Raw genomic sequence first — 70,927 nt, forward strand, 5'->3', positions numbered from 1 at the left:
ATGGCCCTTCCACACACGTGTTTGTTCAGCGATGTCAGGACTCCTGCCCTGTTGCGAGGGACAACTCGGGATTCTCCTCGAGGCTTGGCAGGGCAATTGGGACGCCTCTCCAGCTGAGGCGGGAGACCAATGGTCCCTTTCCACGTGTCACAGGAATCCTGGGACTCCTATCAAGTTTCACGAGGAATCAGGCATCGTCTCCTTTGGAGGCACTGATCTCCGGGTACCTCTGGTGTTTTCAAAGGATATGAGGCCTCCGGTCGCGATGAGGTGGGGAACTAGGTCTTTCTCTCTGGTCTGCACAGGGGACTCAGACATCCTTTCGTCTTGGGAGATGCAAGACGAGCCTGCATTCAAGTCACTGCAGGGATATCCGGCCTTATTTCGAGTCAGGGCATCGCGGTGTCCATTCTACTTGAGGCCGCAAACTCAGGTTCACTCTCACATACCTAGAGCTGAGAGAAGCCTCCTCTTGACGTGCTTGTGGTAAGGTGGTATTTCTCTGGAGTCGAAGCCAGGGACTAACCTCTCATCTCGAGTTGATTCCTGGTCCCCGGAGCTCTTTCGTGTTGCTACAGTGACCTCAGGATGCCTCTAGCCTTGAAACAGTGTTCTTGGGGTTTCTCTTGAGTGCCATCAAGATAATCAAGGTATCTTTCATGTGTGATGTGCAACACGGAATTACTCTGCACGCAGTGTAGGGAAATCGAGCCTCATCTCGCGGCCAGGGGGAAGTCTTATGGTTTTGCTTGAGTTGCGGCGGGAACCTGGGGTATTTTCTCGAGTTACGATGGGGATGGCCCTTCCACACACGTGTTTGTTCAGCGACGTCAGAACTCCTGCCTAGTTGCTAGGGACAACTTGGGATTCTCCTTGAGGCTTGGCAGGGAAATTGGGACGCCTCTCCAGCTGAGGCGGGAGACCAAGTGTCCCTTTCCACGTGCCACAGGAATCCTGGGACTCCTATCAAGTTTCACGAGGAGTCAGACATCGTCTCCTTTGGAGGCACTGATCTCCGCGTACCTCTGGAGTTTTCAAAGGATGTGAGGCCTCCGGTCGCGATGAGGTGGGGAACTAGGTCTTTCTCTGTGGTCTCCACAGGGGATTCAGACATCCTTTCATCTTGGGAAATGCAAAACGCGCCTGCATTTAAGTCACTGCAGGGATATCCGGCCTTATTTCGAGTCAGGGCATCGCAGTGTCCATTCCACTTGAGGCCGCAAACTCAGGGTCCCTCTCACATACTTAGAGCTGAGAGAAGCCTCCTCTTGAGGTTCTTGTGGTAAGGTGGTATTCGTCTGGAGTCGAAGCTAGGGACTAACCTCTCATCTCGAGTTGATTTTTCGTCCACGGAGCTCTTCCGTGTTGCTACAGTGACCTCAGAATCCCTCTAGCCTTGAAACAGTGTTCTTGGGGTTTCTCTGGAGTGCCATCAAGGAAATCAAGGCTCCTTTCATGTGTGATGTGCAACACGGAATTGCTCTGCACGCAGTGCAGGTGAATCGGGCCTCATTTTGCGGCGAGGGGGAAGTCTCATGGTTTTTCTCGAGTTGCGGCGGGAACCTGGGGTATATTCTCGAGTTACGACGGGGATGGCCCTTCCACACACGTGTTTGTTCAGCGACGTCAGGACTCCTGCCTAGTTGCAAGCGATAACTCGGGATTTTCCTTGAGGCTTGACAGGGAAATTGGGATGCCTCTCCAGCTGAGGCGGGAGACCAAGGGTCCCTTTCCACGTGCCACAGGAATCCTGGGACTCGAATCAAGTTTCAGGAGGAGTCAGGCCTCGTCTCCTTTGGAGGCACTGAATTCCGCGTACCTCTGGAGTTTTCAAAGGATGTGAGGCCTCCGGTCGCGATGAGGTGGGGAACTAGGTCTTTCTCTGTGGTCTCCACAGGGGATTCAGACATCCTTTCGTCTTGGGAGATGCAAGACGAGCCTGCATTCAAGTCACTGTAGGGATATCCGGCCTTATTTCGAGTCAGGGCATCGCGGTGTCCATTCCACTTGAGGCCGCAAACTCAGGGTCCCTTTCACATACCTAGAGCTGAGAGAAGCCTCCTCTTGAGGTGCTTGTGGTAAGGTGGTATTCCTCTGGAGTCGAAGCCAGGAACTAACCTCTCATCTCGAGTTGATTTTTGGTCCACGGAGCTCTTTTGTGTTGCTACAGTGACCTCAGGATCCCTCTAGCCTTGAAACAGTGTTCTTGGGGTTTCTCTGGAGTGCCATCAAGGAAATCAAGGCTCCTTTCATGTGTGATGTGCAACACGGAATTGCTCTGCACGCAGTGCAGGGGAATCGGGCCTCATCTCGTGGCGAGGGGGAAGTCTCATGGTTTTTCTGGAGTTGCGGTGGGAACCTGGGGTATATTCTCGAGTTACGACGGGGATGGCCCTTCCACACACGTGTTTGTTCAGCGACGTCAGGACCTCTGCCTAGTTGCAAGGGACAACTCGGGATTCTCCTCGAGGCTTGACAGGGCAATTGGGACGCCTCTCCGGCTGAGGCGGGAGACCAAGGGTCCCTTTCCACGTGCCACAGGAATCCTGGGACTCTTATCAAGTTTAACGAGGAGTCAGACATCGTCTCCTTGGGAGGCACTGATCTCCGCGTTCCTCTGGAGTTTTCAAAGGATGTGAGGCCTCCGGTCGCGATGAGGTGGGGAACTAGGTCTTTCTCTGTGGTCTCCACAGGGGATTCAGACATCCTTTCGTCTTGGGAGATGCAAGACGAGCCTGCATTCAAGACACTGCAGGGATATCCGGCCTTATTTCACGTCAGGGCATCGCGGTGTCCTTTTCACTTGAGGCCGCAAACTCAGGGTCCCTCTCACATACCTAAAGCTGCGAGAAGCCTCCTCTTGAGGTGCTTGTGGTAAGGTTGTATTCCTCTGGAGTCGAAGCCAGGGACTAACCTCTCATCCTGAGTTGATTTTTGGACCACGGAGCTCTTTCGTGTTGATACAGTGACCTCAGGATCCCTCTAGCCTGGAAACAGTGTTCTTGGGGTTTCTCTGGAGTGCCATCAAGGAAATCAAGGCTCCTTTCATGTGTGATGTGCAACACGGAATTGCTCTGCACACAGTGCAGGGGAATCGGGCCTCATCTCCCGGCGAGAGGGAAGTCTCATGGTTTTTCTCGAGTTGCGGCGGGAACCTGGGCTATATTCTCGAGTTACGATGGGGATGGCCCTTCCACCCACGTGTTTGTTCAGCGACGTCAGGACTCCTGCCTAGTTGCGAGGCACAACTCGGGATTCTCCTCGAGGCTTGGCAGGGCAATTGGGACGCCTCTCCAGCTGAGGCGGGAGACCAAGTGTCCCTTTCCACATGCCACAGGAATCCTGGGACTCCTATCAAGTTTGACGAGGAGTCAGGCATTGGCTCCTTTCGAGGCACTGATCTCCGCGTACCTCTGGAGTTTTCAAAGGATGTGAGGCCTCCGGTCGCGATGAGGTGGGGAACTTGGTCTTTCTCTGTGGTCTCCACAGGGGATTCAGTCATCCTTTCGTCTTGGGAGATGCAAGACGAGCCTGCATTCAAGTCACTGCAGGGATATCCGGCCTGATTTCGAGTCAGGGCATCGCGGTGTCCATTCGACTTGAGGCCGCAAACTCAGGGTCCCTCTCACATACCTAGAGCTGAGAGAAGCCTCCTCTTGAGGTGCTTGTGGTAAGGTGGTATTCCTCTGGAGTCGAAGCCAGGGACTAACCCCTCATCTCGAGTTGATTTTTGGTCCACGGAGCTCTTTCGTGTTGCTACAGTGACCGCAGGATCCCTCTATCCTTGAAACAGTGTTCTTGGGGTTTCTCTGGAGTGCCATCAAGGAAATCAAGGCTCCTTTCATGTGTGATGTGCAACACGGAATTGCTCTGCACGCAGTGCAGGGGAATCGGGCCTCATCTCGCGGCGAGGTGGAAGCCTCATGGTTTTTCTGGAGTTGCGGTGGGAACCTGGGGTATATTCTCGAGCTACGACGGGGATGGCCCTTCCACCCACGTGTTTGTTCAATGACGTCAGGACCTCTGCCTAGTTGCAAGGGACAACTCGGGATTCTCCTCGAGGCTTGACAGGGTAATTGGGACGCCTCTCCGGCTGAGCCGGGAGACCAAGGGTCCCTTTCCATATGCCACAGAAATCCTGGGACTCTTATCAAGTTTAACGAGGAGTCAGACATCGTCTCCTTTGGAGGCACTGCTTTCCGCGTACCTCTGGAGGTTTGAAAGGATGTGAGGCCTCCGGTCGCGATGAGGTGGGGAACTAGGTCTTTCTCTGTGGTCTCCACAGGGGATTCAGACATCCTTTCATCTTGGGAGATGCAAGACGAGCCTGCATTCAAGTCACTGCAGGGATATCCGGCCTTATTTCGAGTCAAGGCATCGCGGTGTCCATTCCACTTGAGGCCGCAAACTCAGGGTCCCTCTCACATACCTAAAGCTGCGAGAAGCCTCCTCTTGAGGTGCTTGTGGTAAGGTTGTATTCCTCTGGAGTCGAAGCCAGGGACTAACCTCTCATCTCGAGTTCATTTTTGGTCCACGGAGCTCTTTCGTGTTGCTACAGTGACCGCAGGATCCCTCTAGCCTGGAAACAGTGTTCTTGGGGTTTCTCTGGAGTGCCATCAAGGAAATCAAGGCTCCTTTCATGTGTGATGTGCAACACGGAATCGCTCTGCACACAGTGCAGGGGAATCGGGCCTCATTTCGCGGCGAGGGGGAAGTCTCATGGTTTTTCTCGAGTTGCGGTGGGAACCTGGGCTATATTCTCGAGTTACGATGGGGATGGCCCTTCCACCCACGTGTTTGTTCAGCGACGTCAGGACTCCTGCCTAGTTGCGAGGCACAACTCGGGATTCTCCTCGAGGCTTGGCAGGGCAATTGGGACGCCTCTCCAGCTGAGGCGGGAGACCAAGTGTCCCTTTCCACATGCCACAGGAATCCTGGGACTCCTATCAAGTTTGACGAGGAGTCAGGCATTGGCTCCTTTCGAGGCACTGATCTCCGCGTACCTCTGGAGTTTTGAAAGGATGTGAGGCCTCCGGTCGCGATGAGGTGGGGAACTAGGTCTTTCTCTGTGGTCTCCACAGGGGATTCAGTCATCCTTTCGTCTTGGGAGATGCAAGACGAGCCTGCATTCAAGTCACTGCAGGGATATCCGGCCTGATTTCGAGTCAGGGCATCGCGGTGTCCATTCCACTTGAGGCCGCAAACGCAGGGTCCCTCTCACATACCTAGAGCTGAGAGAAGCCTCCTCTTGAGGTGCTTGTGGTAAGGTGGTATTCCTCTGGAGTCGAAGCCAGGGACTAACCCCTCATCTCGAGTTGATTTTTGGTCCACGGAGCTCTTTCGTGTTGCTACAGTGACCGCAGGATCCCTCTAGCCTTGAAACAGTGTTCTTGGGGTTTCTCTGGAGTGCCATCAAGGAAATCAAGGCTCCTTTCATGTGTGATGTGCAACACGGAATTGCTCTGCACACAGTGCAGGGGAATCGGGCCTCATCTCGCGGCGAGGGGGAATTCTCATGGTTTTTCTCGAGTTGCGGCGGGAAACTGGGGTATATTCTCGAGTTACGATGGGGATGGCCCTTCCACACACATGTTTGTTCAGCGACGTCAGGACTCCTGCCTAGTTGCGAGGCACAACTCGGGATTCTCCTCGAGGCTTGGCAGGGCAATTGGAACGCCTCTCCAGCTGAGGCGGGAGACCAAGGGTCCCTTTCCATGTGCCACAGGAATCCTGGGACTCCTATCAAGTTTCACGAGGAGTCAGGCATCGTCTCCTTTGGAGGCACTGATCTCCACGCACCTGTGGAGTTTTCAAAGGATGTGAGGCCTCTGGTCACGATGAGGTGGGGAACTAGGTCTTTCTCTGTGGTCTCCACAGGGGATTCAGACATCCTTTCGTCATGGGAAATGCAAGACGAGCCTGCATTCAAGTCACTGCAGGGATATCCGGCCTTATTTCGAGTCAGGGCATCGCGGTGTCCATTCCACTTGAGGCCGCAAACTCAGGGTCCCTCTCACATACCTAGAGCTGAGAGAAGCCTCCTCTTGAGGTTCTTGTGGTAAGGTGGTATTCCTCTGGAGTCGAAGCCAGGAAATAACCTCTCATCTCGAGTTGATTTTTGGTCCACGGAGCTCTTTTGTGTTGCTACAGTGACCTCAGGATCCCTCTAGCCTTGAAACAGTGTTCTTGGGGTTTCTCTGGAGTTCCATCAAGGAAATCAAGGCTCCTTTCATGTGTGATGTGCAACACGGAATTGCTCTGCACACAGTGCAGGGGAATCGGGCCTCATCTCGCGGCGAGGGGGAAGTCTCATGGTTTTTCTGGAGTTGCCGTGGGAACCTGGGGTATATTCTCGAGTTACGACGGGGATATCTCTTCCACACACGTGTTTGTTCAGTGACGTCAGGACCTCTGCCTAGTTGCAAGGGACAACTCGGGATTCTCCTCGAGGCTTGACAGGGCAATTGGGACGCCTCTCCGGCTGAGCCGGGAGACCAATGGTCCCTTTCCACATGCCACAGGAATCCTGGGACTCTTATCAAGTTTAACGAGGAGTCAGACATCGTCTCCTTGGGAGGCACTGCTCTCCGCGTACCTCTGGAGTTTTGAAAGGATGTGAGGCCTCCGGTCGCGATGAGGTGGGGAACTAGGTCTTTCTCTGTGGTCTCCACAGGGGATTCAGACATCCTTTCGTCTTGGGAGATGCAAGACGAGCCTGCATTCAAGTCACTGCAGGGATATCCGGCCTTATTTCGAGTCAGGGCATCACGGTGTCCATTCCACTTGAGGCCGCAAACTCAGGGTCCCTCTCACATACCTAAAGCTGCGAGAAGCCTCCTCTTGAGGTGCTTGTGGTAAGGTGGTGTTCCTCTAGAGTCGAAGTTAGGGACTAACCTCTCATCTCGAGTTGATTTTTGGTCCACGGAGCTCTTTCGTGTTACTCCAGTGACCTCAGGATCCCTCTAGCCTTGAAACAGTGTTCTTGGGGTTTCTCTGGATTGCCATGACGGAAATCAAGGCTCCTTTCATGTGTGATGTGCAACAGGAAATTGCTCTGCACGCAGTGTAGGGGAATCGGGCCTCATCTCGCGGCGAGGGGGAAGTCTCATTGTTTTTCTCGAGTTGCGGCGGGAACCTGGGGTATATTCTCGAGTTACGAAGGGGATGGCCCTTCCACCCACGTGTTTGTTCAGCAACGTCAGGACTCCTGCCTAGTTGCGAGGGACAACTCGGGATTCTCCTCGAGGCTTGGCAGGGCAATTGGGACGCCTCTCCAGCTGAGCCGGGAGACCAAGGGTCCCTTTCCACATGCCACAGGAATCCTGGGACTCTTATCAAGTTTAACGAGGAGTCAGACATCGTCTCCTTGGGAGGCACTGCTCTCCGCGTACCTCTGGAGTTTTGAAAGGATGTGAGGCCTCCGGTCGCGATGAGGTGGGGAACTAGGTCTTTCTCTGTGGTCTCCACAGGAGATTCAGACATCCTTTCGTCTTGGGAGATGTAAGACGAGCCTGCATTCAAGTTACTGCAGGGATATCCGGCCTTATTTCGAGTCAGGGCATCGCGGTGTCCATTCCACTTGAGGCCGCAAACTCAGGGTCCCTCTCACATACCTAAAGCTGCGAGAAGCCTCCTCTTGAGGTGCTTGTGGTAAGGTTGTATTCCTCTGGAGTCGAAGCCAGGGACTAACCTCTCATCTCGAGTAGATTTTTGGTCCACGGAGCTCTTTCGTGTTGCTACAGTGACCTCAGGATCCCTCTAGCCTGGAAACAGTGTTCTTGGGGTTTCTCTGGAGTGCCATCAAGGAAATCAGGGCTCCTTTCATGTGTGATGTGCAACACGGAATTGCTCTGCACACAGTGCAGGGGAATCAGGCCTCATTTCGCGGCGAGGGGGAAGTCTCATGGTTTTTCTCAAGTTGCGGCGGGAACCTGGGCTATATTCTCGAGGTATGATGGGGATGGCCCTTCCACCCACGTGTTTGTTCAGCGACGTCAGGACTCCTGCCTAGTTTCGAGGCACAACTCGGGATTCTCCTCGAAGCTTGGCAGGGCAATTGGGACGCCTCTACACCTGAGGCGGGAGACCAAGTGTCCCTTTCCACGTGCCACAGGAATCCTGGGACTCCTATCAAGTTTCAGAGGAGTCAGGCCTCGTCTCCTTTGGAGGCACTGATCTCCGAGTACCTCTGGAGTTTTGAAAGGATGTGAGGCCTCCGGTCGCGATGAGTTGAGGAACTAGGTCTTTCTCTGTGGTCTCCACAGGGGATTCAGACATCCTTTCGTCTTGGGAGATGCCAGACGAGCCTGCATTCAAGTCAATGCCGGGATATCCGGCCTGATTTCGAGTCAGGGCATCGCGGTGTCCATTCCACTTGAGGCCGCAAACTCAGGGTCCCTTTCACATACCTAGAGCTGAGAGAAGCCTCCTCTTGAGGTGCTTGTGGTAAGGTGGTATTCCTCTGGAGTCGAAGGCAGGAACTAACCTCTCATCTCGAGTTGATTTTTGGTCCACGGAGCTCTTTTGTGTTGCTACAGTGACCTCAGGATCCCTCTAGCCTTGAAACAGTGTTCTTGGGGTTTCTCTGGAGTGCCATCAAGGAAATCAAGGCTCCTTTCATGTGTGATGTGCATCACGGAATTGCTCTGCACACAGTGCAGGGGAATCGGGCCTCATCTCGCGGCGAGGGGGAAGTCTCTTGGTTTTTCTCGAGTTGCGGCGGGAACCTGGGCTATATTCTCGAGTTACGATGGGGATGGCCCTTCCACCCACGTGTTTGTTCAGCGACGTCAGGACTCCTGCCTAGTTGCGAGGCACAACTCGGGATTCTCCTCGAGGCTTGGCAGTTCAATTGGGACGCCTCTCCAGCTGAGGCGGGAGACCAAGTGTCCCTTTCCACATGCCACAGGAATCCTGGAACTCCTATCAAGTTTGACGAGGAGTCAGGCATTGGCTCCTTTCGAGGCACTGATCTCCGCGTACCTCTGGAGTTCTCAAAGGATGTGAGGCCTCCGGTCGCGATGAGGTGGGGAACTAGGTCTTTCTCTGTGGTCTCCACAGGGGATTCAGTCATCCTTTCGTCTTGGGAGATGCAAGACGAGCCTGCATTCAAGTCACTGCAGGGATATCCGGCCTGATTTCGAGTCAGGGCATAGCGGTGTCCATTCGACGTGAGGCCGCAAACGCAGGGTCCCTCTCACATACCTAGAGCTGAGAGAAGCCTCCTCTTGAGGTGCTTGTGGTAAGGTGGTATTCCTCTGGAGTCGAAGCCAGGGACTAACCCCTCATCTCGAGTTGATATTTGGTCCACAGGGCTCTTTCGTGTTGCTACAGTGACCGCAGGATCCCTCTAGCCTTGAAACAGTGTTCTTGGGGTTTCTCTGGAGTGCCATCAAGGAAATCAAGGCTCCTTTCATGTGTGATGTGCAACACGGAATTGCTCTGCACACAGTGCAGGGGAATCGGGCCTCATCTCCCAGCGAGGGGGAAGTCTCATGGTTTTTCTCGAGTTGCGGCGGGAACCTGGGGTATATTCTCGAGTTACGATGGGGATGGCCCTTCCATACACATGTTTGTTCAGCGACGTCAATACTCCTGCCTAGTTGCGAGAGACAACTCGGGATTCTCCTCGAGGCTTGGCAGGGCAATTGGGACGCCTCTCCAGCTGAGGCGGGAGACCAAGGGTCCCTTTCCACGTGCCACAGGAATCCTGGGACTCCTATCAAGTTTCACGAGGAGTCAGGCATCGTCTCCTTTGGAGGCACTGATCTCCACGCACCTGTGAAGTTTCCAAAGATGTGAGGCCTCTGGTCGCGATGAGGTGGGGAACTAGGTCTTTCTCTGTGGTCTCCACAGGGGATTCAGACATCCTTTCGTCTTGGGAGATGCAAGACGAGCCTGCATTCAAGTCACTGCAGGGATATCCGGCCTGATTTCGAGTCAGGGCATCACGGTGTCCATTCCACTTGAGGCCGCAAACTCAGGGTCCCTCTCACATACCTAAAGCTGCGAGAAGCCTCCTCTTGAGGTGCTTGTGGTAAGGTGGTGTTCCTCTAGAGTCGAAGTTAGGGACTAACCTCTCATTTCGAGTTGATTTTTGGTCCACGGAGCTCTTTCGTGTTACTCCAGTGACCTCAGGATCCCTCTAGCCTTGAAACAGTGTTCTTGGGGTTTCTCTGGATTGCCATGACGGAAATCAAGGCTCCTTTCATGTGTGATGTGCAACACGGAATTGCTCTGCACGCAGTGTAGGGGAATCGGGCCTCATCTCGCGGCGAGGGGGAAGTCTCATGGTTTTTCTCGAGTTGCGGCGGGAACCTGGGGTATATTCTCGAGTTACGATGGGGATGGCCGTTCCACCCACGTGTTTGTTCAGTGACGTCAGGACTCCTGCCTAGTTGCGAGGGACAACTCGGGATTCTTCTCGAGGCTTGGCAGGACAATTGGGACGCCTCTACAGCTGAGGCGGTAGACCAAGTGTCCCTTTCCACGTGCCACAGGAATCCTGGGACTCCTATCAATTTTCAGAGGAGTCAGGCCTCGTCTCCTTTGGAGGCACTGATCTCCGCGTAACTCTGGAGTTTTCAAAGGATGTGAGGCCTCCGGTCGCGATGAGGTGAGGAACTAGGTCTTTCTGTGGTCTCCAAAGGGGATTCAGACATCCTTTCGTCTTGGGAGATGCAAGACGAGCCTGCATTCAAGTCACTGCAGGGATATCCGGCCTTATTTCGAGTCAGGGCATCGCGGTGTCCATTCCACTTGAGGCCGCAAACTCAGGGTCCCTTTCACATAGCTAGAGCTGAGAGAAGCCTCCTCTTGAGGTGCTTGTGGTAAGGTGGTATTCCTCTGGAGCCGAAGCCAGGGACTAACCTCTCATCTCGAGTTGATTTTTGTCCACGGAGCTCTTTTGTGTTGCTACAGTGATCCCAGGATCCCTCTAGCCTTGAAACAGTGTTCTTGGGGTTTCTCTGGAGTGCCATCAAGGAAATCAAGGCTCCTTTCATGTGTGATGTGCAACACGGAATTGCTCTGCACACAGTGCAGGGGAATCGGGCCTCATCTCGCAGCGAGGGGGAAGTCTCATGGTTTTTCTCGAGTTGCGGCGGGAACCTGGGGTATATTCTTGAGTTACGATGGGGATGGCCCTTCCACACATGTGTTTGTTCAGCGACGGCAGGACTCCTGCCTAGTTGCGAGGGACAACTCGGGATTCTCCTCGAGGCTTGGAAGGGCAATTGGGACGCCTCTCCAGCTGAGGCGGGAGACCAAGGGTCCCTATCCACGTGCCACAGGAATCCTGGGACTCCTATCAAGTTTCACAAGGAGTCAGGCATCGTCTCCTTTGGAGGCACTGATCTCCACGCACCTGTGGAGTTTTCAAAGGATGTGAGGCCTCCGGTCGCGATGAGGTGGGGAACTAGGTCTTTCTCTGTGGTCTCCACAGGGGATTCAGACATCCTTTCCTCTTGGGAGATGCAAGACGAGCCTGCATTCAAGTCACTGCAGGGATATCCGGCCTGATTTCGAGTCAGGGCATCGCGGTGTCCATTCGACTTGAGGCCGCAAACGCAGGGTCCCTCTCACATACCTAGAGCTGAGAGAAGCCTCCTCTTGAGGTGCTTGTGGTAAGGTGGTATTCCTCTGGAGTCGAAGCCAGGGACTAACCCCTCATCTCGAGTTGATTTTTGGTCCACGGAGCTCTTTCGTGTTGCTACAGTGACCGCAGGATCCCTCTAGCCTTGAAACAGTGTTCTTGGGGTTTCTCTGGAGTGCCATCAAGGAAATCAAGGCTCCTTTCATGTGTGATGTGCAACACGGAATTGCTCTGCACACAGTGCAGGGGAATCGGGCCTCATCTCGCGGCGAGGGGGAATTCTCATGGTTTTTCTCGAGTTGCGGCGGGAAACTGGGGTATATTCTCGATTTACGATGGGGATGGCCCTTCCACACACATGTTTTTTCAGCGACGTCAGGACTCCTGCCTAGTTGCGAGGAACAACTCGGGATTCTCCTCGAGGCTTGGCAGGGCAATTGGGACGCCTCTCCAGCTGAGGCGGGAGGCCAAGGGTCCCTTTCCATGTGCCACAGGAATCCTGGGACTCCTATCAAGTTTCACGAGGAGTCAGGCATCGTCTCCTTTGGAGGCACTGATCTCCACGCACCTGTGGAGTTTTCAAAGGATGTGAGGCCTCTGGTCACGATGAGGTGGGGAACTAGGTCTTTCTCTGTGGTCTCCACAGGGGATTCAGACATCCTTTCGTCTTGGGAGATGCAAGACGAGCCTGCATTCAAGTCACTGCAGGGATATCCGGCCTTATTTCGAGTCAGGGCATCACGGTGTCCATTCCACTTGAGGCCGCAAACTCAGGGTCCCTCTCACATACCTAGAGCTGAGAGAAGCCTCCTCTTGAGGTGCTTGTGGTAAGGTGGTATTCCTCTGGAGTCGAAGCCAGGAACTAACCTCTCATCTCGAGTTGATTTTTGGTCCACGGAGCTCTTTTGTGTTGCTACAGTGACCTCAGGATCCCTCTAGCCTTGAAACAGTGTTCTTGGGGTTTCTCTGGAGTTCCATCAAGGAAATCAAGGCTCCTTTCATGTGTGATGTGCAACACGGAATTGCTCTGCACGCAGTGCAGGGGAATCGGGCCTCATCTCGCGGCGAGGGGGAAGTCTCATGGTTTTTCTGGAGTTGCCGTGGGAACCTGGGGTATATTCTCGAGTTACGACGGGGATGGCTCTTCCACACACGTGTTTGTTCAGTGACGTCAGGACCTCTGCCTAGTTGCAAGGGACAACTCGGGATTCTCCTCGAGGCTTGACAGGGCAATTGGGACGCCTCTCCGGCTGAGCCGGGAGACCAATGGTCCCTTTCCACATGCCACAGGAATCCTGTGACTCTTATCAATTTTAACGAGGAGTCAGACATCGTCTCCTTGGGAGGCACTGCTCTCCGCGTACCTCTGGAGTTTTGAAAGGATGTGAGGCCTCCGGTCGCGATGAGGTGGGGAACTAGGTCTTTCTCTGTGGTCTCCACAGGGGATTCAGACATCCTTTCGTCTTGGGAGATGCAAGACGAGCCTGCATTCAAGTCACTGCAGGGATATCCGGCCTTATTTCGAGTCAGGGCATCACGGTGTCCATTCCACTTGAGGCCGCAAACTCAGGGTCCCTCTCACATACCTAAAGCTGCGAGAAGCCTCCTCTTGAGGTGCTTGTGGTAAGGTGGTGTTCCTCTAGAGTCGAAGTTAGGGACTAACCTCTCATCTCGAGTTGATTTTTGGTCCACGGAGCTCTTTCGTGTTACTCCAGTGACCTCAGGATCCCTCTAGCCTGGAAACAGTGTTCTTGGGGTTTCTCTGGAGTGCCATCAAGGAAATCAGGGCTCCTTTCATGTGTGATGTGCAACACGGAATTGCTCTGCACACAGTGCAGGGGAATCGGGCCTCATTTCGCGGCGATGGGGAAGTCTCATGGTTTTTCTCAAGTTGCGGCGGGAACCTGGGCTATATTCTCGAGGTATGATGGGGATGGCCCTTCCACCCACGTGTTTGTTCAGCGACGTCAGGACTCCTGCCTAGTTTCGAGGCACAACTCGGGATTCTCCTCGAAGCTTAGCAGGGCAATTGGGACGCCTCTACACCTGAGGCGGGAGACCAAGTGTCCCTTTCCACGTGCCACAGGAATCCTGGGACTCCTATCAATTTTCAGAGGAGTCAGGCCTCGTCTCCTTTGGAGGCACTGATCTCCGAGTACCTCTGGAGTTTTCAAAGGATGTGAGGCCTCCGGTCGCGATGAGGTGAGGAACTAGGTCTTTCTCTGTGGTCTCCACAGGGGATTCAGACATCCTTTCGTCTTGGGAGATGCAAGACGAGCCTGCATTCAAGTCAATGCCGGGATATCCGGCCTGATTTCGAGTCAGGGCATCGCGGTGTCCATTCCACTTGAGGCCGCAAACGCAGGGTCCCTTTCACATACCTAGAGCTGAGAGAAGCCTCCTCTTGAGGTGCTTGTGGTAAGGTGGTATTCCTCTGGAGTCGAAGCCAGGAACTAACCTCTCATCTCGAGTTGATTTTTGGTCCACGGAGCTCTTTTGTGTTGCTACAGTGACCTCAGGATCCCTCTAGCCTTGAAACAGTGTTCTTGGGGTTTCTCTGGAGTGCCATCAAGGAAATCAAGGCTCCTTTCATGTGTGATGTGCAACACGGAATTGCTCTGCACACAGTGCAGGGGAATCGGGCCTCATCTCGCGGCGAGGGGGAATTCTCATGGTTTTTCTCGAGTTGCGGCGGGAAACTGGGGTATATTCTCGAGTTACGATGGGGATGGCCCTTCCACACACATGTTTGTTCAGCGACGTCAGGACTCCTGCCTAGTTGCGAGGGACAACTCGGGATTCTCCTCGAGGCTTGGCAGGGCAATTGGGACGCCTCTCCAGCTGAGGCGGGAGACCAAGGGTCCCTTTCCATGTGCCACAGGAATCCTGGGACTCCTATCAAGTTTCACGAGGAGTCAGGCATCGTCTCCTTTGGAGGCACTGATCTCCACGCACCTGTGGAGTTTTCAAAGGATGTGAGGCCTCTGGTCACGATGAGGTGGGGAACTAGGTCTTTCTCTGTGGTCTCCACAGGGGATTCAGACATCCTTTCGTCTTGGGAGATGCAAGACGAGCCTGCATTCAAGTCACTGCAGGGATATCCGGCCTGATTTCGAGTCAGGGCATCACGGTGTCCATTCCACTTGAGGCCGCAAACTCAGGGTCCCTCTCACATACCTAAAGCTGCGAGAAGCCTCCTCTTGAGGTGCTTGTGGTAAGGTGGTGTTCCTCTAGAGTCGAAGTTACGGACTAACCTCTCATCTCGAGTTGATTTTTGGTCCACGGAGCTCTTTCGTGTTACTCCAGTGACCTCAGGATCCCTCTAGCCTTGAAACAGTGTTCTTGGGGTTTCTCTGGATTGCCATGACGGAAATCAAGGCTCCTTTCATGTGTGATGTGCAACACGGAATTGCTCTGCACACAGTGCAGGGGAATCGGGCCTCATCTCGCGGCGAGGGGGAAGTCTCATGGTTTTTCTGGAGTTGCCGTGGGAACCTGGGCTATATTCTCGAGTTACGACGGGGATGGCTCTTCCACACACGTGTTTGTTCAGTGACGTCAGGAACTCTGCCTAGTTGCAAGGGACAACTCGGGATTCTCCTCGAGGCTTGACAGGGCAATTGGGACGCCTCTCCGGCTGAGCCGGGAGACCAATGGTCCCTTTCCACATGCCACAGGAATCCTGGGACTCTTATCAAGTTTAACGAGGAGTCAGACATCGTCTCCTTGGGAGGCACTGCTCTCCGCGTACCTCTGGAGTTTTGAAAGGATGTGAGGCCTCCGGTCGCGATGAGGTGGGGAACTAGGTCTTTCTCTGTGGTCTCCACAGGGGATTCAGACATCCTTTCGTCTTGGGAGATGCAAGACGAGCCTGCATTCAAGTCACTGCAGGGATATCCGGCCTTATTTCGAGTCAGGGCATCACGGTGTCCATTCCACTTGAGGCCGCAAACTCAGGGTCCCTCTCACATACCTAAAGCTGCGAGAAGCCTCCTCTTGAGGTGCTTGTGGTAAGGTTGTATTCCTCTGGAGTCGAATCCAGGGACTAACCTCTCATCTCGAGTAGATTTTTGGTCCACGGAGCTCTTTCGTGTTGCTACAGTGACCTCAGGATCCCTCTAGCCTGGAAACAGTGTTCTTGGGGTTTCTCTGGAGTGCCATCAAGGAAATCAGGGCTCCTTTCATGTGTGATGTGCAACACGGAATTGCTCTGCACACAGTGCAGGGGAATCGGGCCTCATTTCGCGGCGAGGGGGAAGTCTCATGGTTTTTCTCAAGTTGCGGCGGGAACCTGGGCTATATTCTCGAGGTATGATGGGGATGGCCCTTCCACCCACGTGTTTGTTCAGCGACGTCAGGACTCCTGCCTAGTTGCGAGGCACAACTCGGGATTCTCCTCGAAGCTTGGCAGGGCAATTGGGACGCCTCTACACCTGAGGCGGGAGACCAAGTGTCCCTTTCCACGTGCCACAGGAATCCTGGGACTCCTATCAAGTTTCAGAGGAGTCAGGCCTCGTCTCCTTTGGAGGCACTGATCTCCGAGTACCTCTGGAGTTTTCAAAGGATGTGAGGCCTCCGGTCGCGATGAGGTGAGGAACTAGGTCTTTCTCTGTGGTCTCCACAGGGGATTCAGACATCCTTTCGTCTTGGGAGATGCCAGACGAGCCTGCATTCAAGTCAATGCCGGGATATCCGGCCTGATTTCGAGTCAGGGCATCGCGGTGTCCATTCCACTTGAGGCCGCAAACTCAGGGTCCCTTTCACATACCTAGAGCTGAGAGAAGCCTCCTCTTGAGGTGCTTGTGGTAAGGTGGTATTCCTCTGGAGTCGAAGCCAGGGACTAACCTCTCATCTCGAGTTGATTTTTGGTCCACGGAGCTCTTTTGTGTTGCTACAGTGACCTCAGGATCCCTCTAGCCTTGAAACAGTGTTCTTGGGGTTTCTCTGGAGTGCCATCAAGGAAATCAAGGCTCCTTTCATGTGTGATGTGCAACACGGAATTGCTCTGCACACAGTGCAGGGGAATCGGGCCTCATCTCGCGGCGAGGGGGAAGTCTCTTGGTTTTTCTCGAGTTGCGGCGGGAACCTGGGCTATATTCTCGAGTTACGATGGGGATGGCCCTTCCACCCACGTGTTTGTTCAGCGACGTCAGGACTCCTGCCTAGTTGCGAGGCACAACTCGGGATACTCCTCGAGGCTTGGCAGGGCAATTGGGACGCCTCTCCAGCTGAGGCGGGAGACCAAGTGTCCCTTTCCACATGCCACAGGAATCCTGGAACTCCTATCAAGTTTGACGAGGAGTCAGGCATTGGCTCCTTTCGAGGCACTGATCTCCGCGTACCTCTGGAGTTCTCAAAGGATGTGAGGCCTCCGGTCGCGATGAGGTGGGGAACTAGGTCTTTCTCTGTGGTCTCCACAGGGGATTCAGTCATCCTTTCGTCTTGGGAGATGCAAGACGAGCCTGCATTCAAGTCACTGCAGGGATGTCCGGCCTGATTTCGAGTCAGGGCATAGCGGTGTCCATTCGACGTGAGGCCGCAAACGCAGGGTCCCTCTCACATACCTAGAGCTGAGAGAAGCCTCCTCTTGAGGTGCTTGTGGTAAGGTGGTATTCCTCTGGAGTCGAAGCCAGGGACTAACCCCTCATCTCGAGTTGATATTTGGTCCACAGGGCTCTTTCGTGTTGCTACAGTGACCGCAGGATCCCTCTAGCCTTGAAACAGTGTTCTTGGGGTTTCTCTGGAGTGCCATCAAGGAAATCAAGGCTCCTTTCATGTGTGATGTGCAACACGGAATTGCTCTGCACACAGTGCAGGGGAATCGGGCCTCATCTCCCAGCGAGGGGGAAGTCTCATGGTTTTTCTCGAGTTGCGGCGGGAACCTGGGGTATATTCTCGAGTTACGATGGGGATGGCCCTTCCACACACATGTTTGTTCAGCGACGTCAATACTCCTGCCTAGTTGCGAGAGACAACTCGGGATTCTCCTCGAGGCTTGGCAGGGCAATTGGGACGCCTCTCCAGCTGAGGCGGGAGACCAAGGGTCCCTTTCCACGTGCCACAGGAATCCTGGGACTCCTATCAAGTTTCACGAGGAGTCAGGCATCGTCTCCTTTGGAGGCACTGATCTCCACGCACCTGTGAAGTTTCCAAAGATGTGAGGCCTCTGGTCGCGATGAGGTGGGGAACTAGGTCTTTCTCTGTGGTCTCCACAGGGGATTCAGACATCCTTTCGTCTTGGGAGATGCAAGACGAGGCTGCATTCAAGTTACTGCTGGAATATCCGGCCTTATTTCGAGTCAGGGCATCACGGTGTCCATTCCACTTGAGGCCGCAAACTCAGGGTCCCTCTCACATACCTAAAGCTGCGAGAAGCCTCCTCTTGAGGTGCTTGTGGTAAGGTTGTATTCCTCTGGAGTTGAAGCCAGGGACTAACCTCTCATCTCAAGTAGATTTTTGGTCCACGGAGCTCTTTCGTGTTGCTACAGTGACCTCAGGATCCCTCTAGCCTGGAAACAGTGTTCTTGGGGTTTCTCTGGAGTGCCATCAAGGAAATCAGGGCTCCTTTCATGTGTGATGTGCAACACGGAATTGCTCTGCACACAGTGCAGGGGAATCGGGCCTCATTTCGCGGCGAGGGGGAAGTCTCATGGTTTTTCTCAAGTTGCGGCGGGAACCTGGGCTATATTCTCGAGGTATGATGGGGATGGCCCTTCCACCCACGTGTTTGTTCAGCGACGTCAGGACTCCTGCCTAGTTTCGAGGCACAACTCGGGATTCTCCTCGAAGCTTAGCAGGGCAATTGGGACGCCTCTACACCTGAGGCGGGAGACCAAGTGTCCCTTTCCACGTGCCACAGGAATCCTGGGACTCCTATCAATTTTCAGAGGAGTCAGGCCTCGTCTCCTTTGGAGGCACTGATCTCCGAGTACCTCTGGAGTTTTCAAAGGATGTGAGGCCTCCGGTCGCGATGAGGTGAGGAACTAGGTCTTTCTCTGTGGTCTCCACAGGGGATTCAGACATCCTTTCGTCTTGGGAGATGCAAGACGAGCCTGCATTCAAGTCAATGCCGGGATATCCGGCCTGATTTCGAGTCAGGGCATCGCGGTGTCCATTCCACTTGAGGCCGCAAACGCAGGGTCCCTTTCACATACCTAGAGCTGAGAGAAGCCTCCTCTTGAGGTGCTTGTGGTAAGGTGGTATTCCTCTGGAGTCGAAGCCAGGAACTAACCTCTCATCTCGAGTTGATTTTTGGTCCACGGAGCTCTTTTGTGTTGCTACAGTGACCTCAGGATCCCCCTAGCCTTGAAACAGTGTTCTTGGGGTTTCTCTGGAGTGCCATCAAGGAAATCAAGGCTCCTTTCATGTGTGATGTGCAACACGGAATTGCTCTGCACACAGTGCAGGGGAATCGGGCCTCATCTCGCGGCGAGGGGGAATTCTCATGGTTTTTCTCGAGTTGCGGCGGGAAACTGGGGTATATTCTCGAGTTACGATGGGGATGGCCCTTCCACACACATGTTTGTTCAGCGACGTCAGGACTCCTGCCTAGTTGCGAGGGACAACTCGGGATTCTCCTCGAGGCTTGGCAGGGCAATTGGGACGCCTCTCCAGCTGAGGCGGGAGACCAAGGGTCCCTTTCCATGTGCCACAGGAATCCTGGGACTCCTATCAAGTTTCACGAGGAGTCAGGCATCGTCTCCTTTGGAGGCACTGATCTCCACGCACCTGTGGAGTTTTCAAAGGATGTGAGGCCTCTGGTCACGATGAGGTGGGGAACTAGGTCTTTCTCTGTGGTCTCCACAGGGGATTCAGACATCCTTTCGTCTTGGGAGATGCAAGACGAGCCTGCATTCAAGTCACTGCAGGGATATCCGGCCTGATTTCGAGTCAGGGCATCACGGTGTCCATTCCACTTGAGGCCGCAAACTCAGGGTCCCTCTCACATACCTAAAGCTGCGAGAAGCCTCCTCTTGAGGTGCTTGTGGTAAGGTGGTGTTCCTCTAGAGTCGAAGTTACGGACTAACCTCTCATCTCGAGTTGATTTTTGGTCCACGGAGCTCTTTCGTGTTACTCCAGTGACCTCAGGATCCCTCTAGCCTTGAAACAGTGTTCTTGGGGTTTCTCTGGATTGCCATGACGGAAATCAAGGCTCCTTTCATGTGTGATGTGCAACACGGAATTGCTCTGCACACAGTGCAGGGGAATCGGGCCTCATCTCGCGGCGAGGGGGAAGTCTCATGGTTTTTCTGGAGTTGCCGTGGGAACCTGGGCTATATTCTCGAGTTACGACGGGGATGGCTCTTCCACACACGTGTTTGTTCAGTGACGTCAGGAACTCTGCCTAGTTGCAAGGGACAACTCGGGATTCTCCTCGAGGCTTGACAGGGCAATTGGGACGCCTCTCCGGCTGAGCCGGGAGACCAATGGTCCCTTTCCACATGCCACAGGAATCCTGGGACTCTTATCAAGTTTAACGAGGAGTCAGACATCGTCTCCTTGGGAGGCACTGCTCTCCGCGTACCTCTGGAGTTTTGAAAGGATGTGAGGCCTCCGGTCGCGATGAGGTGGGGAACTAGGTCTTTCTCTGTGGTCTCCACAGGGGATTCAGACATCCTTTCGTCTTGGGAGATGCAAGACGAGCCTGCATTCAAGTCACTGCAGGGATATCCGGCCTTATTTCGAGTCAGGGCATCACGGTGTCCATTCCACTTGAGGCCGCAAACTCAGGGTCCCTCTCACATACCTAAAGCTGCGAGAAGCCTCCTCTTGAGGTGCTTGTGGTAAGGTTGTATTCCTCTGGAGTCGAAGCCAGGGACTAACCTCTCATCTCGAGTAGATTTTTGGTCCACGGAGCTCTTTCGTGTTGCTACAGTGAGCTCAGGATCCCTCTAGCCTGGAAACAGTGTTCTTGGGGTTTCTCTGGAGTGCCATCAAGGAAATCAGGGCTCCTTTCATGTGTGATGTGCAACACGGAATTGCTCTGCACACAGTGCAGGGGAATCGGGCCTCATTTCGCGGCGAGGGGGAAGTCTCATGGTTTTTCTCAAGTTGCGGCGGGAACCTGGGCTATATTCTCGAGGTATGATGGGGATGGCCCTTCCACCCACGTGTTTGTTCAGCGACGTCAGGACTCCTGCCTAGTTGCGAGGCACAACTCGGGATTCTCCTCGAAGCTTGGCAGGGCAATTGGGACGCCTCTACACCTGAGGCGGGAGACCAAGTGTCCCTTTCCACGTGCCACAGGAATCCTGGGACTCCTATCAAGTTTCAGAGGAGTCAGGCCTCGTCTCCTTTGGAGGCACTGATCTCCGAGTACCTCTGGAGTTTTCAAAGGATGTGAGGCCTCCGGTCGCGATGAGGTGAGGAACTATGTCTTTCTCTGTGGTCTCCACAGGGGATTCAGACATCCTTTCGTCTTGGGAGATGCCAGACGAGCCTGCATTCAAGTCAATGCCGGGATATCCGGCCTGATTTCGAGTCAGGGCATCGCGGTGTCCATTCCACTTGAGGCCGCAAACTCAGGGTCCCTTTCACATAGCTAGAGCTGAGAGAAGCCTCCTCTTGAGGTGCTTGTGGTAAGGTGGTATTCCTCTGGAGTCGAAGGCAGGAACTAACCTCTCATCTCGAGTTGATTTTTGGTCCACGGAGCTCTTTTGTGTTGCTACAGTGACCTCAGGATCCCTCTAGCCTTGAAACAGTGTTCTTGGGGTTTCTCTGGAGTGCCATCAAGGAAATCAAGGCTCCTTTCATGTGTGATGTGCAACACGGAATTGCTCTGCACACAGTGCAGGGGAATCGGGCCTCATCTCGCGGCGAGGGGGAAGTCTCTTGGTTTTTCTCGAGTTGCGGCGGGAACCTGGGCTATATTCTCGAGTTACGATGGGGATGGCCCTTCCACCCACCTGTTTGTTCAGCGACGTCAGGACTCCTGCCTAGTTGCGAGGCACAACTCGGGATACTCCTCGAGGCTTGGCAGGGCAATTGGGACGCCTCTCCAGCTGAGGCGGGAGACCAAGGGTCCCTTTCCACATGCCACAGGAATCCTGGAACTCCTATCAAGTTTGACGAGGAGTCAGGCATTGGCTCCTTTCGAGGCACTGATCTCCGCGTACCTCTGGAGTTCTCAAAGGATGTGAGGCCTCCGGTCGCGATGAGGTGGGGAACTAGGTCTTTCTCTGTGGTCTCCACAGGGGATTCAGTCATCCTTTCGTCTTGGGAGATGCAAGACGAGCCTGCATTCAAGTCACTGCAGGGATATCCGGCCTGATTTCGAGTCAGGGCATAGCGGTGTCCATTCGACGTGAGGCCGCAAACGCAGGGTCCCTCTCACATACCTAGAGCTGAGAGAAGCCTCCTCTTGAGGTGCTTGTGGTAAGGTGGTATTCCTCTGGAGTCGAAGCCAGGGACTAACCCCTCATCTCGAGTTGATATTTGGTCCACAGGGCTCTTTCGTGTTGCTACAGTGACCGCAGGATCCCTCTAGCCTTGAAACAGTGTTCTTGGGGTTTCTCTGGAGTGCCAACAAGGAAATCAAGGCTCCTTTCATGTGTGATGTGCAACACGGAATTGCTCTGCACACAGTGCAGGGGAATCGGGCCTCATCTCCCAGCGAGGGGGAAGTCTCATGGTTTTTCTCGAGTTGCGGTGGGAACCTGGGGTATATTCTCGAGTTACGATGGGGATGGCCCTTCCACACACATGTTTGTTCAGCGACGTCAATACTCCTGCCTAGTTGCGAGAGACAACTCGGGATTCTCCTCGAGGCTTGGCAGGGCAATTGGGACGCCTCTCCAGCTGAGGCGGGAGACCAAGGGTCCCTTTCCACGTGCCACAGGAATCCTGGGACTCCTATCAAGTTTCACGAGGAGTCAGGCATCGTCTCCTTTGGAGGCACTGATCTCCACGCACCTGTGAAGTTTCCAAAGATGTGAGGCCTCTGGTCGTGATGAGGTGGGGAACTAGGTCTTTCTCTGTGGTCTCCACAGGGGATTCAGACATCCTTTCGTCTTGGGAGATGCAAGACGAGCCTGCATTCAAGTCACTGCAGGGATATCCGGCCTGATTTCGAGTCAGGGCATCACGGTGTCCATTTCACTTGAGGCCGCAAACTCAGGGTCCCTCTCACATACCTAAAGCTGCGAGAAGCCTCCTCTTGAGGTGCTTGTGGTAAGGTGGTGTTCCTCTAGAGTCGAAGTTAGGGACTAACCTCTCATCTCGAGTTGATTTTTGGTCCACGGAGCTCTTTCGTGTTACTCCAGTGACCTCAGGATCCCTCTAGCCTTGAAACAGTGTTCTTGGGGTTTCTCTGGATTGCCATGACGGAAATCAAGGCTCCTTTCATGTGTGATGTGCAACACGGAATTGCTCTGCACGCAGTGTAGGGGAATCGGGCCTCATCTCGCGGCGAGGGGGAAGTCTCATGGTTTTTCTCGAGTTGCGGCGGGAACCTGGGGTATATTCTCGAGTTACGATGGGGATGGCCCTTCCACCCACGTGTTTGTTCAGTGACGTCAGGACTCCTGCCTAGTTGCGAGGGACAACTCGGGATTCTCCTCGAGGCTTGGCAGGACAATTGGGACGCCTCTACAGCTGAGGCGGGAGACCAAGTGTCCCTTTCCACGTGCCACAGGAATCCTGGGACTCCTATCAATTTTCAGAGGAGTCAGGCCTCGTCTCCTTTGGTGGCACTGATCTCCGCGTAACTCTGGAGTTTTCAAAGGATGTGAGGCCTCCGGTCGCGATGAGGTGAGGAACTAGGTCTTTCTGTGGTCTCCAAAGGGGATTCAGACATCCTTTCGTCTTGGGAGATGCAAGACGAGCCTGCATTCAAGTCACTGCAGGGATATCCGGCCTTATTTCGAGTCAGGGCATCGCGGTGTCCATTCCACTTGAGGCCGCAAACTCAGGGTCCCTTTCACATAGCTAGAGCTGAGAGAAGCCTCCTCTTGAGGTGCTTGTGGTAAGGTGGTATTCCTCTGGAGCCGAAGCCAGGGACTAACCTCTCATCTCGAGTTGATTTTTGTCCACGGAGCTCTTTCGTGTTGCTACAGTGACCTCAGGATCCCTCTAGCCTTGAAACAGTGTTCTTGGGGTTTCTCTGGAGTGCCATCAAGGAAATCAAGGCTCCTTTCATGTGTGATGTGCAACACGGAATTGCTCTGCACACAGTGCAGGGGAATCGGGCCTCATCTCGCGGCGAGGGGGAAGTCTCATGGTTTTTCTCGAGTTGCGGCGGGAACCTGGGCTATATTCTCGAGTTACGATGGGAATGGCCCTTCCACCCACGTGTTTATTCAGCGACGTCAGGACTCCTGCCTAGTTGCGAGGCACAACTCGGGATTCTCCTCGAGGCTTGGCAGGGCAATTGGGACGCCTCTCCAGCTGAGGCGGGAGACCAAGTGTCCCTTTCCACATGCCACAGGAATCCTGGGACTCCTATCAAGTTTGACGAGGAGTCAGGCATCGTCTCGTTTCGAGGCACTGATCTCCACGCACCTGTGGAGTTTTCAAAGGATGTGAGGCCTCTGGTCGCGATGAGGTGGGGAACTAGGTCTTTCTCTTTGGTCTCCACAGGGGATTCAGACATCCTTTCGTCTTGGGAGATGCAAGACGAGCCTGCATTCAAGTCACTGCAGGGATATCCGGCCTTATTTCGAGTCAGGGCATCGCGGTGTCCATTCCACTTGAGGCCGCAAACTCAGGGTCCCTTTCACATAGCTAGAGCTGAGAGAAGCCTCCTCTTGAGGTGCTTGTGGTAAGGTGGTATTCCTCTGGAGTCGAAGCCAGGAACTAACCCCTCATCTCGAGTTGATTTTTGGTCCACGGAGCTCTTTTGTGATGCTACAGTGACCCCAGGATCCCTCTAGCCTTGAAACAGTGTTCTTGGGGTTTCTCTGGAGTGCCATCAAGGAAATCAAGGCTCCTTTCATGTGTGATGTGCAACACGGAATTGCTCTGCACACAGTGCAGGGGAATCGGGCCTCATCTCGCAGCGAGGGGGAAGTCTCATGGTTTTTCTCGAGTTGCGGCGGGAACCTGGGGTATATTCTTGAGTTACGATGGGGATGGCCCTTCCACACATGTGTTTGTTCAGCGACGGCAGGACTCCTGCCTAGTTGCGAGGGACAACTCGGGATTCTCCTCGAGGCTTGGAAGGGCAATTGGGACGCCTCTCCAGCTGAGGCGGGAGACCAAGGGTCCCTATCCACGTGCCACAGGAATCCTGGGACTCCTATCAAGTTTCACAAGGAGTCAGGCATCGTCTCCTTTGGAGGCACTGATCTCCACGCACCTGTGGAGTTTTCAAAGGATGTGAGGCCTCTGGTCACGATGAGGTGGGGAACTAGGTCTTTCTCTGTGGTCTCCACAGGGGATTCAGACATCCTTTCCTCTTGGGAGATGCAAGACGAGCCTGCATTCAAGTCACTGCAGGGATATCCGGCCTGATTTCGAGTCAGGGCATCGCGGTGTCCATTCGACTTGAGGCCGCAAACGCAGGGTCCCTCTCACATACCTAGAGCTGAGAGAAGCCTCCTCTTGAGGTGCTTGTGGTAAGGTGGTATTCCTCTGGAGTCGAAGCCAGGGACTAACCCCTCATCTCGAGTTGATTTTTGGTCCACGGAGCTCTTTCGTGTTGCTACAGTGACCGCAGGATCCCTCTAGCCTTGAAACAGTGTTCTTGGGGTTTCTCTGGAGTGCCATCAAGGAAATCAAGGCTCCTTTCATGTGTGATGTGCAACACGGAATTGCTCTGCACACAGTGCAGGGGAATCGGGCCTCATCTCGCGGCGAGGGGGAATTCTCATGGTTTTTCTCGAGTTGCGGCGGGAAACTGGGGTATATTCTCGAGTTACGACGGGGATGGCCCTTCCACCCACATGTTTTTTCAGCGACGTCAGGACTCCTGCCTAGTTGTGAGGGACAACTCGGGATTCTCCTCGAGGCTTGGCAGGGCAATTGGGACGCCTCTCCAGCTGAGGCGGGAGACCAAGGGTCCCTTTCCATGTGCCACAGGAATCCTGGGACTCCTATCAAGTTTCACGAGGAGTCAGGCATCGTCTCCTTTGGAGGCACTGATCTCCACGCACCTGTGGAGTTTTCAAAGGATGTGAGGCCTCTGGTCACGATGAGGTGGGGAACTAGGTCTTTCTCTGTGGTCTCCACAGGGGATTCAGACATCCTTTCGTCTTGGGAGATGCAAGACGAGCCTGCATTCAAGTCACTGCAGGGATATCCGGCCTTATTTCGAGTCAGGGCATCACCGTGTCCATTCCACTTGAGGCCGCAAACTCAGGGTCCCTCTCACATACCTAGAGCTGAGAGAAGCCTCCTCTTGAGGTGCTTGTGGTAAGGTGGTATTCCTCTGGAGTCGAAGCCAGGAACTAACCTCTCATCTCGAGTTGATTTTTGGTCCACGGAGCTCTTTTGTGTTGCTACAGTGACCTCAGGATCCCTCTAGCCTTGAAACAGTGTTCTTGGGGTTTCTCTGGAGTTCCATCAAGGAAATCAAGGCTCCTTTCATGTGTGATGTGCAACACGGAATTGCTCGGCACGCAGTGCAGGGGAATCGGGCCTCATCTCGCGGCGAGGGGGAAGTCTCATGGTTTTTCTGGAGTTGCCGTGGGAACCTGGGGTATATTCTCGAGTTACGACGGGGATGGCTCTTCCACACACGTGTTTGTTCAGTGACGTCAGGACCTCTGCCTAGTTGCAAGGGACAACTCGGGATTCTCCTCGAGGCTTGACAGGGCAATTGAGACGCCTCTCCGGCTGAGCCGGGAGACCAATGGTCCCTTTCCACATGCCACAGGAATCCTGGGACTCTTATCAAGTTTAACGAGGAGTCAGACATCGTCTCCTTGGGAGGCACTGCTCTCCGCGTACCTCTGGAGTTTTGAAAGGATGTGAGGCCTCCGGTCGCGATGAGGTGGGGAACTAGGTCTTTCTCTGTGGTCTCCACAGGGGATTCAGACATCCTTTCGTCTTGGGAGATGCAAGACGAGCCTGCATTCAAGTCACTGCAGGGATATCCGGCCTTATTTCGAGTCAGGGCATCACGGTGTCCATTCCACTTGAGGCCGCAAACTCAGGGTCCCTCTCACATACCTAAAGCTGCGAGAAGCCTCCTCTTGAGGTGCTTGTGGTAAGGTGGTGTTCCTCTAGAGTCGAAGTTAGGGACTAACCTCTCATCTCGAGTTGATTTTTGGTCCACGGAGCTCTTTCGTGTTGCTACAGTGACCTCAGGATCCCTCTAGCCTGGAAACAGTGTTCTTGGGGTTTCTCTGGAGTGCCATCAAGGAAATCAGGGCTCCTTTCATGTGTGATGTGCAACACGGAATTGCTCTGCACACAGTGCAGGGGAATCGGGCCTCATTTCGCGGCGAGGGGGAAGTCTCATGGTTTTTCTCAAGTTGCGGCGGGAACCTGGGCTATATTCTCGAGGTATGATGGGGATGGCCCTTCCATCCACGTGTTTGTTCAGCGACGTCAGGACTCCTGCCTAGTTTCGAGGCACAACTCGGGATTCTCCTCGAAGCTTCGCAGGGCAATTGGGACGCCTCTACACCTGAGGCGGGAGACCAAGTGTCCCTTTCCACGTGCCACAGGAATCCTGGGACTCCTATCAATTTTCAGAGGAGTCAGGCCTCGTCTCCTTTGGAGGCACTGATCTCCGAGTACCTCTGGAGTTTTCAAAGGATGTGAGGCCTCCGGTCGCGATGAGGTGAGGAACTAGGTCTTTCTCTGTGGTCTCCACAGGGGATTCAGACATCCTTTCGTCTTGGGAGATGCAAGACGAGCCTGCATTCAAGTCAATGCCGGGATATCCGGCCTGATTTCGAGTCAGGGCATCGCGGTGTCCATTCCACTTGAGGCCGCAAACTCACGGTTCCTTTCACATACCTAGAGCTGAGAGAAGCCTCCTCTTGAGGTGCTTGTGGTAAGGTGGTATTCCTCTGGAGTCGAAGCCAGGAACTAACCTCTCATCTCGAGTTGATTTTTGGTCCACGGAGCTCTTTTGTGTTGCTACAGTGACCTCAGGATCCCTCTAGCCTTGAAACAGTGTTCTTGGGGTTTCTCTGGAGTGCCATCAAGGAAATCAAGGCTCCTTTCATGTGTGATGTGCAACACGGAATTTCTCTGCACACAGTGCAGGGGAATCGGGCCTCATCTCGCGGCGAGGGGGAAGTCTCATGGTTTTTCTCGAGTTGCGGCGGGAACCTGGGCTATATTCTCGAGTTACGATGGGGATGGCCCTTCCACCCACGTGTTTGTTCAGCTACGTCAGGACACCTGCCTAGTTGCGAGGCACAACTCGGGATTCCCCTCGAGGCTTGGCAGGGCAATTGGGACGCCTCTCCAGCTGAGGCGGGAGACCAAGTGTCCCTTTCCACATGCCACAGGAATCCTGGAACTCCTATCAAGTTTGACGAGGATTCAGGCATTGGCTCCTTTCGAGGCACTGATCTCCGCGTACCTCTGGAGTTCTCAAAGGATGTGAGGCCTCCGGTCGCGATGAGGTGGGGAACTAGGTCTTTCTCTGTGGTCTCCACAGGGGATTCAGTCATCCTTTCGTCTTGGGAGATGCAAGACGAGCCTGCATTCAAGTCACTGCAGGGATATCCGGCCTGATTTCGAGTCAGGGCATAGCGGTGTCCATTCGACGTGAGGCCGCAAACGCAGGGTCCCTCTCACATATCTAGAGCTGAGAGAAGCCTCCTCTTGAGGTGCTTGTGGTAAGGTGGTATTCCTCTGGAGTCGAAGCCAGGGACTAACCCCTCATCTCGAGTTGATATTTGGTCCACAGGGCTCTTTCGTGTTGCTACAGTGACCGCAGGATCCCTCTAGCCTTGAAACAGTGTTCTTGGGGTTTCTCTGGAGTGCCATCAAGGAAATCAAGGCTCCTTTCATGTGTGATGTGCAACACGGAATTGCTCTGCACACAGTGCAGGGGAATCGGGCCTCATCTCCCAGCGAGGGGGAAGTCTCATGGTTTTTCTCGAGTTGCGGCGGGAACCTGGGGTATATTCTCGAGTTACGATGGGGATGGCCCTTCCACACACATGTTTGTTCAGCGACGTCAATACTCCTGCCTAGTTGCGAGAGACAACTCGGGATTCTCCTCGAGGCTTGGCAGGGCAATTGGGACGCCTCTCCAGCTGAGGCGGGAGACCAAGGGTCCCTTTCCACGTGCCACAGGAATCCTGGGACTCCTATCAAGTTTCACGAGGAGTCAGGCATCGTCTCCTTTGGAGGCACTGATCTCCACGCACCTGTGAAGTTTCCAAAGATGTGAGGCCTCTGGTCGTGATGAGGTGGGGAACTAGGTCTTTCTCTGTGGTCTCCACAGGGGATTCAGACATCCTTTCGTCTTGGGAGATGCAAGACGAGCCTGCATTCAAGTCACTGCAGGGATATCCGGCCTGATTTCGAGTCAGGGCATCACGGTGTCCATTCCACTTGAGGCCGCAAACTCAGGGTCCCTCTCACATACCTAAAGCTGCGAGAAGCCTCCTCTTGAGGTGCTTGTGGTAAGGTGGTGTTCCTCTAGAGTCGAAGTTAGGGACTAACCTCTCATCTCGAGTTGATTTTTGGTCCACGGAGCTCTTTCGTGTTACTCCAGTGACCTCAGGATCCCTCTAGCCTTGAAACAGTGTTCTTGGGGTTTCTCTGGATTGCCATGACGGAAATCAAGGCTCATTTCATGTGTGATGTGCAACACGGAATTGCTCTGCACGCAGTGTAGGGGAATCGGGCCTCATCTCGCGGCGAGGGGGAAGTCTCATGGTTTTTCTCGAGTTGCGGCGGGAACCTGGGGTATATTCTCGAGTTACGATGGGGATGGCCCTTCCACCCACGTGTTTGTTCAGCGACGTCAGGACTTCTGCCTAGTTGCGAGGGACAACTCGGGATTCTCCTCGAGGCTTGGCAGGGCAATTGGGACGCCTCTACAGCTGAGGCGGGAGACCAAGTGTCCCTTTCCACGTGCCACAGGAATCCTGGGACTCCTATCAATTTTCAGAGGAGTCAGGCCTCGTCTCCTTTGGAGGCACTGATCTCCGCGTAACTCTGGAGTTTTCAAAGGATGTGAGGCCTCCGGTCGCGATGAGGTGAGGAACTAGGTCTTTCTGTGGTCTCCAAAGGGGATTCAGACATCCTTTCGTCTTGGGAGATGCAAGACGAGCCTGCATTCAAGTCACTGCAGGGATATCCGGCCTTATTTCGAGTCAGGGCATCGCGGTGTCCATTCCACTTGAGGCCGCAAACTCAGGGTCCCTTTCACATAGCTAGAGCTGAGAGAAGCCTCCTCTTGAGGTGCTTGTGGTAAGGTGGTATTCCTCTGGAGTCGAAGCCAGGGACTAACCTCTCATCTCGAGTTGATTTTTGGTCCACGGAGCTCTTTTGTGTTGCTACAGTGACCTCAGGATCCCTCTAGCCTTGAAACAGTGTTCTTGGGGTTTCTCTGGAGTGCCATCACGGAAATCAAGGCTCCTTTCATGTGTGATGTGCAACACGGAATTGCTCTGCACACAGTGCAGGGGAATCGGGCCTCATCTCGCGGCGAGGGGGAAGTCTCATGGTTTTTCTCGAGTTGCGGCGGGAACCTGGGCTATATTCTCGAGTTACGATGGGGATGGCCCTTCCACCCACGTGTTTATTCAGCGACGTCAGGACTCCTGCCTAGTTGCGAGGCACAACTCGGGATTCTCCTCGAGGCTTGGCAGGGCAATTGGGACGCCTCTCCAGCTGAGGCGGGAGACCAAGTGTCCCTTTCCACATGCCACAGGAATCCTGGGACTCCTATCAAGTTTGACGAGGAGTCAGGCATCGTCTCGTTTCGAGGCACTGATCTCCACGCACCTGTGGAGTTTTCAAAGGATGTGAGGCCTCTGGTCGCGATGAGGTGGGGAACTAGGTCTTTCTCTGTGGTCTCCACAGGGGATTCAGACATCCTTTCGTCTTGGGAGATGCAAGACGAGCCTGCATTCAAGTCACTGCATGGATATCCGGCCTGATTTCGAGTCAGGGCATCGCGGTGTCCATTCCACTTGAGGCCGCAAACTCAGGGTCCCTTTCACATAGCTAGAGCTGAGAGAAGCCTCCTCTTGAGGTGCTTGTGGTAAGGTGGTATTCCTCTGGAGTCGAAGCCAGGGACTAACCCCTCATCTCGTGTTGATTTTTGGTCCACGGAGCTCTTTCGTGATGCTACAGTGACCGCAGGATCCCTCTAGCCTTGAAACAGTGTTCTTGGGGTTTCTCTGGAGTGCCATCAAGGAAATCAAGGCTCCTTTCATGTGTGATGTGCAACACGGAATTGCTCTGCACACAGTGCAGGGGAATCGGGCCTCATCTCGCAGCGAGGGGGAAGTCTCATGGTTTTTCTCGAGTTGCGGCGGGAACCTGGGGTATATTCTTGAGTTACGATGGGGATGGCCCTTCCACACACATGTTTGTTCAGCGACGTTAGGACTCCTGCCTAGTTGCGAGGCACAACTCGGGATTCTCCTCGAGGCTTGGAAGGGCAATTGGGACGCCTCTCCAGCTGAGGCGGGAGACCAAGGGTCCCTATACACGTGCCACAGGAATCCTGGGACTCCTATCAAGTTTCACAAGGAGTCAGGCATCGTCTCCTTTGGAGGCACTGATCTCCACGCACCTGTGGAGTTTTCAAAGGATGTGAGGCCTCTGGTCGCGATGAGGTGGGGAACTAGGTCTTTCTCTGTGGTCTCCACAGGGGATTCAGACATCCTTTCGTCTTGGGAGATGCAAGATGAGCCTGCATTCAAGTCACTGCAGGGATATCCGGCCTGATTTCGAGTCAGGGCATCACGGTGTCCATTCCACTTGAGGCCGCAAACTCAGGGTCCCTCTCACATGCCTAAAGCTGCGAGAAGCCTCCTCTTGAGGTGCTTGTGGTAAGGTGGTGTTCCTCTAGAGTCGAAGTTAGGGACTAACCTCTCATCTCGAGTTGATTTTTGGTCCACGGAGCTCTTTCGTGTTACTCCAGTGACCTCAGGATCCCTCTAGCCTTGAAACAGTGTTCTTGGGGTTTCTCTGGATTGCCATGACGGAAATCAAGGCTCCTTTCATGTGTGATGTGCAACACGGAATTGCTCTGCACGCAGTGTAGGGGAATCGGGCCTCATCTCGCGGCGAGGGGGAAGTCTCATGGTTTTTCTCGAGTTGCGGCGGGAACCTGGGGTATATTCTCGAGTTACGATGGGGATGGCCCTTCCACCCACGTGTTTGTTCAGCGACGTCAGGACTCCTGCCTAGTTGCGAGGGACAACTCGGGATTCTCCTCGAGGCATGGCAGGACAATTGGGGCGCCTCTCCAGCTGTGGCGGGAGACCAAGTGTCCCTTTCCACGTTCCACAGGAATCCTGGAACTCCTATCAATTTTCAGAGGAGTCAGGCCTCGTCTCCTTTGGAGGCACTGATCTCCGCGTACCTCTGGAGTTTTCAAAGGATGTGAGGCCTCCGGTCGCGATGAGGTGAGGAACAAGGTCTTTCTCTGTGGTCTCCACAGGGGATTCAGACATCCTTTCGTCTTGGGAGATGCAAGACGAGCCTGCATTCAAGTCACTGCAGGGATATCCGGCCTGATTTCGAGTCAGGGCATCGCGGTGTCCATTCCACTTGAGGCCGCAAACTCAGGGTCCCTTTCACATAACTAGAGCTGAGAGAAGCCTCCTCTTGAGGTGCTTGTGGTAAGGTGGTATTCCTCTGGAGTCGAAGCCAGGAACTAACCTCTCATCTCGAGTTGATTTTTGGTCCACGGAGCTCTTTTGTGTTGCTACAGTGACCTCAGGATCCCTCTAGCCTTGAAACAGTGTTCTTGGGGTTTCTCTGGAGTGCCATCAAGGAAATCAAGGCTCCTTTCATGTGTGATGTGCAACACGGAATTTCTCTGCACACAGTGCAGGGGAATCGGGCCTCATCTCGCGGCGAGGGGGAAGTCTCATGGTTTTTCTCGAGTTGCGGCGGGAACCTGGGCTATATTCTCGAGTTACGATGGGGATGGCCCTTCCACCCACGTGTTTGTTCAGCGACGTCAGGACTCCTGCCTAGTTGCGAGGCACAACTCGGGATTCTCCTCGAGGCTTGGCAGGGCAATTGGGATGCCTCTCCAGCTGAGGCGGGAGACCAAGTGTCCCTTTCCACATGCCACAGGAATCCTGGGACTCCTATCAAGTTTGACGAGGAGTCAGGCATTGGCTCCTTTCGAGGCACTGATCTCCGCGTACCTCTGGTGTTTTCAAAGGATGTGAGGCCTCCGGTCGCGATGAGGTGGGGAACTAGGTCTTTCTCTGTGGTCTCCACAGGGGATTCAGTCATCGTTTCGTCTTGGGAGATGCAAGACGAGCCTGCATTCAAGTCACTGCAGGGATATCCGGCCTGATTTCGAGTCAGGGCATCGCGGTGTCCATTCGACTTGAGGCCGCAAACGCAGGGTCCCTCTCACATACCTAGAGCTGAGAGAAGCCTCCTCTTGAGGTGCTTGTGGTAAGGTGGTATTCCTCTGGAGTCGAAGCCAGGGACTAACCCCTCATCTCGTGTTGATTTTTGGTCCACGGGGCTCTTTCGTGTTACTCCAGTGACCTCAGGATGCCTCTAGCCTTGAAACAGTGTTCTTGGGGTTTCTCTGGAGTGCCATCAAGGAAATCAAGGCTCCTTTCATGTGTGATGTGCAACACGGAATTGCTCTGCACGCAGTGTAGGGTAATCGGGCCTCATCTCGCGGCGAGGGGGAAGTCTCATGGTTTTTCTCGAGTTGCGGCGGGAACCTGGGGTATATTCTCGAGTTACGATGGGGATGGCCCTTCCACCCACGTGTTTGTTCAGCGACGTCAGGACTCCTGCCTAGTTGCGAGGGACAACTCGGGATTCTCCTCGAGGCTTGGCAGGGCAATTGGAACGCCTCTACAGCTGAGGCGGGAGACCAAGTGTCCCTTTCCACGTGCCACAGGAATCCTGGGACTCCTATCAATTTTCAGAGGAGTCAGGCCTCGTCTCCTTTGGAGGCACTGATCTCCTCGTACCTCTGGAGTTTTCAAAGGATGTGAGGCCTCCGGTCGCGATGAGGTGAGGAACTAGGTCTTTCTGTGGTCTCCACAGGGGATTCAGACATCCTTTCATCTTGGGAGATGCAAGACGAGCCTGCATTCAAGTCACTGCAGGGATATCCGGCCTTATTTCGAGTCAGGGCATCGCGGTGTCCATTCCACTTGAGGCCGCAAACTCCGGGTCCCTTTCACATAGCTAGAGCTGAGAGAAGCCTCCTCTTGAGGTGCTTGTGGTAAGGTGGTATTCCTCTGGAGTCGAAGCCAGGGACTAACCTCTCATCTCGAGTTGATTTTTGGTCCACGGAGCTCTTTTATGTTGCTACAGTGACCTCAGGATCCCTCTAGCCTTGAAACAGTGTTCTTGGGGTTTCTCTGGAGTGCCATCAAGGAAATCAAGGCTCCTTTCATGTGTGATGTGCAACACGGAATTGCTCTGCACACAGTGCAGGGGAATCGGGCCTCATCTCGCGGCGAGGGGGAAGTCTCATGGTTTTTCTCGAGTTGCGGCGGGAACCTGGGCTATATTCTCGAGTTACGATGGGGATGGCTCTTCCACCCACGTGTTTATTCAGCGACGTCAGGACTCCTGCCTAGTTGCGAGGCACAACTCGGGATTCTCCTCGAGGCTTGGCAGGGCAATTGGCACGCCCTCCAGCTGAGGCGGGAGACCAAGTGTCCCTTTCCACATGCCACAGGAATCCTGGGACTCCTATCAAGTTTGACGAGGAGTCAGGCATCGTCTCGTTTCGAGGCACTGATCTCCACGCACCTGTGGAGTTTTCAAAGGATGTGAGGCCTCTGGTCGCGATGAGGTGGGGAACTAGGTCTTTCTCTGTGGTCTCCACAGGGGATTCAGACATCCTTTCATCTTGGGAGATGCAAGACGAGCCTGCATTCAAGTCACTGCAGGGATATCCGGCCTGATTTCGAGTCAGGGCATCGCGGTGTCCATTCCACTTGAGGCCGCAAAATCAGGGTCCCTCTCACATACCTAAAGCTGCGAGAAGCCTCCTCTTTAGGTGCTTGTGGTAAGGTTGTATTCCTCTGGAGTCGAAGCCAGGGACTAACCTCTCATCTCGAGTTGATTTTTGGTCCACGGAGCTCTTTTGTGTTGCTACAGTGACCTCAGGATCCCTCTAGCCTTGAAACAGTGTTCTTGGGGTTTCTCTGGAGTGCCATCAAGGAAATCAAGGCTCCTTTCATGTGTGATGTGCAACACGGAATTGCACTGCACACAGTGCAGGGGAAACGGGCCTCATCTCGCGGCGAGGGGGAAGTCTCATGGTTTTTCTCGAGTTGCGGCGGGAACCTGGGCTATATTCTCGAGGTATGATGGGAATGGCCCATTCACCCACGTGTTTGTTCAGCGACGTCAGGACTCCTGCCTAGTTGCGAGGCACAACTCGGGATTCTCCTCGAGGCTTGGCAGGGCAATTGGGACGCCTCTCCAGCTGAGGCGGGAGACCAAGTGTCCCTTTCCACATGCCACAGGAATCCTGGGACTCCTATCAAGTTTGACGAGGAGTCAGGCATTGGCTCCTTTCGAGGCACTGATCTCCGCGTACCTCTGGAGTTTTCAAAGGATGTGAGGCCTCCGGTCGCGATGAGGTGGGGAACTAGGTCTTTCTCTGTGGTCTCCACAGGGGATTCAGACATACTTTCGTCTTGGGAGATGCAAGACGAGCCTGCATTCAAGTCACTGCAGGGATATCCGGCCTGATTTCGCGTCAGGGCATCGCGGTGTCCATTCAAATTGAGGCCGCAAACGCAGGGTCCCTCTCATATACCTAGAGCTGAGAGAAGCCTCCTCTTGAGGTGCTTGTGGTAAGGTGGTATTCCTCTGGAGTCGAAGCCAGGGACTAACCCCTCATCTCGAGTTGATTTTTGGTCCACGGAGCTCTTTCGTGTTGCTACAGTGACCGCAGGATCCCTCTAGCCTTGAAAGAGTGTTTTTGGGGTTTCTCTAGATTGCCATGACGGAAATCAAGGCTCCTTTCATGTGTGATGTGCAACACGGAATTGCTCTGCATGCAGTGTAGGGGAATCGGGCCTCATTTCGCGGCGAGGGGGAAGTCTCATGGTTTTTCTCGAGTTGCGGCGGGAACCTGGGGTATATTCTCGAGTTACGATGGGGATGGCCCTTCCACCCACGTGTTTGTTCAGCGACGTCAGGACTCCTGCCTAGTTGCGAGGGACAACTCGGGATTCTCCTCGAGGCTTGGCAGGGCAATTGGGACGCCTCTCCAGTTGAGGCGGGAGACCAAGTGTCCCTTTCACGTGCCACAGGAATCCTGGGACTCCTATCAAGTTTCAGAGGAGTCAGGCCTCGTCTCCTTTGGAGGCACTGATCTCCGCGTACCTCTGGAGTTTTCAAAGGATGTGAGGCCTCCGGTCGCGATGAGGTGAGGAACTAGGTCTTTCTGTGTGTTCTCCACAGGGGATTCAGACATCCTTTCGTCTTGGGAGATGCAAGACGAGCCTGCATTCAAGTCACTGCAGGGATAATCGGCCTGATTTCGAGTCAGGGCATCGCGGTGTCCATTCCACTTGAGGCCGCAAACTCAGGGTCCCTTTCACATACCTAGAGCTGAGAGAAGCCTCCTCTTGAGGTGCTTGTGGTAAGGTGGTATTCCTCTGGAGTCGAAGCCAGGAACTAACCTCTCATCTCGAGTTGATTTTTGGTCCACGGAGCTCTTTCGTGTTGCTACAGTGACCTCAGGATCCCTCTAGCCTTGAAACAGTGTTCTTGGGGTTTCTCTGGAGTGCCATCAAGGATATCAAGGCTCCTTTCATGTGTGATGTGCAACACGGAATTGCTCTGAACGCAGTGCAGGGGAATCGGGACTCATCTCGCGGCGAGGGGGAAGTCTCATGGTTTTTCTCGAGTTGCGGCGAGAACCTGGGGTATATTCTCGAGTTACGATGGGGATGGCCCTTCCACCCACGTGTTTGTTCAGCGTCGTCAGGACTCCTTCCTAGTTGCGAGGCACAACTCGGGATTCTCCTCGAGGCTTGGCAGGGCAATTGGGACGCCTCTCCAGCTGAGGCAGGAGAACAAGTGTTCCTTTCCACATGCCACAGGAATCCTGGGGCTCCTATCAAGTTTGACGAGGAGTCAGGCATTGGCTCCTTTCGAGGCACTGATCTCCGCGTACCTCTGGAGTTTTCAAAGGATGTGAGGCCTCCGGTCGCGATGAGGTGGGGAACTAGGTCTTTCTCTGTGGTCTCCACAGGGGATTCAGTCATCCTTTCGTCTTGGGAGATGCAAGACGAGCCTGCATTCAAGTCACTGCAAGGATATCCGGCCTGATTTCGAGTCAGGGCATCGCGGTGTCCATTCGACTTGAGGCCGCAAACGCAGGGTCCCTCTCACATACCTAGAGCTAAGAGAAGCCTCCTCTTGAGGTGCTTGTGGTAAGGTGGTATTCCTCTGGAGTCGAAGCCAGGGACTAACCTCTCATCTCGAGTTGATTTTTGGTCCACGGAGCTCTTTCGTGTTGCTACAGTGACCTCAGGATCCCTCTAGCCTTGAAACAGTGTTCTTGGGGTTTCTCTGGATTGCCATGATGGAAATCAAGGCTCCTTTCTTGTGTGATGTGCAACACGGAATTGCTCTGCACGCGGTGTAGGGGAATCGGGCCTCATCTCGCGGCGAGGGGGAAGTCTCATGGTTTTTCTCGAGTTGCGGCGGGAACCTGGGGTATATTCTCGAGTTACGACGGGGATGGCCCTTCCACACACGTGTTTGTTCAGCGACTTCAGGACCTCTGCCTAGTTGCAAGGGACAACTCGGGATTGTCCTCGAGGCTTGACAGGGCAATTGGGACGCCTTTCCGGCTGAGGCAGGAGACCAAGGGTCCCTTTCCACATGCCACAGGAATCCTTGGACTCCTATCAAGTTTAACGAGGAGTCAGGCATCGTCTCCTTGGGAGGCACTGATCTCCGCGCACCTGTGGAGTTTTCAAAGGATGTGAGGCCTCACGTCGCAATGAGGTGGGGAACTAGGTATTTCTGTGTGGTCTCCACAGGGGATTCAGACATCCTTTCGTCTTGGGAGATGCAAGACGAGCCTGCATTCAAGTCACTGCAGGGATATCCGGCCTTATTTCGAGTCAGGGCATCGCGGTGTCCATTCCACTTGAGACCGCAAACTCAGGGTCCCTCTCACATACCTAAAGCTGCGAGAAGCCTCCTCTTGAGGTGCTTGTGGTAAGGTGGTGTTCCTCTAGAGTCGAAATTAGGGACTAACCTCTCATCTCGAGTTGATTTTTGGTCCACGGAGCTCTTTCGTGTTACTCCAGTGACCTCAGGATCCCTCTAGCCTTGAAACAGTGTTCTTGGGGTTTCTCTGAATTGCCATGACGGAAATCAAGGCTCCTTTCATGTGTGATGTGCAACACGGAATTGCTCTGCACGCAGTGCAGGGGAATCGGGCCTCATTTTGCAGCGAGGGGGAAGTCTCATGGTTTTTCTCGAGTTGCGGCGGGAACCTGGGGTATATTCTCGAGTTACGACGGGGATGGCCCTTCCCCACACGTGTTTGGTCAGCGACGTCAGGACTCCTGCCTAGTTGCAAGGGACAACTCGGGATTCTCCTTGAGGGTTTGCAGGGAAATTGGGAAGCCTCTCCAGCTGAGGCGGGAGACCAAGTGTCCCTTTCCACGTGCCACAGGAATTCTGGGACTCCTATCAAGTTTCACGAGGAGTCAGGCATCGTCTCCTTTTGAGGCACTGATCTCCGTGTACCTCTGGAGTTTTCAAAGGATGTGAGGCCTCCGGTCGCGATGAGGTGGGGAACTAGGTCTTTCTCTGTGGTCTCCACAGGGGATTCAGACATCCTTTCGTCTTGGGAGATGCAAAACACGCCTGCATTCAAGTCACTGCAGGGATATCCGGCCTTATTTCGAGTCAGGGCATCACAGTGTCCATTCCACTTGAGGCCGCAAACTCAGGGTCCCTCTCCCATACCTAGAGCTGAGAGAAGCCTCCTCTTGAGGTGCTTGTGGGAAGGTGGTATTCCTCTGGAGTCGAAGCCAGGGACTAACCTCTCATCTCGAGTTGATTTTTCATCCACGGAGCTCTTTCGTGTTGCTACAGTGACCTCAGGATCCCTCTAGCCTTGAAACAGTGTTCTTGGGGTTTCTCTGGAGTGCAATCAAGGAAATCAAGGCTCCTTTCATGTGTGATGTGCAACACGGAATTGCTCTGCACGCAGTGCAGGGGAATCGGGCCTCATCTCGCGGCGAGGGGGAAGTCTCATGGTTTTTCTCGAGTTGCGGCGGGAACCTGGGGTATATTCTCGAGTTAAGACGGGGATGGGCCTCCCACACACGTGTTTGTTCAGCAACGTCAGGACTCCTTCCTAGTTGCGAGGGACAACTCGGGATTCTCCTCGAGGCTTGGCAGGGCAATTGGGATGCCTCTCCAGCTGAGGGGAGACCAAGGCTCCCTTTCCACCTGCCACAGGAATCCTGGGACTCCTATCAAGTTTCACGAGGAGTCAGGCATCGTCTCCTTTGGAGGCACTGATCTCCACGCACCTGTGGAGTTTTCAAAGGATGTGAGGCCTCTGGTCGCGATGAGGTGTGGAACTAGGTCTTTCTCTGTGGTCTCCACAGGGGATTCAGACATCCTTTCGTCTTGGGAGATGCAAGACGAGCCTGCATTCAAGTCACTGCAGGGATATCCGGCCTTATTTCGAGTCAGGGCATTACGGTGTCCATTCCACTTGAGGCCGCAAACTCAGGGTCCCTCTCACATACCTAAAGCTGCGAGAAGCCTCCTCTTGAGGTGCTTGTGGTAAGGTGGTATTCGTCTGGAGTCGAAGCCAGGGACTAACCTCTCATCTCGAGTTGATTTTTGGTCCACGAAGCTCTTTCGTGTTACTTCAGTGACCTCAGGATCCCTCTCGCCCTGAAACAGTGTTCTTGGGCTTTCTCTGGATTGCCATGACGGAAATCAAGGCTCCTTTCATGTGTGATGTGCAACACGGAATTGCTCTGCATGCAGTGTAGGGGAATCGGGCCTCATCTCGCGGCGAGGGGGAAGTCTCATGGTTTTTCTCGAGTTGCGGCGGGAACCTGCGGTATGTTCTCGAGTTACGACGGGGATGGCCCTTCCACACACGTGTTTGTTCAGCGACGTCAGGACCTCTGCCTAGTTGCAAGGGACAACTCGGGATTCTCCTCGAGGCTTGACAGGGCAATTGGGACGCCTCTCCGGCTGTGCCGGGAGATCAAGGGTCCCTTTCCACATGCCACAGGAATCCTGGGACTCTTATCAAGTTTAACAAGGAGTCAGACATCGTCTCCTTGGGAGGCACTGCTCTCCGCGTAACTCTGGAGTTTTCAAAGGATGTGAGGCCTCCGGTGGCGATGAGGTGGGAAACTAGGTCTTTCTCTGTGGTTTTCACAGGGGATTCAGACATTCTTTCGTCTTGGGAGATGCAATACGAGCCTGCATTCAAGTCACTGCAGGGATATCCGGCCTTATTTCGAGTCAGGACATCGCGGTGTCCATTCCACTTGAGGCCGCAAACTCAGGGTCCCTCTCACATACCTAAAGCTGCGAGAAGCCTCCTCTTGAGGTGCTTGTGGTAAGGTTGTATTCTTCTGGAGTCGAAGCCAGGAACTAACCTCTCATCTCGAGTTGATTTTTGGTCCACGGAGCTGTTTCGTATTGCTACAGTGACCTCAGGATCCCTCTAGCCTGGAAACAGTGTTCTTGGGGTTTCTCTGGAGTGCCATCAAGGAAATCAAGGCTCCTTTCATGTGTGATGTGCAACACGGAATTGCTCTGCACACAGTGCAGGGGAATCGGGCCTCATCTCGCGGGGAGGGGGAAGTCTCATGGTTTTTCTCGAGTTGCGGCGGGAACCTGGGCTATATTCTCGAGGTATGATGGGGATGGCCCTTCCACCCACGTGTTTGTTCAGCGACGTCATGACTCCTGCCTAGTTTCGAGGCACACTCGGGATTCTCCTCGAGGCTTGGCAGGGCAATTGGGACGCCTCTCCAGCTGAGGCGGGAGACCAAGGGTCCCTTTCCACATGCCACAGGAATCCTGGGACTCCTATCAAGTTTGACGAGGAGTCAGGCATTGGCTCCTTTCGAGGCACTGATCTCCGCGTACCTCTGGAGTTTTCAAAGGATGTGAGGCCTCTGGTCGCGATGAGGTGGGGAACTAGGTCTTTCTCTGTGGTCTCCACAGGGGATTAAGACATCCTTTCGTCTTGGGAGATGCAAGACGAGCCTGCATTCAAGTCACTGCAGATATATCCGGCCTGATTTCGCGTCAGGGCATCGCGGTGTCCATTCGACTTGAGGCCGCAAACGCAGTGTCCCTCTCACATACCTAGAGCTGAGAGAAGCCTCCTCTTGAGGTGCTTGTGGTAAGGTGGTATTCCTCTGGAGTCAAAGCCAGGGACTAACCCCTCATCTCGAGTTGATTTTTGGTCCACGGAGCTCTTTTGTGTTGCTGCAGTGACCTGAGGATCCCTCTAGCCTTGAAACAGTGTTCTTGGGGTTTCTCTGGAGTGCCATCAAGGAAATCAAGGCTCCTTTCATGTGTGATGTGCAACACGAAATTGCTCTGCACGCAGTGCAGGGGAATCGGGCCTCATCTCGCGGCGAGGGGGAAGTCTCATGGTTTTTCTCGAGTTGCGGCGGGAACCTGGGCTATATTCTCGAGTTACGACGGGGATGGCCTTTCCACACACATGTTTGTTCAGCGACGTCAGGACTCCTGCCTAGTTGCGAGGGACAACTCGGGATTCTCCTCGAGGCTTGGCAGGGCAATTAGGACGCCTGTCCAGCTGAGGCGGGAGACCAAGGGTCCCTTTCCACATGCCACAGGAATCCTGGGACTCCTAGCAAGTTTCACGAGGAGTTAGGCATCGTCTCCTTTGGAGGCACTGATCTCCGCGTACCTCTGGAGTTTTCAAAGGATGTGAGGCCTCCGGTCGCGATAAGGTGGGGAACTAGGTCTTTCTCTGTGGTCTCCACAGGGGATTCAGACATCCTTTCGTCTTGGGAGATGCAAGACGAGCCTGCATTCAAGTCACTGCAGGGATATCCGGCCTTATTTCGAGTCAGGGCATCGCGGTGTCCATTTCACTTGAGGCCGCAAATTCAGGGTCCCTCTCACATAGCTAGAGCTGAGAGAAGACTCTTCTTGAGGTGCTTGTGGTAAGGTGGTATTCCTCTGGAGTCGAAGCCAGGGACTAACCTCTCATCTCGCGTTGATTTTTGGTCCACGGAGCTCTTTCGTGTTGCTGCAGTGACCTGAGGATCCCTCTAGCCTTGAAACAGTGTTCTTGGGGTTTCTCTGGAGTGCCATCAAGGAAATCAAGGCTCCTTCCATGTGTGATGTGCCACACGGAATTGCTCTGCACGCAGTGCAGCGGAATCGGGCCTCATCTCGCGGCGAGGGGGAAGTCTCATGGTTTTTCTCGAGTTGCGGCGAGAACCTGGAGTATATTCTCGAGTTACGACGGGGATGGCCCTTCCACACACGTGTTTGATCAGCGACGTCAGGACTCCTGCCTAGTTGCGAGGGACGACTCGGAATTCTCCTCGAGGCTTGGCAGGGCAATTGGGACGCCTGTCCAGCGGAGGCGGGAGACCAAGGGTCCCTTTGCACGTGCCACAGGAATCCTGGGACTCCTATCAAGTTTCATGAGGAGTCAGGCATCGTCTCCTTTGAAGGCACTGATCTCCGCGTACCTCTGGAGTTTTCAAAGGATGTGAGGCCTCCGGTCGCGATGAGGTGGGGAACTAGGTCTTTCTCTGTGGTCTCCACAGGGGATTCAGTCATCCTTTCGTCTTGGGAGATGCAAGACGAGCCTGCATTCAAGTCACTGCAGGGATATTCGGCCTTATTTTGAGTCAGGATATCGCGGTGTCCATTCCACTTGAGACCGCAAACTCAGGGTCCCTCTCACATACATAGAACTGAGAGAACCATCCTCTTGAGGTGCTTGTGTAAGGTGCTATTCCTCTGAAGTTGAAGCCAGGGACTAACCTCTCATCTCGAGTTGATTTCTGGTCCACGGAGCTCTTTCGTGTTGCTACAGTGACCGCAGGATCCCTCGAGCCTTGAAACAGTGTTCTTGGGGTTTCTCTGGAGTGCCATCAAGGAAATCAAGGCTCCTTTCATGTGTGATGTGCAACACGGAATTGCTCTGCACGCAGTGCAGGGGATTCGGGCCTCATCTCGCGGCGAGGGGGAAGTCTCATGGTTTTTCTCGAGTTGCGGCGGGAACCTGAGGTATATTCTCGAGTTACGACGGGGATGGCCATTCCACACACTTGTTTGTTCAGCGACGTCAGGACTCCTGCCTAGTTGCGAGGGACAACTCGGGATTCTCCTCGAGGCTTGGCAGGGCAATTGGGACACCTCTCCAGCTGAGGTGGGAGACCAAGCATCCCTTTCCACGTGCCACAGGAATTCTGGGACTCATATCAAGTTTCACGAGGAGTCAGGCATCGTCTCCTTTGGAGGCAGTGATCTCCGCGTACCTCTGAAGTTTTCAAAGGATGTGAGGCCTCCGGTCGCGATGAGGTGGGGAACTAGGTCTTTCTCTGTGGTCTCCACAGGGGATTCAGACATCCTTTCGTCTTGGGAGATGCAAGACGAGCCTGCATTCAAGTCACTGCAGGGATATCCAGCCTTATTTCGAGTCAGGGCATAGCGGTGTCCATTCCACTTGAGGCCGCAAACTCAGGGTCCCTCTCACATACCTAGAGCTGAGAGAAGCCTCCTGTTGAGGTGCTTGTGGTAAGGTGGTATTACTCTGGAGTCGAAGCCAGGGACTAACCTCTCATCTCGAGTTGACTCTTGGTCCACGGAGCTCTTTCGTGTTGCTACAGTGACCTCAGGATCCCTCTAGCCTTGAAACAGTGTTCTTGGGTTTTCTCTGGAGTGCCATCAAGGAAATCAAGGCTCCTTTCATGTGTGATGTGCCACACGGAATTGCTCCGAACGCAGTGTAGGGGAATCGGGCCTCATCTCGCGGCTAGGGGGAAGTCTCATGGTTTTTCTCGAGTTGCGGCGGGAACCTGGGGTATATTCTCGAGTTACGATGGGGTGGCCCTTCCACACATGTGTTTGTTCAGCGACGGCAGGACTCCTGCCTAGTTGCGAGGGACAACTCGGGATTCTCCTCGAGGCTTGGCAGGGCAATTGGGACGCCTCTCCAGCTGTGGCGGGAGACCAAGGGTCCCTTTCCACGTACCACAGGAATCCTGGGACTCCTATCAAATTTCATGAGGAGTCAGGAATCGTCTCCTTTGGAGGCACTGATCTCTGCGTACCTCTGGAGTTTTCAAAGGATGTGAGGCCTCCGGTCGCGATGAGGTGGGGAACTAGGTCTTTCTCTGTGGTCTCCACAGGGGATTCAGACATCCTTTCGTCTTGGGAGATGCAAGACGAGCCTGCATTCAAGTCACTGCAGGGATATCCAGCCTTATTTCGAGTCAGGGCATCGCGGTGTCCATTCCACTTGAGGCCGCAAACTCAGGGTCCCTCTCACATACCTAGAGCTGAGAGAAGCCTCCTCTTGAGGTGCTTGTGGTAAGGTGGTATTCCTCTGGAGTCGAAGCCAGGGACTAACCACTCATCTCGAGTTGATTTTTGGTCCACGGAGCTCTTTCGTGTTGCTACAGTGACCTGAGGATCCCTCTAGCCTTGAAACAGTGTTCTTGGGGTTTCTCTGGAGTGCCATCAAGGAAATCAAGGCTCCTTTCATGTGTGATGTGCCACACGGAATTGCTCTGCACGCAGTGCAGGGGAATCGGGCCTCATCTCGCAGCGAGGGGGAAGTCTCATGGTTTTTCTCGAGTTGCGGCGGGAACCTGGAGTATATTCTCGAGTTACGACGGGGATGGCCCTTCCACCCACGTGTTTGTTCAGCGACGTCAGGACTCCTGCCTAGTTGCGAGGGACAACTCGGGATTCTCCTCGAGGCTTGGCAGGGCAATTGGGACACCTGTCCAGCGGAGGCGGGAGACCAAGGGTCCCTTTGCACGTGCCACAGGAATCCTGGGACTCCTATCAAGTTTCACGAGGAGTCAGGCATCGTCTCCTTTGGAGGCACTGATCTCCGCGTACGACTGGAGTTTTCAAAGAATGTGAGGCCTCCGGTCGCGATGAGGTGGAGAACTAGGTCTTTCTCTGTTGTCTCCAAAGGGGATTCAGACATCCTTTCGTCTTGGGAGATGCAAGACGAGCCTGCATTCAAGTCACTGCAGGGATATCCGGCCTTATTTTGTGTCAGGGCATCGCGGTGTCCATTCCACTTGAGGCCGAAAACTCAGGGTCCCTCTTACATACATAGAACTGAGAGAACCATCCTCTTGAGGTGCTTGTGGTAAGGTGCTATTCCTCTGGAGTTGAAGCCAGGGACTAACCTCTCATCTCGAGTTGATTTCTGGTCCACGGAGCTCTTTCGTGATGCTACAGTGACCTCAGGATCCCTCTAGCCTTGAAACAGTGTTCTTGGGGTTTCTCTGGAGGGCCATCAAGGAAATCAAGGCTCCTTTCATGTGTGATGTGCAACACGGAATTGCTCTGCACGCAGTGCAGGGGAATCCGGCCTCATCTCGCGGCGAGGGGGAAGTCTCATGGTTTTTCTCGAGTTGCGGCTGGAACCTGGGGTATACTCTCGAGTTACGACGGGGATGGCCCTTCCACCCACGTGTTTGTTCAGCGACGTCAGGACTCCTGCCTAGTTGCGAGGGATAACTCGGGATTCTCCTCGAGGCTTGGCAGGGCAATTGGGACGCCTGTCCAGCGGAGGCGGGAGACCAAGTGTCCCTTTGCACGTGCCACAGGAATCCTGGGACTCCTATCAAGTTTCACGAGGAGTCAGGCATCGTCTCCTTTGGAGGCACTGATCTCCGCGTACCTCTGGAGTTTTCAAGGGATGTGAGGCCTCCGGTCGCGATGAGGTGGGGAACTAGGTCTTTCTCTGTTGTCTCTACAGGGGATTCAGACATCCTTTCGTCTTGGGAGATGCAAGACGAGCCTGCATTCAAGTCACTGCAGGGATATCCGGCCTTATTTTGTGTCAGGGCATCGCGGTGTCCATTCCACTTGAGGCCGCAATCTCAGGGTCCCTCTCACATACATAGAGCTGAGAGAAGCCTCCTCTTGAGGTGCTTGTGGTAAGGTGGTATTCCTCTGGAGTCGAAGCCAGGGACTAACCTCTCATCTCGAGTGGATTCTTGGTCCACGGAGCTCTTTCGTGTTGCTACAGTGACCTCAGGTTCCCTCGAGCCTTGAAACAGTGTTCTTGGGGTTTCTCTGGAGTGCCATCCAGGAAATCAGGCTCCTTTCATGTGTGATGTACAACACGGAATTGCTCTGCACGCAGTGCAGGGGATTCGGGCCTCATCTCGCGGCGAGGGGGAAGTCTCATGGTTTTTCTCGAGTTGCGGCGGGAACCTGGGGTATATTCTCGAGTTACGACGGGGATGGCCATTCCACACACGTGTTTGTTCAGCGACGTCAGGACTCCTGCCTAGTTGCGAGGGACAACTCGGGATTCTCGTCGAGGCTTGGCAGGGCAATTGGGACACCTCTCCAGCTGAGGCGGGAGACCAAGCATCCCTTTCCACGTGCCACAGGAATTCTGGGACTCCTATCAAGTTTCACGAGGAGTCAGGCATCGTCTCCTTTGGAGGCACTGATCTCCGCGTACCTCTGGAGTTTTCAAAGGATGTGAGGCCTCCGGTCGCGATGAGGTGGGGAACTAGGTCTTTCTCTGTGGTCTCCACAGGGGATTCAGTCATCCTTTCGTCTTGGGAGATGCAAGAGGAGCCTGCATTCAAGTCACTGCAGGGATATTCCGCCTTATTTTGAGTCAGGATATCGCGGTGTCCATTCCACTTGAGACCGCAAACTCAGGGTCCCTCTCACATACATAGAACTGAGAGAACCATCCTCTTGAGGTGCTTGTGGTAAGGTGCTATTCCTCTGGAGTTGAAGCCAGGGACTAACCTCTCATCTCGAGTTGATTTCTGGTCCACGGAGCTCTTTCGTGTTGCTACAGTGACCTCAGGCTCCTTTTAGCCATGAAACAGTGTTCTTGGGGTTTCTCTGGAGTGCCATCAAGGAAATCAAGGCTCCTTTCATGTGTGATGTGCAACACGGAATTGCTCTGCACGCAGTGCAGGGGAATCGGGCCTCATCTCGCGGCGAGGGGGAAGTCTCATGGTTTTTCTCGAGTTGCGGCTGGAACCTGGGGTATACTCTCGAGTTACGACGGGGAAGGCCTTTCCACCCACGTGTTTGTTCAGCGACGTCAGGACTCCTGCCTAGTTGCGAGGGACAACTCGGGATTCGCCTCGAGGCTTGGCAGTTCAATTGGGACGCCTGTCCAGCTGAGGCGGGAGACCAAGCATCCCTTTTCACGTGCGATAGGAATTCTGGGACTCCTATCAAGTTTCACGAGGAGTCAGGCATCGTCTCATTTGGAGGCACTGATTTCCGCGTACCTCTGAAGTTTTCAAAGGATGTGAGGCCTCCGGTCGTGATGAGGTGGGGAACTAGGTCTTTCTCTGTGGTCTCCACAGGGGATTCAGACATCCTTTCGTCTTGGGAGATGCAAGACGAGCCTGCATTCAAGTCACTGCAGGGATATCTAGCCTTATTTCGAGTCAGGGCATCGCGGTGTCCATTCCACTTGAGGCCGCAAACTCAGGGTCCCTCTCACATACATAGAGCTGAGAGAAGCCTCCTCTTGAGGTGCTTGTGGTAAGGTGGTATTCCTCTGGAGTCGAAGCCAGGGACTAACCTCTCATCTTGAGTGGATTCTTGGTCCACGGAGCTCTTTCGTGTTGCTACAGTGACCTCAGGTTCCCTCGAGCCTTGAAACAGTGTTCTTGGGGTTTCTCTGGAGTGCCATCCAGGAAATCAGGCTCCTTTCATGTGTGATGTGCAACACGGAATTGCTCTGCACGCAGTGCAGGGGATTCGGGCCTCATCTCGCGGCGAGGGGGAAGTCTCATGGTTTTTCTCGAGTTGCGGCGGGAACCTGGGGTATATTCTCGAGTTACGACGGGGATGGCCATTCCACACACGTGTTTGTTCAGCGACGTCAGGACTCCTGCCTAGTTGCGAGGGACAACTCGGGATTCTCCTCGAGGCTTGGCAGGGCAATTGGGACGCCTGTCCAGCTGAGGCGGGAGACCAAGGGTTCCTTTGCACGTGCCACAGGAATCCTGGGACTCCTATCAAGTGTCACGAGGAGTCAGGCATCGTCTCCTTTGGAGGCACTGATCTCCGCGTACCTCTGGAGTATTCAAAGGATGTGAGGCCTCCGGTCGCGATGAGGTGGGGAACTAGGTCTTTCTCTGTGGTCTCCACAGGGGGTTCAGTCATCCTTTCGTCTTGGGAGATGCAAGACGAGCCTGCATTCAAGTCACTGCAGGGATATTCGGCCTTATTTTGAGTCAGGATATCGCGGTGTCCATTCCACTTGAGTCCGCAAACTCAGGGTCCCTCTTACATACATAGAACTGAGAGAACCATCCTCTTGAGGTGCTTGTGGTAAGGTGCTATTCCTCTGGAGTTGAAGCCAGGGACTAACCTCTCATCTCGAGTTGATTTCTGGTCCACGGAGCTCTTTCGTGTTGCCACAGTGACCTCAGGATCTCTCTAGCCTTGAAACAGTGTTCTTGGGGTTTCTCTGGAGGGCCATCAAGGAAATCAAGGCTCCTTTCATGTGTGATGTGCAACACGGAATTGCTCTGCACACAGTGCAGGGGAATCGGGCCTCATCTCGCGGCGAGGGGGAAGTCTCATGGTTTTTCTCGAGTTGCGGCTGGAACCTGGGGTATACTCTCGAGTTACGACGGGGAAGGCCTTTCCACCCACGTGTTTGTTCAGCGACGTCAGGACTCCTGCCTAGTTGCGAGGGACAACTCGGGATTCGCCTCGAGGCTTGGCAGTTCAATTGGGACGCCTGTCCAGCAGAGGCGGGAGACCAAGCATCCCTTTTCACGTGCCACAGGAATTCTGGGACTCCTATCAAGTTTCACGAGGAGTCAGGCATCTTCTCATTTGGAGGCACTGATCTCCGCGTACCTCTGAAGTTTTCAAAGGATGTGAGGCCTCCGGTCGTGATAAGGTGGGGAACTAGGTCTTTCTCTGTGGTCTCCACAGGGGATTCAGACATCCTTTCGTCTTGGGAGATACAAGACGAGCCTGCATTCAAGTCACTGCAGGGATATCCTGCCTTATTTCGAGTCAGGGCATCGCGGTGTCCATTCCACTTGAGGCCGCAAACTCAGGGTCCCTCTCACATACATAGAGCTGAGAGAAGCCTCCTCTTGAGGTGCTTGTGGTAAGGTGGTATTCCTCTGGAGTCGAAGCCAGGGACTAACCTCTCATCTCGAGTTGACTCTTGGTCCACGGAGCTCTTTCGTGTTGCTACAGTGACCTCAGGATCCCTCTAGCCTTGAAACAGTGTTCTTGGGGTTTCTCTGGAGCGCCATCAAGGAAATCAAGGCTCCTTTCATGTGTGATGTGCCACACGGAATTGCTCTGAACGCAGTGCAGGGGAATCGGGCCTCATCTCGCGGCTAGGGGGAAGTCTCATGGTTTTTCTCGAGTTGCGGCGGGAACCTGGGGTATATTCTCGAGTTACGACGGGGTGGCACTTCCACACATGTGTTTGTTCAGCGACGGCAGGACTCCTTCCTAGTTGCGAGGGACAACTCGGGATTCTCGTCGAGGCTTGGCAGGGCAATTGGGACGCCTCTCCAGCTGTGGCGGGAGACCAAGGGTCCCTTTCCACGTACCACAGGAATCCTGGGACTCCTATCAAGTTTCATGAGGAGTCAGGCATCGTCTCCTTTGGAGGCACTAATCTCTGCGTACCTCTGGAGTTTTCAAAGGATGTGAGGCCTCCGGTCGCGATGAGGTGGGGAACTAGGTCTTTCTCTGTGGTCTCCACAGGGGATTCAGTCATCCTTTCGTCTTGGGAGATGCAAGACGAGCCTGCATTCAAGTCACTGCAGGGATATCTGGCCTTATTTCGCGTCAGGGCATCGCGGTGTCCATTCCACTTGAGGCCGCAAACTCAGGGTCCCTCTCACATACATAGAGCTGAGAGAAGCCTCCTCTTGAGGTGCTTGTGGTAAGGTGGTATTCCTCTGGAGTCGAAGCCAGGGACTAACCTCTCATCGTGAGTGGATTCTTGGTCCACGGAGCTCTTTCGTGTTGCTACAGTGACCTCAGGTTCCCTCGAGCCTTGAAACAGTGTTCTTGGGGTTTCTCTGGAGTGCCATCAAGGAAATCAAGGCTCCTTTCATGTGTGATGTGCAACACGGAATTGCTCTGCACGCAGTGCAGGGGAATCGGTCCTCATCTCGCGGCGAGGGTGAAGTCTCATGGTTTTTCTCGAGTTGCGGTTGGAACCTGGGGTATATTCTCGAGTTACGACGGGGATGGCCCTTCCACCCACGTGTTTGTTCAGCCACGTCAGGACTCCTGCCTAGTTGCGAGGGACAACTCGGGATTCTCCTCGAGGCTTGGCAGGGCAATTGGGACGCCTGTCCAGCGGAGGCGGGAGACCAAGATTCCCTTTCCACGTGCCACAGGAATCCTGGGACTCCTATCAAATGTCACGAGGAGTCAGGCATCGTCTCCTTTGGAGGCACTGATCTCCGCGTACCTCTGGAGTTTTCAAAGGATGTGAGGCCTCCGGTCGCGATGAGGTGGGGAACTAGGTCTTTCTCTGTGGTCTCCACAGGGGATTCAGTCATCCTTTCGTCTTGGGAGATGCAAGACGAGCCTGCATTCAAGTCACTGCAGGGATATTCGGCCTTATTTTGAGTCAGGATATCGCGGTGTCCATTCCACTTGAGGCCGCAAACTCAGGGTCCCTCTCACATACATAGAACTGAGAGAACCATCCTCTTGAGGTGCTTGTGGTAAGGTGCTATTCCTCTGGAGTTGAAGCCAGGGACTAACCTCTCATCTCGAGTTGATTTCTGGTCCACGGAGCTCTTTAGTGTTGCTAAAGTGACCTCAGGATCCCTCTAGCCTTGAAACAGTGTTCTTGGGGTTTCTCTGGAGTGCCATCAAGGAAATCAAGGCTCCTTTCATGTGTGATGTGCAACACGGAATTGCTCTGCACGCAGTGCAGGGGAATCGGGCCTCATCTCGCGGCGAGGTGGAAGTCTCATGGTTTTTCTCGAGTTGCGGCTGGAACCTGGGGTATACTCTCGAGTTCCGACGGGGATGGCCCTTCCACCCACGTGTTTGTTCAGCGACGTCAGGACTCCTGCCTAGTTGCGAGGGACAACTCGGGATTCTCCTGGAGGCTTGGCAGGGCAATTGGGACGCCTCTCCAGCTGAGGCGGGAGACCAAGGGTCCCTTTCCACATGCCACAGGAATCGGGGGACTCCTATCAAGTTTCACGAGGAGTCAGGCATCGTTTCCTTTGTAGGCACTGATCTCCGCGTACCTCTGGAGTTTTCAAAGGATGTGAGGCCTCCGGTCGCGATGAGGTGGGGAACTAGGTCTTTCTCTGTGGCCTCCACAGGGGATTCAGGCATCCTTTCGTCTTGGGAGATGCAAGACGAGCCTGCATTCAAGTCACTGCAGGGATATTCGGCCTTATTTTGAGTCAGGATATCGCGGTGTCCATTCCACTTGAGGCCGCAAACTCAGGGTCCCTCTCACATACATAGAGCTGAGAGAACCATCCTCTTGAGGTGCTTGTGGTAAGGTGGTATTCCTCTGGAGTTGAAGCCAGGGACTAACCTCTCATCTCGAGTTGATTTCTGTTCCACGGAGCTCTTTCGTGTTGCTACAGTGACCTCAGGCTCCCTCTAGCCTTGAAACAGTGTTCTTGGGGTTTCTCTGGAGTGCCATCAAGGAAATCAAGGCTCCTTTCATGTGTAATGTGCAACACGGAATTGCTTTGAATGCAGTGCAGGGGAATCGGGCCTCATCTCGCGGCGAGGGGGAAGTCTCATGGTTTTTCTCGAGTTGCGGCGGGAACCTGGGGTATATTCTCGAGTTACGACGGGGATGGCCCTTCCACCCACGTGTTTGTTCAGCGACGTCAGGACTCCTGCCTAGTTGCGAGGGACAACTCGGGATTCTCCTCGAGGCTTGGCAGTTCAATTGGGACGCCTGTCCAGCTGAGGCGGGAGACCAAGGGTCCCTTTGCGCGTGCCACAGGAATCCTGGGACTCCTATCAAATGTCACGAGGAGTCAGGCATCGTCTCCTTTGGAGGCACTGATCTCCGCGTACCTCTGGAGTTTTCAAAGGATGTGAAGCCTCCGGTCGCGATGAGGTGGGGAACTAGGTCTTTCTCTGTGGTCTCCACAGGGGATTCAGTCATCCTTTCGTCTTGGGAGATGCAAGACGAGCCTGCATTCAAGTCACTGCAGGGATATTCGGCCTTATTTTGAGTCAGGATATCGCGGTGTCCATTCCACTTGAGGCCGCAAACTCAGGGTCCCTCTCACATACATAGAACTGAGAGAACCATCCTCTTGAGGTGCTTGTGGTAAGGTGCTATTCCTCTGGAGTTGAAGCCAGGGACTAACCTCTCATCTCGAGTTGATTTCTGGTCCACGGAGCTCTTTCGTGTTGCTAAAGTGACCTCAGGATCCCTCTAGCCTTGAAACAGTGTTCTTGGGATTTCTCTGGAGTGCCATCAAGGAAATCAAGGCTCCTTTCATGTGTGATGTGCAACACGGAATTGCTCTGCACGCAGTGCAGGGGAATCCGGCCTCATCTCGCGGCGAGGGGGAAGTCTCATGGTTTTTCTTGAGTTGCGGCTGGAACCTGGGGTATACTCTCGAGTTACGACGGGGATGGCCCTTCCACCCACGTGTTTATTCAGCGACGTCAGGACTCCTGCCTAGTTGCGAGGGACAACTCGGGATTCTCCTCGAGGCTTGGCAGGGCAATTGGGACGCCTCTCCAGCTGAGGCGGGAGACCAAGGGTCCCTTTCCACATGCCACAGGAATCGGGGGACTCCTATCAAGTTTCACGAGGAGTCAGGCATCGTTTCCTTTGGAGGCACTGATCTCCGCGTACCTCTGGAGTTTTCAAAGGATGTGAGGCCTCCGGTCGCGATGAGGTGGGGAACTAGGTCTTTCTCTGTGGCCTCCACAGGGGATTCAGGCATCCTTTCGTCTTGGGAGATGCAAGACGAGCCTGCATTCAAGTCACTGCAGGGATATTCGGCCTTATTTTGAGTCAGGGTATCGCGGTGTCCATTCCACTTGAGGCCGCAAACTCAGGGTCCCTCTCACATACATAGAGCTGAGAGAACCATCCTCTTGAGGTGCTTGTGGTAAGGTGGTATTCCTCTGGAGTTGAAGCCAGGGACTAACCTCTCATCTCGAGAGGATTTCTGTTCCACGGAGCTCTTTCGTGTTGCTGCAGTGACCTCAGGCTCCCTCTAGCCTTGAAACAGTGTTCTTGGGGTTTCTCTGGAGTGCCATCTAGGAAATCAAGGCTCCTTTCATGTGTGATGTGCAACACGGAATTGCTCTGCACGCAGTGCAGGGGAATCGGGCCTCATCTCGCGGCGAGGGGGAAGTCTCATGGTTTTTCTCGAGTTGCGGCGGGAACCTGGGGTATACTCTCGAATTACGACGGGGAAGGCCTTTCCACCCATGTGTTTGTTCAGCGACGTCAGGACTCCTGCCTAGTTGCGAGGGACAACTCGGGATTCGCCTCGAGGCTTGGCAGTTCAATTGGGACCCCTGTCCAGCTGAGGCGGGAGACCAAGCATCCCTTTTCACGTGCCACAGGAATTCTGGGACTCCTATCAAGTTTCACGAGGAGTCAGGCATCGTCTCCTTTGGAGGCACTGATCTCCGCGTACCTCTGAAGTTTTCAAAGGATGTGAGGCCTCCGGTCGTGATGAGGTGGGGAACTAGGTCTTTCTCTGTGGTCTCCACAGGGGATTCAGACATCCTTTCGTCTTGGGAGATGCAAGACGAGCCTGCATTCAAGTCACTGCAGGGATATCCAGCCTTATTTTGCGTCAGGGCATCGCGGTGTCCATTCCACTTGAGGCTGCAAACTCAGGGTCCCTCTCACATACCTAGAGCTGAGAGAAGCCTCCTCTTGAGGTGCTTGTGGTAAGGTGGTATTCCTCTGGAGTCGAATCCAGGGACTAACCTCTCATCTCGAGTTGACTCTTGGCCACGGAGCTCTTTCGTGTTGCTACAGTGACCTCAGGATCCCTCTAGCCTTGAAACAGTGTTCTTGGGGTTTCTCTGGAGTGCCATCAAGGAAATCAAGGCTCCTTTCATGTGTGATTTGCCACACGGAATTGCTCTGAACGCAGTGCAGGGGAATCGGGCCTCATCTCGCGGCTAGGGGGAAGTCTCATGGTTTTTCTCGAGTTGCGGCGGGAACCTGGGGTATATTCTCGAGTTGCGACGGGATGGCCCTTCCACACATGTGTTTGTTCAGCGACGGCAGGACTCCTGCCTAGTTGCGAGGGACAACTCGGGATTCTCGTCGAGGCTTGGCAGGGCAATTGGGACGCCTCTCCAACTGTGGCGGGAGACCAAGGGTCCCTTTCCACGTACCACAGGAATCCTGGGACTCCTATCAAGTTTCATGAGGAGTCAGGCATCGTCTCCTTTGGAGGCACTGATCTCTGCGTACCTCTGGAGTTTTCAAAGGATGTGAGGCCTCCGGTCGCGATAAGGTGGGGAACTAGGTCTTTCTCTGTGGTCTCCACAGGGGATTCAGTCATCCTTTCGTCTTGGGAGATGCAAGACGAGCCTGCATTCAAGTCACTGCAGGGATATTCGGCCTTATTTTGAGTCAGGATATCGCGGTGTCCATTCCACTTGAGGCCGCAAACTCAGGGTCCCTCTTACATACATAGAACTGAGAGAACCATCCTCTTGAGGTGCTTGTGGTAAGGTGCTATTCCTCTGGAGTTGAAGCCAGGGACTAACCTCTCATCTCGAGTTGATTTCTGGTCCACGGAGCTCTTTCTTGTTGCTACAGTGACCTCAGGATCCCTCTAGCCTTGAAACAGTGTTCTTGGGTTTTCTCTGGAGTGCCATCAAGGAAATCAAGGCTCCTTTCATGTGTGATGTGCCACACGGAATTGCTCTGAACGCAGTGTAGGGGAATCGGGCCTCATCTCGCGGCTAGGGGGAAGTCTCATGGTTTTTCTCGAGTTGCAGCGGGAACCTGGGGTATATTCTCGAGTTACGACGGGGTGGCCTTTCCACACATGTGTTTGTTCAGCGACGGCAGGACTCCTGCCTAGTTGCGAGGGACAACTCGGGATTCTCGTCGAGGCTTGGCAGGGCAATTGGGACGCCTCTCCAGCTGTGGCGGGAGACCAAGGGTCCCTTTCCACGTACCACAGGAATCCTGGGACTCCTATCAAGTTTCACGAGGAGTCAGGCATCGTCTCCTTTGGAGGCACTGATCTCTGCGTACCTCTGGAGTTTTCAAAGGATGTGAGGCCTCCGGTCGCGATGAGGTGGGGAACTAGGTCTTTCTCTGTGGTCTCCACAGGGGATTCAGACATCCTTTCGTCTTGGGAGATGCAAGACGAGCCTGCATTCAAGTCACTGCAGGCATATCCAGCCTTATTTCGAGTCAGGGCATCGCGGTGTCCATTCCACTTGAGGCCGCAAACTCAGGGTCCCTCTCACATACCTAGAGCTGAGAGAAGCCTCCTCCTGAGGTGCTTGTGGTAAGGTGGTATTACTCTGGAGTCGAAGCCAGGGACTAACCTCTCATCTCGAGTTGACTCTTGGTCCACGGAGCTCTTTCGTGTTGCTACAGTGACCTCAGGATCCCTCTATCCTTGAAACAGTGTTCTTGGGGTTTCTCTGGAGTGCCATCAAGGAAATCAAGGCTCCTTTCATGTGTGATGTGCCACACGGAATTGCTCTGAACGCAGTGCAGGGGAATCGGGCCTCATCTCGCGGCTAGGGGGAAGTCTCATGGTTTTTCTCGAGTTGCGGCGGGAACCTGGGGTATATTCTCGAGTTACGACGGGGTGGCCCTTCCACACATGTGTTTGTTCAGCGACGGCAGGACTTCTGCCTAGTTGCGAGGGACAACTCGGGATTCTCGTCGAGGCTTGGCAGGGCAATTGGGACGCCTCTCCAACTGTGGCGGGAGACCAAGTGTACCTTTCCACGTACCACAGGAATCCTGGGACTCCTATCAAGTTTCAGGAGGAGTCAGGCATCGTCTCCTTTGGAGGCACTGATCTCTGCGTACCTCTGGAGTTTTCAAAGGATGTGAGGCCTCCGGTCGCGATGAGGTGGGGAATTAGGTCTTCTTCTGTGGTCTTCACAGGGGATTCAGACATCCTTTCGTCTTGGGAGATACAAGACGAGCCTGCATTCAAGTCACTGCAGGGATATCTGGCCTTATTTCGCGTCAGGGCATCGCGGTGTCCATTCCACTTGAGGCCGCAAACTCAGGGTCCCTCTCACATACCTAGAGCTGAGAGAAGCCTCCTCTTGAGGTGCTTGTGGTAAGGTGGTATTCCTCTGGAGTCGAAGCCAGGGACTAACCTCTCATCTCGAGTTGATTTTTGGTCCACGGAGCTCTTTCGTGCTGCTACAGTGACCTCAGGATCCCTCGAGCCTTGAAACAGTGTTCTTGGGGTTTCTCTGGAGTGCCATCAAGGAAATCAAGGCTCCTTTCATGTGTGATGTGCAACACGGAATTGCTCTGCACGCAGTGCAGGGGAATCGGTCCTCATCTCGCGGCGAAGGTGAAGTCTCATGGTTTTTCTCGAGTTGCGGCGGGAACCTGGGGTATATTCTTGAGTTACGACGGGGATGGCCCTTCCACCCACGTGTTTGTTCAGCGACGTCAGGACTCCTGCCTAGTTGCGAGGGACAACTCGGGATTCTCCTCGAGGCTTGGCAGGGCAATTGGGACGCCTGTCCAGCTGAGGCGGGAGACCAAAGGTCCCTTTGCACGTGCCACAGGAATCCTGGGACTCCTATCAAGTGTCACGAGGAGTCAGGCATCGTCTCCTTTGGAGGCACTGATCTCCGCGTACCTCTGGAGTTTTCAAAGGATGTGAGGCCTCCGGTCGCGATGAGGTGGGGAACTAGGTCTTTCTCTGTGGTCTCCACAGGGGATTCAGACATCCTTTCGTCTTGGGAGATGCAAGACGAGACTGCATTCAAGTCACTGCAGGGATATCCGGCCTTATTTCGAGTCAGGGCATCGCGGTGTCCATTCCACTTGAGGCCGCAAACTCAGGGTCCCTCTCACATACCTAGAGCTGAGAGAAGCCTCCTCTTGAGGTGCTTGTGGTAAGGTGGTATTCCTCTGGAGTCGAAGCCAGGGACTAACCTCTCATCTCGAGTTGATTTTTGGTCCACGGAGCTCTTTCGTGTTGCTACAGTGACCTCAGGATCCCTCTAGCCTTGAAACAGTGTTCTTGGGGTTTCTCTGGAGTGCCATCAAGGAAATCAAGGCTCCTTTCATGTGTGATGTGCCACACGGAATTGCTCTGAACGCAGTGCAGGGGAATCGGGCCTCATCTCGCGGCTAGGGGGAAGTCTCATGGTTTTTCTCGAGTTGCGGCGGGAACCTGGGGTATATTCTCGAGTTACGACGGGGTGGCCCTTCCACACATGTGTTTGTTCAGCGACGGCAGGACTCCTGCCTAGTTGCGAGGGACAACTCGGGATTCTCGTCGAGGCTTGGCAGGGCAATTGGGACGCCTCTCCAGCTGTGGCGGGAGACCAAGGGTCCCTTTCCACGTACCACAGGAATCCTGGGACTCCTATCAAGTTTCATGAGGAGTCAGGCATCGTCTCCTTTGGAGGCACTGATCTCTGCGTACCTCTGGAGTTTTCAAAGGATGTGAGGCCTCCGGTCGCGATGAGGTGGGGAACTAGGTCTTTCTCTGTGGTCTCCACAGGGGATTCAGTCATCCTTTCGTCTTGGGAGATGCAAGACGAGCCTGCATTCAAGTCACTGCAGGGATATTCGGCCTTATTTTGAGTCAGGATATCGCGGTGTCCATTCCACTTGAGGCCGCAAACTCAGGGTCCCTCTTACATACATAGAACTGAGAGAACCATCCTCTTGAGGTGCTTGTGGTAAGGTGCTATTCCTCTGGAGTTGAAGCCAGGGACTAACCTCTCATCTCGAGTTGATTTCTGGTCCACGGAGCTCTTTCTTGTTACTAAGGTGACCTCAGGATCCCTCTAGCCTTGAAACAGTGTTCTTGGGGTTTCTCTGGAGGGCCATCAAGGAAATCAAGGCTCCTTTCATGTGTGATGTGCAACACGGAATTGCTCTGCACGCAGTGCAGGGGAATCCGGCCTCATCTCGCGGCGAGGGGGAAGTCTCATGGTTTTTCTCGAGTTGCGGCTGGAACCTGGGGTATATTCTCGAGTTACGACGGGGATGGCCCTTCCACCCACGTGTTTGTTCAGCGACGTCAGGAGTCCTGCCTAGTTGCGAGGGACAACTCGGGATTCTCCTCGAGGCTTGGCAGGGCAATTAGGACGCCTCTCCAGCTGAGGCGGGAGACCAAGAGTCCCTTTCCACATGCCACAGGAATTCTGGGACTCCTATCAAGTTTCACGAGGAGTCAGGCATCGTCTCCTTTGGAGGCACTGATCTCCGCGTACCTCTGAAGTTTTCAAAGGATGTGAGGCTTACGGTCGCGATGAGGTGGGGAACTAGGTCTTTCTCTGTGGTCTCCACAGGGGATTCAGACATCCTTTCGTCTTGGGAGATGCAAGACGAGCCTGCATTCAAGTCACTGCAGGGATATCCAGCCTTATTTCGAGTCAGGGCATCGCGGTGTCCATTCCACTTGAGGCCGCAAACTCAGGGTCCCTCTCACATACATAGAGCTGAGAGAAGCCTCCTCTTGAGGTGCTTGTGGTAAAGTGGTATTACTCTGGAGTCGAAGCCAGGGACTAACCTCTCATCCCGAGTTGACTCTTGGTTCACGGAGCTCTTTCGTGTTGCTACAGTGACCTCAGGATCCCTCTAGCCTTGAAACAGTGTTCTTGGGTTTTCTCTGGAGTGCCATCAAGGAAATCAAGGCTCCTTTCATGTGTGATGTGCCACACGGAATTGCTCTGAACGCAGTGTAGGGGAATCGGGCCTCATCTCGCGGCTAGGGGGAAGTCTCATGGTTTTTCTCGAGTTGCGGCGGGAACCTGGGGTATATTCTCGAGTTACGACGGGGTGGCCCTTCCACACATGTGTTTGTTCAGCGACGGCAGGACTCCTGCCTAGTTGCGAGGGACAACTCGGGATTCTCCTCGAGGCTTGGCAGGGCAATTGGGACGCCTCTCCAGCTGTGGCGGGAGACCAAGGGTCCCTTTCCACGTACCACAGGAATCCTGGGACTCCTATCAAGTTTCACGAGGAGTCAGGCATCGTCTCCTTTGGAGGCACTGATCTCTGCGTACCTCTGGAGTTTTCAAAGGATGTGAGGCCTCCGGTCGCGATGAGGTGGGGAACTAGGTCTTTCTCTGTGGTCTCCACAGGGGATTCAGACATCCTTTCGTCTTGGGAGATGCAAGACGAGCCTGCATTCAAGTCACTGCAGGCATATCCAGCCTTATTTCGAGTCAGGGCATCGCGGTGTCCATTCCACTTGAGGCCGCAAACTCAGGGTCCCTCTCACATACCTAGAGCTGAGAGAAGCCTCCTCCTGAGGTGCTTGTGGTAAGGTGGTATTACTCTGGAGTCGAAGCCAGGGACTAACCTCTCATCTCGAGTTGACTCTTGGTCCACGGAGCTCTTTCGTGTTGCTACAGTGACCTCAGGATCCCTCTATCCTTGAAACAGTGTTCTTGGGGTTTCTCTGGAGTGCCATCAAGGAAATCAAGGCTCCTTTCATGTGTGATGTGCCACACGGAATTGCTTTGAACGCAGTGCAGGGGAATCGGGCCTCATCTCGCGGCTAGGGGGAAGTCTCATGGTTTTTCTCGAGTTGCGGCGGGAACCTGGGGTATATTCTTGAGTTACGACGGGGTGGCCCTTCCACACATGTGTTTGTTCAGCGACGGCAGGACTCCTGCCTAGTTGCGAGGGACAACTCGGGATTCTCGTCGAGGCTTGGCAGGGCAATTGGGACGCCTCTCCAACTGTGGCGGGAGACCAAGTGTACCTTTCCACGTACCACAGGAATCCTGGGACTCCTTTCAAGTTTCAGGAGGAGTCAGGCATCGTCTCCTTTGGAGGCACTAATCTCTGCGTACCTCTGGAGTTTTCAAAGGATGTGAGGCCTCCGGTCGCGATGAGGTGGGGAATTAGGTCTTCTTCTGTGGTCTTCACAGGGGATTCAGACATTCTTTCGTCTTGGGAGATACAAGACGAGCCTGCATTCAAGTCACTGCAGGGATATCTGGCCTTATTTCGCGTCAGGGCATCGCGGTGTCCATTCCACTTGAGGCCGCAAACTCAGGGTCCCTCTCACATACCTAGAGCTGAGAGAAGCCTCCTCTTGAGGTGCTTGTGGTAAGGTGGTATTCCTCTGGAGTCGAAGCCAGGGACTAACCTCTCATCTCGAGTGGATTCTTGGTCCACGGAGCTCTTTCGTGTTGCTACAGTGACCTCAGGATCCCTCTAGCCTTGAAACAGTGTTCTTGGGGTTTCTCTGGAGTGCCATCAAGGAAATCAAGGCTCCTTTCATGTGTGATGTGCAACACGGAATTGCTCTGCACGCAGTGCAGGGGAATCGGTCCTCATCTCGCGGCGAGGGTGAAGTCTCATGGTTTTTCTCGAGTTGCGGTTGGAACCTGGGGTATATTCTCGAGTTACGACGGGGATGGCCCTTCCACCCACGTGTTTGTTCAGCCACGTCAGGACTCCTGCCTAGTTGCGAGGGACAACTCGGGATTCTCCTCGAGGCTTGGCAGGGCAATTGGGACGCCTGTCCAGCGGAGGCGGGAGACCAAGATTCCCTTTCCACGTGCCACAGGAATCCTGGGACTCCTATCAAATGTCACGAGGAGTCAGGCATCGTCTCCTTTGGAGGCACTGATCTCCGCGTACCTCTGGAGTTTTCAAAGGATGTGAGGCCTCCGGTCGCGATGAGGTGGGGAACTAGGTCTTTCTCTGTGGTCTCCACAGGGGATTCAGTCATCCTTTCGTCTTGGGAGATGCAAGACGAGCCTGCATTCAAGTCACTGCAGGGATATTCGGCCTTATTTTGAGTCAGGATATCGCGGTGTCCATTCCACTTGAGGCCGCAAACTCAGGGTCCCTCTCACATACATAGAACTGAGAGAACCATCCTCTTGAGGTGCTTGTGGTAAGGTGCTATTCCTCTGGAGTTGAAGCCAGGGACTAACCTCTCATCTCGAGTTGATTTCTGGTCCACGGAGCTCTTTAGTGTTGCTAAAGTGACCTCAGGATCCCTCTAGCCTTGAAACAGTGTTCTTGGGGTTTCTCTGGAGTGCCATCAAGGAAATCAAGGCTCCTTTCATGTGTGATGTGCAACACGGAATTGCTCTGCACGCAGTGCAGGGGAATCGGGCCTCATCTCGCGGCGAGGTGGAAGTCTCATGGTTTTTCTCGAGTTGCGGCTGGAACCTGGGGTATACTCTCGAGTTCCGACGGGGATGGCCCTTCCACCCACGTGTTTGTTCAGCGACGTCAGGACTCCTGCCTAGTTGCGAGGGACAACTCGGGATTCTCCTGGAGGCTTGGCAGGGCAATTGGGACGCCTCTCCAGCTGAGGCGGGAGACCAAGGGTCCCTTTCCACATGCCACAGGAATCGGGGGACTCCTATCAAGTTTCACGAGGAGTCAGGCATCGTTTCCTTTGTAGGCACTGATCTCCGCGTACCTCTGGAGTTTTCAAAGGATGTGAGGCCTCCGGTCGCGATGAGGTGGGGAACTAGGTCTTTCTCTGTGGCCTCCACAGGGGATTCAGGCATCCTTTCGTCTTGGGAGATGCAAGACGAGCCTGCATTCAAGTCACTGCAGGGATATTCGGCCTTATTTTGAGTCAGGATATCGCGGTGTCCATTCCACTTGAGGCCGCAAACTCAGGGTCCCTCTCACATACATAGAGCTGAGAGAACCATCCTCTTGAGGTGCTTGTGGTAAGGTGGTATTCCTCTGGAGTTGAAGCCAGGGACTAACCTCTCATCTCGAGTTGATTTCTGTTCCACGGAGCTCTTTCGTGTTGCTACAGTGACCTCAGGCTCCCTCTAGCCTTGAAACAGTGTTCTTGGGGTTTCTCTGGAGTGCCATCAAGGAAATCAAGGCTCCTTTCATGTGTGATGTGCAACACGGAATTGCTTTGAATGCAGTGCAGGGGAATCGGGCCTCATCTCGCGGCGAGGGGGAAGTCTCATGGTTTTTCTCGAGTTGCGGCGGGAACCTGGGGTATATTCTCGAGTTACGACGGGGATGGCCCTTCCACCCACGTGTTTGTTCAGCGACGTCAGGACTCCTGCCTAGTTGCGAGGGACAACTCGGGATTCTCCTCGAGGCTTGGCAGTTCAATTGGGACGCCTGTCCAGCTGAGGCGGGAGACCAAGGGTCCCTTTGCGCGTGCCACAGGAATCCTGGGACTCCTATCAAATGTCACGAGGAGTCAGGCATCGTCTCCTTTGGAGGCACTGATCTCCGCGTACCTCTGGAGTTTTCAAAGGATGTGAAGCCTCCGGTCGCGATGAGGTGGGGAACTAGGTCTTTCTCTGTGGTCTCCACAGGGGATTCAGTCATCCTTTCGTCTTGGGAGATGCAAGACGAGCCTGCATTCAAGTCACTGCAGGGATATTCGGCCTTATTTTGAGTCAGGATATCGCAGTGTCCATTCCACTTGAGGCCGCAAACTCAGGGTCCCTCTCACATACATAGAACTGAGAGAACCATCCTCTTGAGGTGCTTGTGGTAAGGTGCTATTCCTCTGGAGTTGAAGCCAGGGACTAACCTCTCATCTCGAGTTGATTTCTGGTCCACGGAGCTCTTTCGTGTTGCTAAAGTGACCTCAGGATCCCTCTAGCCTTGAAACAGTGTTCTTGGGATTTCTCTGGAGTGCCATCAAGGAAATCAAGGCTCCTTTCATGTGTGATGTGCAACACGGAATTGCTCTGCACGCAGTGCAGGGGAATCCGGCCTCATCTCGCGGCGAGGGGGAAGTCTCATGGTTTTTCTCGAGTTGCGGCTGGAACCTGGGGTATACTCTCGAGTTACGACGGGGATGGCCCTTCCACCCACGTGTTTATTCAGCGACGTCAGGACTCCTGCCTAGTTGCGAGGGACAACTCGGGATTCTCCTCGAGGCTTGGCAGGGCAATTGGGACGCCTCTCCAGCTGAGGCGGGAGACCAAGGGTCCCTTTCCACATGCCACAGGAATCGGGGGACTCCTATCAAGTTTCACGAGGAGTCAGGCATCGTTTCCTTTGGAGGCACTGATCTCCGCGTACCTCTGGAGTTTTCAAAGGATGTGAGGCCTCCGGTCGCGATGAGGTGGGGAACTAGGTCTTTCTCTGTGGCCTCCACAGGGGATTCAGGCATCCTTTCGTCTTGGGAGATGCAAGACGAGCCTGCATTCAAGTCACTGCAGGGATATTCGGCCTTATTTTGAGTCAGGGTATCGCGGTGTCCATTCCACTTGAGGCCGCAAACTCAGGGTCCCTCTCACATACATAGAGCTGAGAGAACCATCCTCTTGAGGTGCTTGTGGTAAGGTGGTATTCCTCTGGAGTTGAAGCCAGGGACTAACCTCTCATCTCGAGAGGATTTCTGTTCCACGGAGCTCTTTCGTGTTGCTACAGTGACCTCAGGCTCCCTCTAGCCTTGAAACAGTGTTCTTGGGGTTTCTCTGGAGTGCCATCTAGGAAATCAAGGCTCCTTTCATGTGTGATGTGCAACACGGAATTGCTCTGCACGCAGTGCAGGGGAATCGGGCCTCATCTCGCGGCGAGGGGGAAGTCTCATGGTTTTTCTCGAGTTGCGGCGGGAACCTGGGGTATACTCTCGAATTACGACGGGGAAGGCCTTTCCACCCATGTGTTTGTTCAGCGACGTCAGGACTCCTGCCTAGTTGCGAGGGACAACTCGGGATTCGCCTCGAGGCTTGGCAGTTCAATTGGGACCCCTGTCCAGCTGAGGCGGGAGACCAAGCATCCCTTTTCACGTGCCACAGGAATTCTGGGACTCCTATCAAGTTTCACGAGGAGTCAGGCATCGTCTCCTTTGGAGGCACTGATCTCCGCGTACCTCTGAAGTTTTCAAAGGATGTGAGGCCTCCGGTCGTGATGAGGTGGGGAACTAGGTCTTTCTCTGTGGTCTCCACAGGGGATTCAGACATCCTTTCGTCTTGGGAGATGCAAGACGAGCCTGCATTCAAGTCACTGCAGGGATATCCAGCCTTATTTTGCGTCAGGGCATCGCGGTGTCCATTCCACTTGAGGCTGCAAACTCAGGGTCCCTCTCACATACCTAGAGCTGAGAGAAGCCTCCTCTTGAGGTGCTTGTGGTAAGGTGGTATTCCTCTGGAGTCGAATCCAGGGACTAACCTCTCATCTCGAGTTGACTCTTGGTCCACGGAGCTCTTTCGTGTTGCTACAGTGACCTCAGGATCCCTCTAGCCTTGAAACAGTGTTCTTGGGGTTTCTCTGGAGTGCCATCAAGGAAATCAAGGCTCCTTTCATGTGTGATTTGCCACACGGAATTGCTCTGAACGCAGTGCAGGGGAATCGGGCCTCATCTCGCGGCTAGGGGGAAGTCTCATGGTTTTTCTCGAGTTGCGGCGGGAACCTGGGGTATATTCTCGAGTTGCGACGGGATGGCCCTTCCACACATGTGTTTGTTCAGCGACGGCAGGACTCCTGCCTAGTTGCGAGGGACAACTCGGGATTCTCGTCGAGGCTTGGCAGGGCAATTGGGACGCCTCTCCAACTGTGGCGGGAGACCAAGGGTCCCTTTCCACGTACCACAGGAATCCTGGGACTCCTATCAAGTTTCATGAGGAGTCAGGCATCGTCTCCTTTGGAGGCACTGATCTCTGCGTACCTCTGGAGTTTTCAAAGGATGTGAGGCCTCCGGTCGCGATAAGGTGGGGAACTAGGTCTTTCTCTGTGGTCTCCACAGGGGATTCAGTCATCCTTTCGTCTTGGGAGATGCAAGACGAGCCTGCATTCAAGTCACTGCAGGGATATTCGGCCTTATTTTGAGTCAGGATATCGCGGTGTCCATTCCACTTGAGGCCGCAAACTCAGGGTCCCTCTTACATACATAGAACTGAGAGAACCATCCTCTTGAGGTGCTTGTGGTAAGGTGCTATTCCTCTGGAGTTGAAGCCAGGGACTAACCTCTCATCTCGAGTTGATTTCTGGTCCACGGAGCTCTTTCTTGTTGCTACAGTGACCTCAGGATCCCTCTAGCCTTGAAACAGTGTTCTTGGGTTTTCTCTGGAGTGCCATCAAGGAAATCAAGGCTCCTTTCATGTGTGATGTGCCACACGGAATTGCTCTGAACGCAGTGTAGGGGAATCGGGCCTCATCTCGCGGCTAGGGGGAAGTCTCATGGTTTTTCTCGAGTTGCGGCGGGAACCTGGGGTATATTCTCGAGTTACGACGGGGTGGCCCTTCCACACATGTGTTTGTTCAGCGACGGCAGGACTCCTGCCTAGTTGCGAGGGACAACTCGGGATTCTCGTCGAGGCTTGGCAGGGCAATTGGGACGCCTCTCCAGCTGTGGCGGGAGACCAAGGGTCCCTTTCCACGTACCACAGGAATCCTGGGACTCCTATCAAGTTTCACGAGGAGTCAGGCATCGTCTCCTTTGGAGGCACTGATCTCTGCGTACCTCTGGAGTTTTCAAAGGATGTGAGGCCTCCGGTCGCGATGAGGTGGGGAACTAGGTCTTTCTCTGTGGTCTCCACAGGGGATTCAGACATCCTTTCGTCTTGGGAGATGCAAGACGAGCCTGCATTCAAGTCACTGCAGGCATATCCAGCCTTATTTCGAGTCAGGGCATCGCGGTGTCCATTCCACTTGAGGCCGCAAACTCAGGGTCCCTCTCACATACCTAGAGCTGAGAGAAGCCTCCTCCTGAGGTGCTTGTGGTAAGGTGGTATTACTCTGGAGTCGAAGCCAGGGACTAACCTCTCATCTCGAGTTGACTCTTGGTCCACGGAGCTCTTTCGTGTTGCTACAGTGACCTCAGGATCCCTCTATCCTTGAAACAGTGTTCTTGGGGTTTCTCTGGAGTGCCATCAAGGAAATCAAGGCTCCTTTCATGTGTGATGTGCCACACGGAATTGCTCTGAACGCAGTGCAGGGGAATCGGGCCTCATCTCGCGGCTAGGGGGAAGTCTCATGGTTTTTCTCGAGTTGCGGCGGGAACCTGGGGTATATTCTCGAGTTACGACGGGGTGGCCCTTCCACACATGTGTTTGTTCAGCGACGGCAGGACTTCTGCCTAGTTGCGAGGGACAACTCGGGATTCTCGTCGAGGCTTGGCAGGGCAATTGGGACGCCTCTCCAACTGTGGCGGGAGACCAAGTGTACCTTTCCACGTACCACAGGAATCCTGGGACTCCTATCAAGTTTCAGGAGGAGTCAGGCATCGTCTCCTTTGGAGGCACTGATCTCTGCGTACCTCTGGAGTTTTCAAAGGATGTGAGGCCTCCGGTCGCGATGAGGTGGGGAATTAGGTCTTCTTCTGTGGTCTTCACAGGGGATTCAGACATCCTTTCGTCTTGGGAGATACAAGACGAGCCTGCATTCAAGTCACTGCAGGGATATCTGGCCTTATTTCGCGTCAGGGCATCGCGGTGTCCATTCCACTTGAGGCCGCAAACTCAGGGTCCCTCTCACATACCTAGAGCTGAGAGAAGCCTCCTCTTGAGGTGCTTGTGGTAAGGTGGTATTCCTCTGGAGTCGAAGCCAGGGACTAACCTCTCATCTCGAGTGGATTCTTGGTCCACGGAGCTCTTTCGTGCTGCTACAGTGACCTCAGGATCCCTCGAGCCTTGAAACAGTGTTCTTGGGGTTTCTCTGGAGTGCCATCAAGGAAATCAAGGCTCCTTTCATGTGTGATGTGCAACACGGAATTGCTCTGCACGCAGTGCAGGGGAATCGGTCCTCATCTCGCGGCGAAGGTGAAGTCTCATGGTTTTTCTCGAGTTGCGGCGGGAACCTGGGGTATATTCTTGAGTTACGACGGGGATGGCCCTTCCACCCACGTGTTTGTTCAGCGACGTCAGGACTCCTGCCTAGTTTCGAGGGACAACTCGGGATTCTCCTCGAGGCTTGGCAGGGCAATTGGGACGCCTGTCCAGCTGAGGCGGGAGACCAAAGGTCCCTTTGCACGTGCCACAGGAATCCTGGGACTCCTATCAAGTGTCACGAGGAGTCAGGCATCGTCTCCTTTGGAGGCACTGATCTCCGCGTACCTCTGGAGTTTTCAAAGGATGTGAGGCCTCCGGTCGCGATGAGGTGGGGAACTAGGTCTTTCTCTGTGGTCTCCACAGGGGATTCAGACATCCTTTCGTCTTGGGAGATGCAAGACGAGACTGCATTCAAGTCACTGCAGGGATATCCGGCCTTATTTCGAGTCAGGGCATCGCGGTGTCCATTCCACTTGAGGCCGCAAACTCAGGGTCCCTCTCACATACCTAGAGCTGAGAGAAGCCTCCTCTTGAGGTGCTTGTGGTAAGGTGGTATTCCTCTGGAGTCGAAGCCAGGGACTAACCTCTCATCTCGAGTTGATTTTCGGTCCACGGAGCTCTTTCGTGTTGCTACAGTGACCTCAGGATCCCTCTAGCCTTGAAACAGTGTTCTTGGGGTTTCTCTGGAGTGCCATCAAGGAAATCAAGGCTCCTTTCATGTGTGATGTGCAACACGGAATTGCTCTGAACGCAGTGCAGGGGAATCGGGCCTCATCTCGCGGCTAGGGGGAAGTCTCATGGTTTTTCTCGAGTTGCGGCGGGAACCTGGGGTATATTCTCGAGTTACGACGGGGTGGCCCTTCCACACATGTGTTTGTTCAGCGACGGCAGGACTCCTGCCTAGTTGCGAGGGACAACTCGGGATTCTCGTCGAGGCTTGGCAGGGCAATTGGGACGCCTCTCCAGCTGTGGCGGGAGACCAAGGGTCCCTTTCCACGTACCACAGGAATCCTGGGACTCCTATCAAGTTTCATGAGGAGTCAGGCATCGTCTCCTTTGGAGGCACTGATCTCTGCGTACCTCTGGAGTTTTCAAAGGATGTGAGGCCTCCGGTCGCGATGAGGTGGGGAACTAGGTCTTTCTCTGTGGTCTCCACAGGGGATTCAGTCATCCTTTCGTCTTGGGAGATGCAAGACGAGCCTGCATTCAAGTCACTGCAGGGATATTCGGCCTTATTTTGAGTCAGGATATCGCGTTGTCCATTCCACTTGAGGCCGCAAACTCAGGGTCCCTCTTACATACATAGAACTGAGAGAACCATCCTCTTGAGGTGCTTGTGGTAAGGTGCTATTCCTCTGGAGTTGAAGCCAGGGACTAACCTCTCATCTCGAGTTGATTTCTGGTCCACGGAGCTCTTTCTTGTTGCTAAGGTGACCTCAGGATCCCTCTAGCCTTGAAACAGTGTTCTTGGGGTTTCTCTGGAGGGCCATCAAGGAAATCAAGGCTCCTTTCATGTGTGATGTGCAACACGGAATTGCTCTGCACGCAGTGCAGGGGAATCCGGCCTCATCTCGCGGCGAGGGGGAAGTCTCATGGTTTTTCTCGAGTTGCGGCTGGAACCTGGGGTATATTCTCGAGTTACGACGGGGATGGCCCTTCCACCCACGTGTTTGTTCAGCGACGTCAGGAGTCCTGCCTAGTTGCGAGGGACAACTCGGGATTCTCCTCGAGGCTTGGCAGGGCAATTGGGACACCTCTCCAGCTGAGGCGGGAGACCAAGCATCCCTTTCCACGTGCCACAGGAATTCTGGGACTCCTATCAAGTTTCACGAGGAGTCAGGCATCGTCTCCTTTGGAGGCACTGATCTCCGCGTACCTCTGAAGTTTTCAAAGGATGTGAGGCTTACGGTCGCGATGAGGTGGGGAACTAGGTCTTTCTCTGTGGTCTCCACAGGGGATTCAGACATCCTTTCGTCTTGGGAGATGCAAGACGAGCCTGCATTCAAGTCACTGCAGGGATATCCAGCCTTATTTCGAGTCAGGGCATAGCGGTGTCCATTCCACTTGAGGCCGCAAACTCAGGGTCCCTCTCACATACATAGAGCTGAGAGAAGCCTCCTCTTGAGGTGCTTGTGGTAAAGTGGTATTACTCTGGAGTCGAAGCCAGGGACTAACCTCTCTTCCCGAGTTGACTCTTGGTTCACGGAGCTCTTTCGTGTTGCTACAGTGACCTCAGGATCCCTCTAGCCTTGAAACAGTGTTCTTGGGTTTTCTCTGGAGTGCCATCAAGGAAATCAAGGCTCCTTTCATGTGTGATGTGCCACACGGAATTGCTCTGAACGCAGTGTAGGGGAATCAGGCCTCATCTCGCGGCTAGCGGGAAGTCTCATGGTTTTTCTCGAGTTGCGGCGGGAACCTGGGGTATATTCTCGAGTTACGACGGGGTGGCCCTTCCACACATGTGTTTGTTCAGCGACGGCAGGACTCCTGCCTAGTTGCGAGGGACAACTCGGGATTCTCCTCGAGGCTTGGCAGGGCAATTGGGACGCCTCTCCAGCTGTGGCGGGAGACCAAGGGTCCCTTTCCACGTACCACAGGAATCCTGGGACTCCTATCAAGTTTCACGAGGAGTCAGGCATCGTCTCCTTTGGAGGCACTGATCTCTGCGTACCTCTGGAGTTTTCAAAGGATGTGAGGCCTCCGGTCGCGATGAGGTGGGGAACTAGGTCTTTCTCTGTGGTCTCCACAGGGGATTCAGACATCCTTTCGTCTTGGGAGATGCAAGACGAGCCTGCATTCAAGTCACTGCAGGCATATCCAGCCTTATTTCGAGTCAGGGCATCGCGGTGTCCATTCCACTTGAGGCCGCAAACTCAGGGTCCCTCTCACATACCTAGAGCTGAGAGAAGCCTCCTCCTGAGGTGCTTGTGGTAAGGTGGTATTACTCTGGAGTCGAAGCCAGGGACTAACCTCTCATCTCGAGTTGACTCTTGGTCCACGGAGCTCTTTCGTGTTGCTACAGTGACCTCAGGATCCCTCTATCCTTGAAACAGTGTTCTTGGGGTTTCTCTGGAGTGCCATCAAGGAAATCAAGGCTCCTTTCATGTGTGATGTGCCACACGGAATTGCTTTGAACGCAGTGCAGGGGAATCGGGCCTCATCTCGCGGCTAGGGGGAAGTCTCATGGTTTTTCTCGAGTTGCGGCGGGAACCTGGGGTATATTCTTGAGTTACGACGGGGTGGCCCTTCCACACATGTGTTTGTTCAGCGACGGCAGGACTCCTGCCTAGTTGCGAGGGACAACTCGGGATTCTCGTCGAGGCTTGGCAGGGCAATTGGGACGCCTCTCCAACTGTGGCGGGAGACCAAGTGTACCTTTCCACGTACCACAGGAATCCTGGGACTCCTATCAAGTTTCAGGAGGAGTCAGGCATCGTCTCCTTTGGAGGCACTAATCTCTGCGTACCTCTGGAGTTTTCAAAGGATGTGAGGCCTCCGGTCGCGATGAGGTGGGGAATTAGGTCTTCTTCTGTGGTCTTCACAGGGGATTCAGACATTCTTTCGTCTTGGGAGATACAAGACGAGCCTGCATTCAAGTCACTGCAGGGATATCTGGCCTTATTTCGCGTCAGGGCATCGCGGTGTCCATTCCACTTGAGGCCGCAAACTCAGGGTCCCTCTCACATACCTAGAGCTGAGAGAAGCCTCCTCTTGAGGTGCTTGTGGTAAGGTGGTATTCCTCTGGAGTCGAAGCCAGGGACTAACCTCTCATCTCGAGTGGATTCTTGGTCCACGGAGCTCTTTCGTGTTGCTACAGTGACCTCAGGATCCCTCTAGCCTTGAAACAGTGTTCTTGGGGTTTCTCTGGAGTGCCATCAAGGAAATCAAGGCTCCTTTCATGTGTGATGTGCAACACGGAATTGCTCTGCACGCAGTGCAGGGGAATCGGTCCTCATCTCGCGGCGAAGGTGAAGTCTCATGGTTTTTCTCGAGTTGCGGCGGGAACCTGGGGTATATTCTTGAGTTACGACGGGGATGGCCCTTCCACCCACGTGTTTGTTCAGCGACGTCAGGACTCCTGCCTAGTTTCGAGGGACAACTCGGGATTCTCCTCGAGGCTTGGCAGGGCAATTGGGACGCCTGTCCAGCTGAGGCGGGAGACCAAAG

Source organism: Cervus elaphus, chromosome 20 (assembly GCF_910594005.1).
Source record: "Cervus elaphus chromosome 20, mCerEla1.1, whole genome shotgun sequence".
In the NCBI taxonomy this organism is placed as follows: domain Eukaryota; kingdom Metazoa; phylum Chordata; class Mammalia; order Artiodactyla; family Cervidae; genus Cervus; species Cervus elaphus.